The following is a 71,246-nucleotide window of genomic DNA, read 5'->3' on the forward strand; positions in this document are numbered from 1 at the left end:
GACCACATGTTTCCCTAATTTTCACCGCTGGAGAATCTTAGAAAATAATCGTGTTCACGACCTCGATCAGATCTGATGTTCGGTCCAGATTATCGCCTAATGTGAGGCATTCACAGATCAAATCTTACATCTCCTGATAGTTAAACAAATAAATGAATGCAAACAATAAACAGCCAAGCACATATAAAGGAGCACTAGCAGTTTCAGGGAACATATGGAGACAATATTAAAAACAACATATCAATTTTAAACCACTTATCAAAAACCAAGCATTTTTAAAACACTTCCAGTAAATCAACTCGCACAAGGTGGTTTGATAGGAATACGCTGAGAAACATCACTTCCGGTCAGTGGTTTGTATGCGGTGTAGCCGGACAAATGACATTTTTTAATGCTTAGATCATAATCTCTGGATATGGAATTTTAGTGTGTCCCCCCACAGAGCCCCAGCCTCTCCTATTGAACTGTCGTGTGCAGAGGAAGTGACGACATCAGAGAATAAAGCCACTAGAGGAAGGAAGAGCCACTTCGGGTTTAGATGAAAGATTACGAGGGCACAGAACTCGTTAAAAAGGCAGCAGCTATTTACACAACATAGCAGTACACGAAGAATATATTTCATATCATTGAAAATTGCATTTGATGCAAAATGCTGAGTGTCTACACTGGACGCGAACGGCATCAAGACAAGGCTCAACAAATGCAATAATTACAGAGCAACCAATTCAGACGCAATTATTCTTGTGCGACTGGTTTACTGGTGCGATCGACCCGATCTAAACTCATAACCCAAACCCTTAAAACCAATCCAATTAAAACTAGGACAGTTCGACAGCTGAGCCCAACATAGTTATATGATGTTGCTAATAAATAAAAGTTTGCTTGAGAATCGTCTGCGTCTGATCTCCCTCTTAGTTGCCGTTTGAGAGCTGGCATGACAAATCCCAAATCAAATGTTATAAACCGGGCGTATTTAGATTTCATATGCCATGAATCATTCAAATATGTTTGTGTATTCTGTGGTGGACAGTAGACTCCAGTAGAAACTTGGTTTCATATCACTGCACAAAGTTGTGTAACGTTGTGGCGCATTCAGGTTTAGCCAAGTAACGGAAACCCAAAACAACGTTTGTTTGTGTTGTTGTCGTCGTAAAACAGCGTATAGAAATGAGCTCTTCTCTGCCCATGTGGCCAGCTAAAACCTACATGTACTGTACATTTACCTGCATTTGGCACACGCTATTATCCAATGCGACTTACAATACATTTGTTTTGAAGTATGTGCAATCCCCTAGAATCAAACCCACAACTAATGGTGTATCTAGCGCCATGCGCCAACCACGTAGCTACAGGAAAACACAGCTTTTTGTTTCTATATAAAATGTTTATTAGACCCGTTAACCTTTACATATTTAAAGTGTTTCACAAGCATGACCTTACCTGCGCGTGAGCCTCCTGCTGGCTGATAAAACTATCAGCAGAAAGTCTCAGTTTGGCCATGCGCGTGTCCCAGATGTCTTTCACCAGCGTGCGGATATCATCAGCTTTGGGTATGTTATCTGCAGCGCTGATGACATCACAAAAACAGTATTTGAATGCTCAATATATTTCATGCACAATTCATAAAGTTTAAATGCTTTTCCACAATGAAAACACCATACTATTATCGTATATATGAGTGTCAACGTAAATATTCACAAAGACACCTCCAGATGCCATGATTCCACATTACACGTTCATTTCAAGAAATGATGTCATCTCAATTCAGCATTGGCGTATTAGATTGCTGTTCCTGTCAAATGTCGGCTAGTAAAACAGCTTGATATGCTTTGGGTGTCAAAGGACTGTTTGCTTTTCTAAATTCTTTAAACTATGTTCTTGTGTTCAACAGAAGCAAAAAGAAAGGTACAATAACTCGTTCTACTATGGAAGTCAATGGTGCCCCAGAAATCTCAGTTGCTTACATTCTTCCAAATATGTTTCTTTGCATTCAACCATACAAACAACTCGAGTCATTTCATGTTTGGGTGAACACTCACTTGAATGCACATTCAGATGAGCCGGTGTGTCATGATCGAGATGTGTACTCACTGGTTCAGTAATAGTTTGGTGAGCTCCATGTAATGTGGGTTTGGGATGGGAGTGAAGGTGTCCAGTTTCCGCTCCTGTTCACGGATCTCCTCCAGTTTGTCTAAAAACAGAAGAGCAGCGGCGTGTCAAGCGAGGACACGAGCCAGCAGAGACGGATGACGGAACTCACCGGTGTCCATCCATTCTGGAGGAATGATCCGGCATTTATGTCTCTGTTTGAGATTGAGGGCCAACCACACCGGAACTTCCACTGGTAGACCGGGATTAAACGGACCGAGATCCCCCTAAAACACACGGCACACAAGCGTCAGACTGAGGACATGTCGTGGTCGTTACGTAGCATTAGATAGAGTGACTTTGAAAGTAATAACCGGACGTTAAATAGCTGCAAACAACAAACCACACGTCAATAAATATAACAGATGAGATTGTGCGCGTGCACGTACCCCGATTAAATAAATCTTATCGAGACTGAAGTTGGGAATAATGTTCACGAGCTCTTTCTCTGCGAGAAACTCCACTTCCGCCGCGTCCATTTCCCGCGTCTGACTGACTCCGCCCTTCTTCTTCTTCTTCCTAGCGGCTCGCATTCTGATATGAATCATTACCGCCATCTAGTGGAGGTGCTCGAATCAAGTCATCTTTATTCACATAGCGCTTTGATCATTTTCACTGTTTCAAAGCAGCTGTACGTGAAACATAGTGACTATACAAAGCGTATAAGATTATACAAGTAATAACAATAAAAGCTGAAAAGACAGACACGCAGATTCAGACGCGCACATATCTTGATTGACAGGAGTTTCATCCAATCAGCAGTAGCTATCCCATTCCAACGAAGTACCTCCCTTATCCGGTTCGACTGATGTGTCAATCCGTCTTCAAGCTGTAAATAGATGTTGTCATGGCATGGATTTCATCCAGCCTGGTCAGGATGTCTTGGCTGTAAACGCTGAGGAGCCACTTCCAGCTTGGCACAACTGAAGGCTTTGGGGACTGCTGGAATTATATTGGCAACACTACAGGGCGGTTGACACACATTGGGTGGTGTCCCGGGACGCTGGAGCCACTCTTCGCTGTGGTTCTCAGCAGCTTATTGATGACTTGTGTGGGACTATTGCCAATATAGGTCACACTGACGCAGATCACAGGCATACCTTAGGGCAGTGGTTCCCAATTTCTTTTAAAGCAAGGCACCCCTTTGTAGGGGTTTTTCCCCACTGCACCCCAACCCTGATTTTACTACAAGTACATGCGTACATACATATATAAAATTAAATCCAGTTTGCCAAACTACTAATTAAGTATAAACAGCTGCACGGATTTATTAGAAATGCATTACAACATACATTATATGATACCTGTGTATATTCTTAATGTGCCTGCTTTTGGTGGCACAGCCTCTTGATACGGGCGTAGATTGAGGAGTTTTTTCAGGGATGAGAACACTAGCTCACACAAGTTGGAGGTTGAAAACGACTACAGCACACTGACGGCGACTTGGCGTTTTCAGTTCGCCCTTTTGGTGCGCACCCGGGTTCGATTAACGCCAGAGTTCGGTTTGTTTGGGTGATGTGTAAATGCTTTCTTCTCAACCTGGGTGCTCACCTGCAAACTGTACCCAAGTCCGCGTACAAAGGGAGGTCTGGGGTGTGTGGTTCATGTGAACTCCATTTTATAAAAAATGTGTGCTTGTGTGTGAGTTTATTTCACTTTTCTGATTGAGCGTGACTGGCGCGCTCCAAGCAGAGAGCTGTATATCTAATTTCTGTTCGCCTTCAGCATTATTCAGAGCATTTAAAGTATATTCATAGACAAAAGTGCCGATATGTACTGAAACAGAACTAGGGATCAAAAACATGAATGTTTCAAAATTGAAGCTTATTTCCAAACGCTGACTGTTGAAGAAAAGTGTCCTTACTTCTGCGTGAGGATGAGCGATGGCCCACATCTAGCTGTTGCAGGACAGTCTGACTTCAAGACACATGCAAGGCTTTGCACTATAGATATGAGTGTCCTATTAATGACAAGAACCTGCCGTGCCCTCTTGTGCTGACCGCCTCCTGCAAGGTGATAACGTCCACAGGCAGGGTTGGGGCAGAGCAACTTGACCCTCCACAGCTTAAATGGCATCCAAAGAAAAAGTTTTTTTCCAACATGAAAAATCGTTACTTAACAACTTTTCTTAGTCCCTTATTGGACAATTCTCCCAGAAAAGCATGCGGCACGCCCGCGCATCAACCATTGAACGCGGGAGAAGTAGTATGCGCACAAGTCACTTTCACTTGCGAGAGAGAGCACTACGTTCACAAAGTTCAGCTGTGTTGTTTGTTCGCTGCATTTGGGTGATGAATGCTTTATATAAATGGCGGATATAACGCTGGAGTTGGTTTGAAACTGATAGATTGAGGGGCGGTCTCAGCGCTAAATGATGTTGGACATGAACCGCATGTGGTAAGTGAAACTGAGGTCAGCTTTATATATATAGAGTTATATCCACAACTATGAGGACAAGTAGTTCAATCTAATGTGGTGTGCCGACAGCTAACGTTAGTGGCTAAGCTAGTAAGCGACGCATTTATGTTTCGTGTAACGTTAGTATAGAATTATCAATTGTAGGCCTATTACCTTTCTCCCCCTCTTAGTTTCTAATAAAGATCAGGGCTCAGGTGAAGTCATTGTGTTACAGATCCACGAGGAAAGAGTAGAAACCTCACAGTTTGAGTGTATGGTGAAGCTAGGTCTTATTAACTAACAATAACCCGATGTTTCCTATGTTCCTGGGGGTTTCATTTAACTCATAAAATGGGGGACCAGGCATCAATGATGCGGTGTACTTTGTTAATGCTTATTTTTGGGAGATCTTGAAGACATCTTGTAAACACTTGACATTTTGCGTGGTGCGAGAGAAAACTGGAAACTGAAATCCCGACCTCTGGCCACAGCAGAAGTTTGTACAAAGTCTATTGCGGTCAAGCCAGCCTCCACTTTGAAAACAACGGTCAAGTCAGTCCTCAGGCGATTTAGTTGTGCACGCATATACTAGGCATTACATTAAAGGTGTGAGATTGTGATTTCAAATGAACATAACATGACAAATAATAAATGAAGAAATGTTTAAATGCTATTCGCGAGTAGTTGGACGCTTGAACATTTTGTGTTTACTCGCTTCATTCGCGCTTGAAATTCGCTTCATTCGCGCGTGAAATTCGCATCATTCGCGCTATTCGCGAGTGAAATTCGCTTCACGAAAATGTTTTTACAATTTACCGGATTCTCAGACCTCCTCACTCACTTTCTTCCAAGCAAAATCCTTTTTATTCCATTTTTATGAACACATATCATATAGCTCCGGGTGTCCACACACTGAGATGAGCTTGTCCTCCATTTTTTATTTCTGCCTCTGCTAGCTACGTCGTCTACGTCACTACTAGAGCAGGCTCCTGATTGGTTAACGCGCTATTCGCGTCATCTCATTCGCTCTATTCGCGCCGCAAGCGCGTCTATCGCGTCTTTGCATTGACTTAACATGTAAATCACTCGCGCTTGACACCTCATTCGCGCTCTATGTGAACACACAGTAAGGATCACAGGCAAAAAAAAATCAACACTTCCATCATGCTTTAATATGTCCCGATTCATGCATATTGTTTTGCTGCGCACTAAATTATACCGTATATACTTTTCAAAACAAAACCAGTGTCAGGGATTTTTAGGGGAAGAACCCAAGCGCAGGCAGCAGTGCATAAATGGAATATTTAATAATAAAATAAAGCCCACGATGGGGTAAAGATGTAACAAAACTAAATATAAACAAGAACAAAAGACTTCCCACAATAGGGCAAAAACGAGAACACAGGATACACGATGGTGAGACCAAATAATAGTTCGTAAGGTATTACGGCAAGGCAAGGCAACAAGATCACACGACATGAAAGTAATACAAAACAATTCAGCACAGGACAGCAAACACAAAGGCAATATATAAGGAGACTAACAAGGATAATTAATACAAGGCAGGTGTGGGGACTGAAACACTAAAGTGAAGCTAATGAGAGAACGAGAGGGGCGGGGCCAAAGACGAGACGCACACAAAAGACATGGTACTGTCAAGATCCTGCCCGAAGACTAGAAAAACCTGACACTTCGTGGCAGAACCCTGACAACCAGTGCATACTTCAAGGGATAGAATAATGCAAAAATTGGGGCCCAGCTTTAGTGAGAGCCGGGGGTCCCCATGAGCAGACTTTATAAAAGACCTAAAAAAAACTTGAGTCACAGCAAATCGCTCAACTGTAGTGCATATTCATATTTTTGTGAATAAAGGCATAATAGTGTATATTATACTGAGATTTCATTGCATAATACTACATTGTAGTTAGCTTAGCCTATGTTTACAGTATTGATGTTTTGATTGTATATATTATCTGTTTGACTGTGCGCTGACATGTTGCACAAAAGAGCTGTGGCCGGCGTGAGTTTGAAGCTCATGGTCCTTTCCTGTACTCCTCTCTCTCATCCCATCGTTCTCTGTCTGTCTGCACTGTTCTGCCTGGCAAAAAAGGCCAAGATAAATGGTGGCGTCTTAATGTCTAATTATAAATACCAAAGACAATGATTAATTACAGCTAAACATGAAGCAGTGTGTTTTGAGAAGAGGCAAGAGGGTAAATTCATGTTTTTAATCAACACATTTGAAGATTACAAGTCTACAATTCATTTCTTAAAAATTTCTGCGCAAAAATATTTTTGATTTTAATTTGAGCCTTCATTCACCATTAACAATTTTTTTAACTTCTACAGACAGAAGAATCAAATGTTGCTGTCATGTCTGCATTTAAGTACTTAAGAAAACCAACAAACTGACCACTACCTTAAAATCAAACTAAACTCTTACAAAACACCATTCAGCTTTGAAATACTCAAATGTGTGTTAAATTCAGCATGTAATTAAATAAATAACTGGTAGCATTCAAAGTTGTACATGAATATTATACAAACTACTGCATGAAAACCTTTCTGACATTGGATCCCTATAGGCAGGGGTGGCCAATCCTGGTCATGGGGGGGTTTGGACTGTCCTGTAGAGTTTGGATCCAACCCAAATCAAACACACCTGAACCATCTAATCAAGGTCTTCAGGATTACTAGAAACTTCAAGCCAGGTGTGTTGGAAATAACCTCTACAGGTCAATGGCCCTCCAAGACCAAGATTCTTTACCCCTGGTACAGGGTGACGCCGGTGTTGTCAAACGTGAGGACACAGCGTCCTGTTAGGTTCAGTATATTATTCCCAAGTGAAAGAGAACATTGACAGTACTGTATCGAGTTCACACATGCATCCTCCTTAAATGTTGATGGGTTTGTTGGTTGAAGTGGACTTCTTTGCAGCTTCAGCATAGATGTAGCACAGATTTGTTGATTTCAGGGTTGGTCCAGTCATTTCTCAAGTCATCCAGGTGGTTGTCAAAGTCTACAAGATTTTCGTACGACCTGCTCTCTAAAAGAGCGGCGGTGATTTTCTGTGCCTCTAGCCAATCCTCAAAGCAGTCACTGCAACGCAAACAGGAAAAAAGATCATGAAAATGAGCACCGCCAAAAGGAGATAACAGCCTATCAAACAAAACCCAAGATAATGGCAGGATATAATCATAAATACTATGATAGCATAAATGTCAGTCTGGAGTTGGACTGATGATAACTCTCTTCTTTAAAGATGCACTCGGTCTTTTTTGTGCCTTACATTTTATGCAGCATCACACACACCTCTTCTGTCCTACTGTAACCATATCATAGACAAACACAATGAACCATCATTTTCTTTGTCATTCTATGAATGGAGCCCTGCACCGGTACATCGCACCGGTACATCGCCCAGCACTAATAATCAGTATAAAATATTGGCTTCCACAGTCTACAAATGTCCTGTTTGGTCAAGCTCTCTGGTGCCAGCATTTGTGCATACTCATAGCCTATTGCTGATTGGCTATGAGAACGTTATTATTTTAAGGCGGAGCCAAATATCCACTATACACTCCCCCATCACAGATAACTTCCTAAAACACTTAACAAGCTTTGTCGTACCATGGAAAAGCAAATTCCTGTTAAAGGGGAGGTCTGATGGAATTTCCCTTTTTAAAATGTAGCTAGTGAGTAGCATAGCTCTTTAAGCATAAACAAAATCTGCCAAGTCACAAAGATCAGAGAAAAGGAAGATATTTTCTTTAACAGAAATCACATTTTTTAAAGACTACAATGAACGGCTCGTTGGGACTACAAAGAGCTACTTCCTGCAGTAGTTACATCACGACGGCCAAATGTGACATAAATCCTGCCCCCAGGTACACGGATAGGATAATGGGTGGCACATCTCAACGGTAGACAATCCACAAAAGACTGGCTCAGCTTGATCAATCAGAGCGGTTCGGAAAGAGGGACTTCACAGAACCAGGAACTCAACAGCCTGTTGCCTTTGCGGATTAGACATTTTATGTCGTGGAAGGTTTTAGGATGGTCTTTATTTTAGTTTGTCCAAGGGGAAAGTTAGCTTCCAGCGGTTTACCTGCTATCACGTGCTGATGACGTATGGCGTATGCGTGAACAGGGTGTGCAAAATATGTTGAATGAAAATGAACACATGACCTATCATTGCCCTCGCACCGATCCAATGTTTTTCTAGAAATATATCAAATAACATGGATATGCTACATAATATCTACATAATGACACTAGTTAGGAATTCATTAAATGTGCTATAAAGTGAACTGAACTCACGTGCTCTGCTCTCTGCACTTCCACTTGTTGTCTTGATGATCATAGATGAGGAGGACAGGCACAAAGCAATCCATAGTAAACCTGCTGTTGTCCAGCTGAAGTGTGAGAAACAGATTTACTGTCGGCTGGTCTGACAGATTGTGATATTTGTACTTTAGTGACACATAATCAGACGATCAGAATTTACCATGATCATTGTGGCCTCACTGAAGTTTTCAGAGATTCTGGAGGCGACCCTCTCAGCTACCTGATTCGGTCTAAAAGAGTAGGAGACGTCACAACAAAACACATGCAGACATTAAACGATAACAGAAAGATGAGCATCAAAGACCTTACCTGGCTTCCTTAATACGTTCATTTGCTTGATAATAACCAGCAATGACATATTTGTTCTCTTTGCACCACGTGTCAATCTGAGGAAAGAGACATCAGACCCAGAGATGTGATGTGATGTACAAACTCAAAAGACTGTCTGTTTTGCTTTAATGACCTTCAGGTTTGATTTCATTAGCAAAATATAAAGGGTGTGTTTCAAAAACACTAAACTTATTTAAGGTCCCTAAAGTAATTGAATCATTTAATCTTTAATAGTATAAATCCCCCGAGTTGGGTCTTCCAAGACTAGAAGTATTTCCAAGACTACATTGCAGATCATGGTTGCTAGGCAGTCCATTTTGCGAACCTTTGCGTTGTTGATCATTTTATTATGAGGTTTGCTGCATTCAGAATCAGATGATGCCATTCTCACACTTCAGTTTTGCTGCATTTACAACCAGCCAGAGATGTTCTTCTGGAACAATGGTTGCGCGGATCATGCTGTGTGAATGTCTCATTTCTACACGTTGCAAAGACATCCTATTGGTCCATTGACTGGGAAAGCCACTAAAGTACAGTGCAGCCGTTGTCAAGTTCATTAAACCAGTTTGAGACTGTGGCATGTTGCATCATCACACATCTGTATGTAGCCGTGGGTTGTTTCTCAGAAAAGATCTAGAACCGTCACACCAGACCACGCTTTTCAAGATTCTGCCAACAACAGTTGCAGAAAGTCGTTCTCTAGATACCAAGTCCTTGAACCATCATTCAGGCGTTTCTTGCAGAGGCATGTCTGCAGAACAACATTGGATGTTTGTGTTGCTATTATGAGACGTACTCAACAGCTGTGTTTATCATCATTTCAGTGAACAATGTACTGTGTGCACATGACCGCAAAGACTTATGGACCCTGCTGAAGACGTGCTGCGCTCTCTGGACATCATCGAAGCCTCCAGATAGGAGGAGGCCCCACACCAACTACATATAAAGGGATTTCAGAGAGGTCTGACGCTAAATGCGAACGCGTGTTAGTTGCAGCGCAAATAAATGAAATCTCACCAGCGTGAGCGCCACCTCCAACATGGGCGCGAGCGCCAGAGGCCCGTGAAAGAGCGGCACGCAGTCGACGCACAGCGCCGGATCTCTCGCGTCGTCCTTCCGCTTGTGCTTCTCGGCCACCAGCAGCCCGTTAACGGCGCAGTGTGGATACTTCGCGGCATGCAGGAGCATCTTGCTGTACGCTTGCGTGGTCAACTTTAAAGGCATGTTTAAAGAGCTGCCCGTGGTCTAACGTCGCCGTGCTGAACGCGGCTGTTAACTACACGTCGGACTGATCCCGGACCGGCTGTCGTCTTTATCTGCCTGGGATGTTTTGTTGTGGGCGTCCGGAAACTGCTTCTGGATCAGAAATGACAACTTCCGGAAGCGGTAATCGGAACGGAGCTGAATGGTCGGAATCGAAGTGTTACATTTAAACAACAAACTAACGTAACCATCGTGTTTTATTGAATACCACGCGTGCGTGTGTCTTATAGGTGCGTTAAAACACGGTATACAATAGTTTGATTTCGTCATCCATGACGCTTTGCGCTTGTATTTCCGGTCGTGTGTCGCCTCACTTCCGGTAGCTTATCCTCCTCTGAGAGAGTGACGGTCGGCTGCGCGAGGTGTGTGAGGAGGTCTTTATATTTGAGAAGAAAGTGCAACTGTCTGCCATGATGTTTTAAACATGCTGTTCGTGTACTTTGTGTGTAGCGTTACTGTGCGGCGGCGTCTTAGATTTGAGAAGTATATGAATGACATTGAGGAATGTGTCGGGACTGTTGCTCTGTTTTAGCATTAGCATTAGCATTAGCTGTCGATCGGTACATGTGCTGTAGATCATCTCTTTAAAGGACAATGTCAGGTTGAACAGGACTACTTGTTTACATTTACTGCGCTTATGGGTGTATATTTGTGTGCTCTGGCATTAAATGTCACGGTTTGTTGTTTATCGTTGCTCTGTTATGTGTTGACCTTGTAATGTTAGCTATAGCTGCTGCCTCGGTCGGTGTTATTGACATTTACACGTTGAGAAGTGTCGTTCGATTAGTACTAAAGCTAATATCCAGCGTTGCCTTGCAATCATATGTAATGAAATAAGTGCTATAGTCTTATACTGTGCTATTGATCGGTTGTAGTCCTACAGAGCAAAGTTAAATAATAAAGAGAGAACGTGTACGCCTCTACAATGAAAAAGGTTTATACGCAAGTCTGACGTTAGTTGACAATTAATACATTTATGAACATCCAAATGTCACGTTACAACAAAAGCGAACACAGATTATTAAAGCAGCATTGTGATTGTTTAATTGTCTTATTATATGTATCATTTAGAAAAAGTAATACTAAATTGTTTGTCATGTTGTCGATGCATAGGATGTTGGCAACCAGAGCATTTCGTCTTGTCGGTAGCCGGGCCTTGTCAACTTCTATCTGCCTTCGTGGTGGACACGGTAAGTTGTGTGCCAACAGATGGCTGCCACCAAATAATGAAACAAATTCTAGATATTGATCAAAGACACAGTCAGTTGAATGGCCGGTGTCATCGTCGTTTTGTTGGTGCTTTCAGGAGTTGCCAAGGTGGAGGACTATGCACTCCCAGCATACTTTGACAGAAGAGAAAGCCCTCTTCCTGACATCAAGTATGTGCAACAGCTGAATCCAGACCAGAAGTCTCTGAAAGAAAAGGAGAAAGGCTCATGGGCGGCTCTGTCCAAAGATGAGAAGATTGCATGTGTGTGATATTGCCACCGTAAGATCAATGCATTTTTTAAACACATTTTGATTTGCAAATGATGATATTCATTTTTATTATTTTCAGTGTATCGCATCAGCTTCAAAGAGAGTTTTGCTGAAATGGAGAAGGGAACAGGCGAGTGGAAATCAGTTGTTGCTGGAGTTTTCTTTTTTATGGGTTTCACCGGCCTTGTTGTCTTGTGGCAGAGAAAGTATGGTAAGCTTTATGATCGAGAACCATTCAAAACATGGTTTTAATCCCACGTTTTTCTATGAATGTTCTTAATGGTAAAAATGTTTTTTTGTAGTTTATGGGGATGTTCCCCCTACCTTTGACCCTGAGTGGAAACAGAAAGAACTCCAGAGAACGCTTGACATGAGGATGAATCCTGTTGAGGGATTTTCATCCAAATGGGACTATGAGAACAATGCTTGGAAGAAATAAATTCATGTTCTGTAAATTAAAATCCGTTGGACCATCTTGCACAACTTCGAACAAATAAACAGACATGTCTTTATTTATTGTTTGCCCATGTTACTTCTGAATACATTTTGGAAGATTGCTTCCTCCTAAGGTTCTTGTAGATTCGAAAATAAAAATTCCAATGTGTATTGTACCTCTTGACTCAATTTGTTTGAACACATTTGATGATTCATAAAGAAACAGCTCGACTGTGTCACTGCCACAAGGTGGCTTTCAGAAAGCAATGCGTAGTTGGCACCAACATTTAAGTGGTCAAGTTTGATCAAAGTCACTTGACGTATACAGCGTCTCTTTTTTTGCCATAAACTTATTGCACTGCAATGGCAAAATCATTTGCGATTTATTAAATCCGGTTCCAATTTACCTTCCTTACACATCGACTTGTAATCTATTGCCCATGCCGAATGAGCTATAGTTTGTGCTAATTGATATTACATTTTAGGAATACTAATACTAACCTCAAAAAAAGAAATGTAGTATTAATTACTATTATTAAGACATTACAATGGAAACACTATTCACAATGGAAAAACTATTCACAATCTCAAGTTTTTGTGATCAGACTCCATCACAAAACGTAATGTATGCAGGGCTAGCAAAATGTAAAAAATCCTGAAAGAGATCCAAACAATAAAACTTTTCAATAGAATGCACTGGAAATCAAGCAGCTTAAAAATCGCTGGACTTTTTACCATCAAGAAAAAACGACAATTACAGATGAATTTGGAACAACGGCCAAAAAAATACTGAAAATGAGCAAAAAATGTATGTCGCTAGGGAAGTAACAATGTCATGGTATGACATTAGCAACAATTATCTCAATATTATTGTGGTCACGTTTATGAAATCATAGGTCTTCCGGATCTTTAACAGAGGTAATATTTATTATATTGTTCAACATTTTCTGTCAAGGTCCAAGCTGGTGAGTTTTTTATTTTATTTATTCATTTGACCTATCTCATTCTATAACTCAAAGTAACAGTTTTGATTTGGGGATAAAGGAAAGAGGACAGGATATGATTTGTAAATCATTGCAATGTTTGTTCTGTATGAATATATACAGCAATGACTGAAGCGTCCAGTTAAACGGCACTAACATTTGACGAGTTGGAAGTTTGAACATAGTTTTTAATAGAATATATAGATTTAATAATAGATTAAGCAGATTTAATGTATCTAAAGAGTGACAGGGGAAGAAAAGAACAAGGACATTTAATGCAAACTGGTAATTGACATGGAGAGAAAGAAAATATATTTTTATGAAGACCTTTTTTAGAGATGAAAGGTGAAAGGACAGAGGTGAAAGGTGAGAGGACAGAGGTGAAAGGTGAGAGGACAGAGGTGAGAGGACAGAGGTGAAAGGTGAGAGGACAGAGGTGAAAGGACAGAGGTGAAAGGTGAGAGGATAGAGGTGAAGGTAAGAGGACAGAGGTGAAAGGTGAGAGGACAGAGGTGAAAGGACAGAGATGAAAGGTGAGAGGACAGAGGTGAAAGGTGAGAGGACAGAGGGAAAGGTGAGAGGACAGAGGGAAAGGTGAGAGGACAGAGGTGAAAGGACAGAGGTGAAAGGTGAAAGGACAGAGGTGAAAGGTGAGAGGACAGAGGGAAAGGTGAGAGGACAGCGGTGAAGGTAAGAGGATAGAGGTGAAAGGCGAGAGGACAGAGGGAAAGGTGAGAGGACAGAGGTGAAAGGACAGAGATGAAAGGTGAGAGGACAGAGATGAAAGGTGAGAGGACAGAGGGAAAGGTGAGAGGACAGAGGTGAATGTGAGAGGACAGAGGTGAAAGGTGAGAGGATAGAGGTGAAGGTAAGAGGACAGAGGTGAAAGGTGAGAGGACAGAGGTGAAAGGTGAAAGGACAGAGATGAAAGGTGAGAGGACAGAGATGAAAGGTGAGAGGACAGAGGGAAAGGTGAGAGGACAGAGGTGAATGTGAGAGGACAGAGGTGAAAGGTGAGAGGACAGAGGGAAAGGTGAGAGGACAGAGGTGAAGGTAAGAGGACAGAGGTGAAAGGTGAGAGGACAGAGATGAAAGGTGAGAGGACAGAGGGAAAGGTGAGAGGACAGAGGTGAAAGGACAGAGATGAAAGGTGAGAGGACAGAGATGAAAGGTGAGAGGACAGAGGGAAAGGTGAGAGGACAGAGGTGAATGTGAGAGGACAGAGGTGAAAGGTGAGAGGATAGAGGTGAAGGTAAGAGGACAGAGGTGAAAGGTGAGAGGACAGAGGTGAAAGGACAGAGATGAAAGGTGAGAGGACAGAGATGAAAGGTGAGAGGACAGAGGGAAAGGTGAGAGGACAGAGGTGAATGTGAGAGGACAGAGGTGAAAGGTGAGAGGACAGAGGGAAAGGTGAGAGGACAGAGGTGAAGGTAAGAGGACAGAGGTGAAGGTAAGAGGACAGAGGTGAAAGGTGAGAGGACAGAGATGAAAGGTGAGAGGACAGAGGGAAAGGTGAGAGGACAGAGGTGAAAGGTGAGAGGACAGAGGGAAAGGTGAGAGGACAGAGGGAAAGGTGAGAGGACAGAGGTGAAAGGACAGAGGTGAAAGGTGAGAGGACAGAGGTGAAAGGTGAGAGGACAGAGATGAAAGGTGAGAGGACAGAGGTGAAAGGTGAGAGGACAGAGGTGAAAGGTGAGAGGACAGAGGTGAAAGGTGAGAGGACAGAGGTGAAAGGTGAGAGGACAGAGGGAAAGGTGAGAGGACAGAGGTGAAAGGTGAGAGGACAGAGGGAAAGGTGAGAGGACAGAGGTGAAAGGTGAGAGGACAGAGGTGAAAGGTGAGAGGACAGAGATGAAAGGTGAGAGGACAGAGGTGAAAGGTGAGAGGACAGAGATGAAAGGTGAGAGGACAGAGATGAAAGGTGAGAGGACAGAGGGAAAGGTGAGAGGACAGAGGTGAAAGGTGAGAGGACAGAGGTGAAAGGTGAGAGGACAGAGGTGAAAGGTGAGAGGACACAGGGAAAGGTGAGAGGACAGAGGGAAAGGTGAGAGGACAGAGGTGAAAGGTGAGAGGACAGAGGTGAAAGGTGAGAGGACAGAGATGAAAGGTGAGAGGACAGAGGTGAAAGGTGAGAGGACAGAGATGAAAGGTGAGAGGACAGAGGTGAAAGGTGAGAGGACAGAGGGAAAGGTGAGAGGACAGAGGTGAAGGTAAGAGGACAGAGGTGAAAGGTGAGAGGACAGAGGGAAAGGTGAGAGGACAGAGATGAAAGGTGAGAGGACAGAGGGAAAGGTGAGAGGACAGAGGTGAATGTGAGAGGACAGAGGTGAAAGGTGAGAGGACAGAGGGAAAGGTGAGAGGACAGAGATGAAAGGTGAGAGGACAGAGGTGAAAGGTGAGAGGACAGAGGTGAAAGGTGAGAGGACAGAGGTGAAAGGTGAGAGGACAGAGGTGAAAGGTGAGAGGACAGAGGTGAAAGGTGAGAGGACAGAGGTGAAAGGTGAGAGGACAGAGATGAAAGGTGAGAGGACAGAGGGAAAGGTGAGAGGACAGAGGTGAAGGTGAGAGGACAGAGGTGAAAGGTGAGAGGACAGAGGGAAAGGTGAGAGGACAGAGGTGAAGGTGAGAGGACAGAGGTGAAAGGTGAGAGGACAGAGGTGAAAGGTGAGAGGACAGAGGTGAAAGGTGAGAGGACAGAGGTGAAAGGTGAGAGGACAGAGGGAAAGGTGAGAGGACAGAGGGAAAGGTGAGAGGACAGAGGTGAAGGTGAGAGGACAGAGGTGAAAGGTGAGAGGACAGAGGTGAAAGGTGAGAGGACAGAGGTGAAAGGACAGAGGTGAAAGGTGAGAGGACAGAGATGAAAGGTGAGAGGACAGAGGGAAAGGTGAGAGGACAGAGGTGAAAGGTGAGAGGACAGAGGTGAAAGGTGAGAGGACAGAGATGAAAGGTGAGAGGACAGAGGGAAAGGTGAGAGGACAGAGATGAAAGGTGAGAGGACAGAGGTGAAGGTGAGAGGACAGAGGGAAAGGTGAGAGGACAGAGGTGAAAGGTGAGAGGACAGAGGGAAAGGTGAGAGGACAGAGGGAAAGGTGAGAGGACAGAGGTGAAGGTGAGAGGACAGAGGGAAAGGTGAGAGGACAGAGGTGAAAGGTGAGAGGACAGAGGGAAAGGTGAGAGGACAGAGGTGAAAGGTGAGAGGACAGAGGTGAAAGGTGAGAGGACAGAGATGAAAGGTGAGAGGACAGAGGGAAAGGTGAGAGGACAGAGGTGAAGGTGAGAGGACAGAGGGAAAGGTGAGAGGACAGAGGTGAAAGGTGAGAGGACAGAGGGAAAGGTGAGAGGACAGAGGTGAGAGGACAGAGGTGAAAGGTGAGAGGACAGAGGTGAAAGGTGAGAGGACAGAGATGAAAGGTGAGAGGACAGAGGGAAAGGTGAGAGGACAGAGGTGAAGGTGAGAGGACAGAGGTGAAAGGTGAGAGGACAGAGGTGAAAGGTGAGAGGACAGAGGTGAAAGGACAGAGGTGAAAGGTGAGAGGACAGAGATGAAAGGTGAGAGGACAGAGGGAAAGGTGAGAGGACAGAGGTGAAAGGTGAGAGGACAGAGGGAAAGGTGAGAGGACAGAGGTGAAAGGTGAGAGGACAGAGGGAAAGGTGAGAGGACAGAGGGAAAGGTGAGAGGACAGAGGTGAAAGGACAGAGGTGAAAGGTGAGAGGACAGAGGTGAAAGGTGAGAGGACAGAGATGAAAGGTGAGAGGACAGAGGTGAAAGGTGAGAGGACAGAGATGAAAGGTGAGAGGACAGAGGTGAAAGGTGAGAGGACAGAGGGAAAGGTGAGAGGACAGAGGTGAAGGTAAGAGGACAGAGGTGAAAGGTGAGAGGACAGAGGGAAAGGTGAGAGGACAGAGGTGAAAGGTGAGAGGACAGAGGGAAAGGTGAGAGGACAGAGGTGAAGGTGAGAGGACAGAGGGAAAGGTGAGAGGACAGAGGTGAAGGTGAGAGGACAGAGGTGAAAGTTGAGAGGACAGAGGGAAAGGTGAGAGGACAGAGGTGAGAGGACAGAGGTGAAACAGGCCCGAAATGATGATAACAAGGCAAAACCCCCAACAATGTAAATAGGGTATGAGTTTAATATACCGGAATAAATATATACTTTGTCAATAAAAAATGAAATAGTATATTGTCCGTGGATGTGTGTTTTCTTTCCTGGCGAAGTTCTTATTCTTGTTAACACTAAAGGGTTAACTGTGACGCTTCAGGTCACTGTGCTTACAGCTGATTGGTCCACTTTGCAAGTGAATAAACACGGCGCGGTGCTGCGCAGACCCATCAGATTATGACATCATCGTACTGCGAGATCGATTCGCGAGGCCTTCGGTTCTGAACACCATTTCATGTCCATAGTATTTTTCCATACCATGCAAGTCAAAGCTGTATTGTAGCAAACATTCTTCAGAATTTCTTCCCTTGTTTTAAGACCCTGACATGAATATGACAATAAATCTTTATGACAATGAAGAGAAAATGTATCAGTGACATTCTCAGCCAATGAGCATGAAGCTGTGTTGTCAGTCAGTCGTTTCCCATCATGCTTTTGAACAGCGCAGTCGGAGGAGAGCAACTGCGCTCGACTGCTCAAGCCGTCGCGAGAGATTTTTGGCACACGTCAGCATGACATCATAGCAAGGCGGACGTAACTCTATGGAAGGCCATTTAGGCAGAAATGTCTTTAGACGTATGGAAGGCCATTTAGGCAGAAATGTTTTTAGACGTAACGTGTACAGACGCTATAACGCGTGTACGCGTTATTGCGCCTAAAGACGTAATTTCGTGTACAGACGTTAGACGCGTCGATGCGTTATTGCGTGTAGACGCGTAAACCCACAACTTCCGCTGTCAAACTAAAAGTCACATCTGGAAATGTAGCCCTTACCATATTTCATTTTAGCTACACTTTCCCTTTGACTCTTTTTATTTTGCTTAAAAACATGGCGAAAATACAGTTTAATATTATTATATAAATAATTAAATTTATAATTACTAAACATAGTATTTTGTGGAAAAAACTCTGTTTTGTGTACTGGTTAACCAATATCATATGCTGCATTTAGTTTGCATTTCAAAACATATATTTTAACAAAACATATTATTCACACTGCAAAACTGCATACTGAGCCCCTTTCTCTACTCCCTTTTCACACTCGACTGCAGGCCTGTGAACGGATCTAACTCCTTCATCAAGTTTGCAGACGATACAACGGTGATTGGTCTCATCAGCAACAACGATGAGACTGCATACAGGGAGGAGGTCCGGCACCTGGCCACATGGTGCACTGACAACAACCTGCTCCTTAACACCTCCAAGACAAAGGAGAACATCGTGGACTTCAGGAAGGCGAAAGGAGGCACACACGGGTCCACATTAATGGGATGGCTGTTGAACGTGTTTCCAGTTTTAAGTTCCTGGGGACTCATATTTCGGAGGACCTGTCCTGGACCACCAACACCTCATGCCTGGTCAAGAAGGCTCACCAGCGTCTCTTCTTTCTGAGGACACTGAAGAAGAACCAACTGTCTTCAACTATCCTGGTGAACTTCTATCGCTGCACGATAGAGAGCATCCTGACCAACTGTGTCACAGTCTGGTACGGGATCTGTTCTGTTGCTGAGCGCAAGGCACTGCAGCGGGTGGTGAAAACAGCCCAGCGCATCACAGGGACTACACTTTCTGCCATTGAGGACATCCAGAAGAAACGCTGTTTGCGTCGAGCTCGCAGCATTCTCAAGGACTCCTCTCACCCCGCTCATAGACTGTTTACTCTCCTGCCTTCCGGTAGGCGCTTCCGGTGCCTCCGGACAAGAACCAGCAGACTAAGAAACAGCTTTTTTCCCCGAGCTGTTTCATTATTGAACTCTGCCCCCCACTGATTCCACTACCTCTCTTACCTTGAACTCCAAGCTGCTATAACATCGTTTACATTGCACTACAGGGCTGCATGCATGACTGAACTGTACACACCAGTACTTCATGTTATCTGCTCTACCGGACTGTTTACACACACACAGCATCATTTGCACTCTATACTGCTCACTTGCACTAATGGACCATTTTCATAACTGCACTAACTCATCTACTGCACTGTAACTCTATTAACTGCATCTACTCATCTACTGCACTGTAACCTCAACAACTGCATTAACTCTTATACTGCACCGTAACGTTAATAACCGCATTAACTCATCTATTGCACTGCAACTTTAACAGCTAATGTCAATAATGTATGCACACTTAAGTCACTTGCACTATTGTTTTGTCTAAATTATTATTTGCTCATATCCACCTGTACATTAATGTTCATAGTGTTAATGTTCATAGTATATAGTCATCTGTATATATTGTTCATAGTACAAACCTACTGTCATAAAAACATACCTACTTTAAAATATTTTCATAATCCATGCCCACTGTATAATATTTTCCTAATATTGTATTCTGTATTTATTCTAACTGTATATCCTGCACTTGCTAACTGCACTTCTGGTTAGACCTAAACTACATTTCGTTACACTGTACTTGTATATGTGTAATGACAATAAAGTTGAATCTAATCTAATCTAAGTGGGAACGCTGTGAGGAGTAGCAGATCAAAAAAACCTCCACATTATCTGACATGCAAAGATGTACACATTCTTGAATAACGCGTCTGCAATTGTTAAGAAAATTTCGCAAAGCCCATTGCTTTTCCTTGTCTACTTCTACCGCTTGTATTTTGAAATGCTCTCTTTTTCCTTGTCCTAAAATTACGTCTTGCTGACGCATCCGGAACGTATCCGCAAGTAGAACCATATGCAATGCCACGCACAAGGGCACGTCACGTTTAAATGCATTATTCATGAAGGAACGATGACGTCACGGCTATATGTTTAATCAATTTTATGCAAATCCTTCCGTTTTGGGGCTTACCATTGGCTAAACCAAAACGTCTGTACACGAAATGACGTCTTTAGGCTCAATAACGCGTACACGCGTTATAGCGTCTGTACACGTTACGTCTGAAGACATTTCTGCCTAAATGGCCTTCCATATACCTCGGACACTTTCCTAACCGTCATGCATTTCGCGGTGATCACCGGTGTTCGGTTCTGCGCAGATTGTGCTCATCTCAAACAAGCCTAATGTTTTGAATTTGGCAGAAGACAGGAAGTTGCGTCATGGCAGCTGTTTCTCTAGCTCGACGTTTGCGTTATGCTGTATTATTATGCGCTTTCATACACTGAGAGGACAGCACTGTGGTTTTAGTGACGCAAAGAGATGACACTACTGCGTGAATCTACATGAAACATTGAACTATGGGCAACGGAATGAATAAGGTAATGTGAACTCCAGAGAGAGTCCTGTTTCAGGAAGCGTGTGTAGTCGGGGGCTCTCTGGGTAAATGTGGTCTAGTTTGAGCAAACTCCGCTAGGTGTTATTCTGGCCAATCAAAACAGTCAATCTGACGCATCGTTACATTATTAGATGTTATATTTGATGACTGTATGCTCACTGTTACAGCAGTGGTGGGGTCACGAAGACGGTTTGGGGTTTGACCCGGTCTCGTTTAGTTTGAGCAGATTGGTTTCGTCGCTACACGGCTAACCTGCTCTGGAAGCTTTTAGGGGTTAGAGGTCGGAATCCAGAACTGGACCAATCAGCTGTGATATCGTGACGTGTATATGACGCAGTGAAGCCGTGCCCCTCGCATCTCTCGCTCCAAATGAAAAAGTTTCAAATGGTACACGTTTGCTGCGAAGTGTTTATTTGTATTGTATACATTTATTATTACATATTGATTACAATTCAGGTGCACACGCCTCACATACTCTGGATCAAACCGGATTTGACAGACAACCTTTATACCAAGCGTTGCGCTACAGCTAAACCTGATCTAAACCAGATCGGTCTGGTTTTGTCAACTCAAAACTTACTCTGCAACTCTGTGTTTGTTGACCTCGCTTGGTGATACAGGCCATTGCTGACCACTTTCTCACCAGTCTCTTGCACGGTGACCCAGTTTGGGAGATCCAGGCAGATTAAGGCATCCGTCCATTGTTTAATGGGCACTTCAATGGTTTGCCAAATTAACTTCACTTTGCTCACAGCAAATTGGTTCAGTTTGGGTTTGCCTGTACCCTCTACCACACACAGCGACACAGGCTACTTATTTGTTTAAAGTCCCCCCGTGGTGAAATACAAGTTGTTTATACTGTGTTGTTTTTAATATGCTTTAAGACATGTCAAAATTCAGCATTCAAAACAAGTATTTTCTCTGCAAAACTGCAGTTTTCCAAGGACGGTCTCAAAGGTTTTGAAAGCTTTTGACACAGGCACAGCGCTGTCGGATAAAATGTTAATGTTATTCGTTTTTATGTAAGCAAATGCCTTTATAAAACAGTTGCGATACATATACATACATCACCAAAAACTACTGATGTCAAGTTTATATTGCTGGATTACACATGAATTCATTTGATGTCCGAGATGTTGACAGGCGATGTTGTGGTTGGTGTTCGTCCATCCTTTCCAATCCCTGGAGTAACTTTCATATTTGGCATCGATGTGGCTGGTGGTAGTGTGTGGTGTGGCCGAAGCGTTTTGCCTGAAGTCGTCCCTGTTTCTCTTGTCTCCATCACTGACGACTGTGAACATCCTGATGATTTCTCTGCCTGTGTAGTTACACATCTCAGACTACCTGGAATCAGCTGATAGCGTCCTGGCTGATTTAGTCGAAAGTGAAATGTCTTCTGTTCCATCCGAGGAAACAATCTTCTTTGTCTCATAAACAATATTATTTGACTTATGTTGACATGATTGATTACAGGTTCGTGAACTAAAAAAGCCAGCATTCAATAGTTTTGAATGATACATGTGCACATGGTTTGTCTTAAAGCATTCTAAGAACAACACATAGACATAAACAACATTAACATTTATTTTCACTGCTTAAGTCTGAGTCTGGGACATGCATAAAATCTGTGCATAGAAGAGTCCCAATAATAAAAAGGCACGATAAAACATTTAAGTGAAACAAAATGAATTAAGCGCTTTATTATGTAAATGTTACTGTATATTTGATGTGAATCTAAAACGTTGTTATTTGTTTACTTTGTGGATATAGGTTGTTGATGGTCTCTATCTTGGAAATATAAAAGGTAAGCAATGTATTTTATTTAGCAAATCTGCTATATTTGTATGTTTTCCTGATATTTAGTTTGTATATTTTGTCAGCCTTAAATCGAATGACAAAGTCTGTAAATTGGAGCAAAATCACAGTCTTCGCTCATCCCGTGCGAATGCGCCAAATGAAATGCAGATGTGGGGAGGTTATTTCTAAATGACACGAGGTCCCCAGAAAACACAAATAGGGTCTTTTGTGGATGAACACAGATTTGGAACGACTTGAGGTTGAGTCATTAATAACAGAATTTATAGTTTGGGGTTAACTATCCTCAAGGAAGAGTTTACAGGAAAATGAAATGTATCCCATAATTTCATTACCCTCATGTAAATGTGTGCCTTTTAACCGCATACTCTATATATTGTTTCCTGCCTTAGTGATGTTTGTAGAACATAATTTTTTATTATTGCTTAAACATTGTGTGGTCAGCATTGTGAACAAGCCAAAGTGTGAAACCTTGGCATGTGACTTCTCCCTCAATGTTTTTGCTTCCTTTTTATATCCATATCCACAAGGCTCTATGTAGAAATGTCACAGTCTTAAAGTCTGACCATGGCATCGAGCTCAGCTTTTAAGTGACAGTTTTCCTAAGACTTTGCACATATATACATCTTTATTCTGACAGCTTTGTGGGTAAATGCTTATAACACTGTTGTTGTTAAATGTTTCCATACACAGACTCCGAGAACAGAGAAAATCTGTCTCGCCACGGCATCACCCACATCCTCTCTGTGTGCAACAATGCCAAGCCTGTGTTAAAGGTACGGATGATATGCTCTGACAGAGACCGTAGTGTACGAGGCTGCTCCATACTACACAGAGTAAAGCTCACACAGTATTAACACAGGCATCGCATGCGAGTGTCAAATAAATGTTCATACATAAAGCACACGTCAGACATGTCCTTTCACACTGCAGTCTTTTGTCAGCCTTAATCTGAGGGTTTGAAATGGTTTATTTATAGCTGTGGTGAGAGTTTAGCTTCAACCCTGATCAAACCCACCCACCTGTCACATTGTAGTAAACCGGAAGATCTCGATTGACTTGTTGAGATGTGTTGGATGTCAAGGGTCACAAGTGAGAACTTGTAGGACTGTTGAATAGAAGTTGCTGATCTACAACATTCATGAGCAGCAGGGGGCAGCAGAGATATACTGTAACGGTCGAGAGCGATGGGCTTGCGTGAGGGGACACGACCTCCTAATCTCATGAACAAGATTTCAATCTTAATATTATAGTTCTGCCATGAGAAAGATTACCTGCCTACAATACAATGACCTTTCACATGTTAAGATTATGTGAGATTCTACAATACTAAGATTCAGTTCAAATAAAGAGTTGAACTGAGACGGCCGTTAAGGTCAACAGACTAACAACCTCCTAAATATAACCAGGAACTAGTCAAGACGGAAGTGAAGTACGTCACAAAGGAAAAGTGCAAGTAGTCCATACACTTTCTTTAAGAGTAACTGTGTCATACACAGAACATGTGATTTTGAACTACAGTGTTTCCCATTCATTCATTAGATTATGGTGGTCCGCCATTGGGATTTTATCAGACGATGTCGCGTTTACAAATCTGGATTTTTAAGTAACAGCTGGCTGGGTTGTCCTGTGGGAAACACTGAACTATTGAAATGTATTTTATTGATGTGTTACATTATGAAACAAATGTTTGTGGATTACGCCTTGTTGACATAAAAACGTGGAACAAAAGAGAAGTGTGATACCGGATAACAGTCTCCTGTACAAACAGTGCAGACACATGTAACGATTCATTCAAGGGTCGAAGTGTATTTCATGGGAATGTTGAACAGAATTGTTTCAGCTGTTTTGCAGGTATTTATAATGTCTTATTGTGTTTGTCTCATCACCAGGACATGACCTATCTGTGCATTAATGCTGCTGATGCTTCCAGCCAAAATCTGTGAGTCCCAAATATATTGAACAACACACAAACCTTTTTTGAGAGACACTCAAGCAATGTGTGTAGAGCTCACACGACACTTAAAATAACAAAATTCTTCTGATTGTAGAAATTGTCCGAGTAATTTGAAAACTACTGCTGTTCCTCACAGTCACATGACTTTCTAATAGTCAGAATTGATGCTTATGGACAGACACTTTCACAACATTCTTTTCCTCATTCAACGATCAACGAGTGGGCATGTTTCACGCAGGTACTGGCCAATTGTGTGTGTACATCTAAAACAGTTCTTATGTACCGACGTTCACATTATAATGATAACTATAGAAATAATTGGCCTTCATTTAGGAGAGGGCAGGGTTCACATCGCAGCTACTGTATAACGATAAAGTCTAGCTGACGAATGTTAAAACGCTGTCAATACTGTCGCGATCTCAAATGTTTTGGCTATTGATGAATGTGACGTGTTTATGTCTGAATTCAAGACTGTAGTGGTTTGTGGTACGGCAGGATATTATATACGGATGTAACACGGATAAGTCTCGGTAAGCTGGCAAAAGATATACATCCATGAGAACACATTCAGTTTTCAGAAAGAGCATCCAGCCTTTGCGGTCCGATTTTGGAGAAAAAACGTTCGGGAATGAAACGAAAACCATTAGCAGCATGCACAATACATTCATTTGAGTGAGCGGGAACAATGCAGCGCGCGACCTTAAAGGATGCAAATGTAGTTACATATATTTACAGTACAATGTGAACGCCCTTTAATGCTGTTTACCGTGTATTATTTCACATACTCAACAGCAATCCAGAAATGTCCAAAAACCAAACGAAGGAAGAAATACTCTTAGGAGTCACCTTATAGGAGTCCGTTTTAGACCAGATTAAAAGCACCTTTTGGCCATGAGGTATTGTGAACCATCCAAAAAGCAGCACATTTGTATTGCACGACATTTACATACACTCGAAATCAAATGATGTTTTTAAATCATTAAGAAATGTATTGCATATGAGCAACCACTGTAAAAATGACTTTTTCTAGATCAAATAGCTGTTTGGGTGATGCATGCGTGCTATCAGTGTGAGACACTGTCCCCTGATGCAATCCAGAGGAAAGGAAACTGTGCACTGGCCACCAGACCTATTAAAACCCATCTGTCACAATCTCACAGTTTTAAAATAAGGATTAACGGTCCGGATGTTTCATCACATCTACTGTAGTCTTCTCTCCTTAATGGGAGGCACACACAGATTTTTATGGAAATAAAGTTCTTTTTTTTTTGCCTTAAACATTTATTTTCAAGATGTAAATATGCTAAACAGTTTCTATTGACGTAATGTCTATATTATTACAATCTTCATTAGCATCTTTTTTGTACTATTTACAACAATAACTGTGTAGTGTTACAATCCCGAACCCACCCCTAAATCTAATCTCATGTAACTGTAGGGTAAGTACATTGTAAGTGCGCATACTGTTAAATAAAAGAAGGATTTGCCTTCCATGGTGAATGAATAGAGTTTAGGGTTGTGATAAGTGCTCTGGTAGCTGGATTGGGAAATCAGCACATTGAAGGTTTTTGCAATCATATGTTTCTCAATCATACCTGAATCTAGAGCAGCTTTCAAATGATACTCTGGTTTTTACAGTTTTGTTTAATAATATTATTATTTCCTCGCTTGGAACATGAGAACTATTTTAAAACTCACTACTCGTATCAAGACGTTTCTTTGCTATATCCGCTGAGCTTCGGCTGAAACGTGTCATGTCCCTCTGGAATAATAATGTGTAGTGATTTGATATTTTCAACACATAATAAAATCAGAATGTTACTTGTGAAGTTAAAGCCTAATAAAGAGCTGTCATTGTTTTTCATTGATCAAATGATAATATTTGTTTATGTAATTCTTAAAAATACCTTGTCTGGTCATTTTGAATTGAATTGAAAGTATAGCATTAGGTACTTTTTGTCCAAGTTGTTTTTCTTATTAAAATAATAAAGGTTGTCATTATACAAAGACATCACCAAAGAGTCTACTATATGAATTGTATAATTACCAAACAAAATCTTTATTTCTGGAATTTCCAAAACTCTGATGATGAATATTAAAACCTTTTTCGTATCCTTAGGAAGTATGTTACTTTCAGTAGTTTGTTGGGGTCTGTAATCCTTTCTTAGCTGCTTTTTGAGTCACTTTGGCATGAAGGCTCAGTATTCACTTAGATACAGTCGCCTTTCATTTCATACCATTGCAAAGACCATTTTCAGTTTTTCTGAATTTACTATTCATACGTATGTATGTGTTTAGGTAAAATTATATATATTTTGTTCATTCCGTTAACTACCAAATTTCAAATTTGCAGAAAATGAAAATTGGAGGAACAGGTCAAAATAATAGAGATGATGCTTTTGTATTTTTCAGACCTCAAATACGGCAAAGAAAACAAGTTCAGATTCACTTTTAACAACGGTATTATGTGTACATGTATTTAGGGAAAGTTAACATATATGTGTATATAAAATACATATGTGATATCCAGATTTTGATCACGTGTCTTGTCATGCTGTCAGTTTTCCCACATTGCCGTTGGGTGACTTTGTTGGTTTTATTCTGTCTTTCTCACATTACATTTTGCAGGTCTCAACATTTTAAAGAGTGCATATGCTTTATCCACGAGTGTCGACTCAATGGAGGGGCGTGTCTAGTTCACTGGTAGGTGTTTTATCCGTTTTCTGTTTTTGTGTTATCGAGGGTTCAGTACAGTATGTGAGCTATTCAATATTGGAGGCACTTTACAGGAACAGTGGTTTAACAGGAACACCTTGCTTGTCTTGTTGCAACATCATGCTTTTTCACCGTTTCCAGTATTACAGTCTAGACCAAATAAATTGCAGGCTCACATTCACACTGACTTTGCCTGTATTCTGTATAAATGAACAAACACTTTATGCTATTAACATTCAATCTCTCACTTCAGTCTTGCAGGAGTGTCTCGCAGTACAACCATGGTGGTGGCTTACCTCATGACCGTCACCAGTTACAGCTGGGAGGAGTGTCTGTGCGCCATAAAGGCTGTCAGATCCTTTGTGGGCCCAAATTACGGCTTTCAACAACAGCTGAAGGAGTTTCAGATGAAACAGGTTTCAGAGGTACAGATCTTCCTCTCTCAGGTGCCAAACAAAATATGAGATTTAAAAATGTAAATACCAGTCTTCAAAAGAGAGACGGTTAACTTGTAAGACTAGTTAGGCAGATTCAAGTCCTCATCCAAAAGCAAACTCTCAAAGGTCATTAAAGTGTCACTGAAGTACAACATGGTGGCGTGATGTGTGGGATGCTATCCTACTAACAATGACCATTTCTAGACATTGCAAAACGTATTTGTGAGAGTTTGCAGGTTAGCTCAGACGCACCTTTGGCTAAATGTTGATGCATAAGGCACTTCAGCACGTTCAAAGTCGTCGCCTGATTGGTTGAATATCACAGGATTTCCGGGAGACGTTCGTGTGATTGGTTGCTATACCTGTCAGTCATTTGGCCTCTTGGGTGGGCCTTGGCCAAAGAAAGCGGCGAAAGTCGTGAGACCCCTGTAAGTGGACCAAATGAAAAAGGTCCGAGTTCTTTTTGTGTTCACACTGTTTCTGTCCCTGAAGGAGGGCTCTGGTCCTTTTTGGTCCACTTTAGCAGTAATGGGGACCTCTTGTTTTCATCCTGTTTTTGGGGACTAATATGTGCAACCAATAAACATAGAGCCCTGCATTCCAGCTTGAGCCCGACAAAAAGGGCCAAGCTTCGGGACAGTTTGTTGAAACGCGAGCCGAGCATTGGGCCTTTTTTCACAGTGCCATGCTCAATATCACTTTACTTTTATGATGCGAGTGTTTTGAGTTAAACAGTAGGTAAAGCACACAATCGACAGAGTAATGTTAAGTTTATGATTTATAACGTTTTCAACTTTATGCGTGTTGCGCAGACCCAGCAGCTTAAGAACATTTAAAGGCAAAAATAAAGAGAGGAAGAAATAATTATTATGTACGATTTCTAAGCAATAGGTTGCAGTGGCGAACACATTTTCTAATTCTGCATGTCCTTGTCTGTGAGCTTCAATCATTCTAAAACATCTTTTAATATGCAATTTATGACAAATTGTAAGAGTAAGCTGGAGTGGTACAAAAGTGCAGTTTAGCAGAAGTAAAAAGCAGAAAAGCTGTTTTTTAAAGATTGTGATGGTCTCAGCAGGAGTGGGGATTGACAGGTCATTGGAACACAGAGGAAGAGAGACGTAATCATTGTTGTAATGTCACCACTACCTGCACTACATGGTCAGACAGAAAGGATCTCGCTTTCCCGATGCGTAAAGTGATGGGCAGTTGTTGATATGTGGTCACTGTATGGTCATTAAATCTTACCCTCAGGTTTCTGGCCATCAGACTATGGGTTGGCAGAGATTAGAGAGTTCTGTGTTGCCCGGTTGAGGGTTTCTTCATCCAGGTGTGTAGAAGGCATTACAGAATAGAAGCACATTTAGTCCTGTCCAAACATCACGAAGTTACTTCCTCTTGTTCTCAGTAAATTGAATATAGCACATTTGTGTCATCTGTAAATGGAAAGCTATTTCAATATGCATTAAAGCTTCTATGAGGTAACCTCGTACCAACATAAACACTTACTTGGCTCTGCACAAAAATGCTAAAATACATTTTGATGAATAATTATTTATCATGATTTTTCCACAAGCAATGGCAAACTGTATTATTTGTCTTGTGCGCCCACACACACAAAGCATTGTCTGGTTTGGAGATAGATCCGTGCTGCACTGCAGTCCCTCTACCAGACAGTGACGCAGCTGGTCGGCACACTCTCGACGGTGCCCCTGTGGTGAGGATTGGTGGAGGGAGACTTTTCAGCCGGCGCAGGAAGCTGAAGCGTTGGTGCCCATTCTTGGAGAGTGATGTGGTGTTGGTGGTCCTCTGTGATGTGCACACCCACAAATTAAGGGCTTTTGACTCTCTCCACAGTCGAGCTGCCGATGGTCTGTGGGGTGTGGTTAAAGGCACGGTTTACCCAAAATTGGTTCCCGTAAAAATGACCAGGGTCAAGTCAACGGAAACCATTTTTGGATGAACTATTTCTTTTAGTCCATCACAATCTCCTTTGTCTTCTCCACATTGAGGGAAAGGTTGTTTTCTATAACTTCCTCTATGTAGGATGGGCTTAATCGTGGCTGATGAGGCCTACTGCTGTTGTGTCATCAGCAAACTTGATGTCTTGCATCTGTTCTCACATTTGTTGTGTGAAGGTGTGAAGTTGGGTTTCCCGTTAGAGCTTGAGTTGCTGCCTCATGTAAGATGCAAAGACTTTAGCGACAAAAATGTACTCAAAGTGCTTCTGACCATAAGTTGGACTTTTCAGGGATAAAGGGGTACGAAGAGTGAATAAGGGGAACCTGTTAATATTGCAACATGAGCTTCTCTTCTCAACACGATATTGTTTGCTGTTAAAGTGGTTTTAAATGTGTCAGGCTGAGATTTTTGAGAACAACATAAAGAGGAATTACGTTCTTACCATGCGTTTTTTTTCTCATGGGTTAACTTCTGGTTCATTTGATTACGTTTTACAAATACTTAGAGAGCCTCATCTGTATAAACCTAGTTCTGTATTGACCGAACTGCAGACAGAAATATCTTTCCTAAAGTGGCTATTGGCGGATACGACTGTGGGTGGGTTGACTTCTGTGCCGCTCTCAGGAAACAGCACAGTTCTGAAGAAAGACAGCCCTTTGAGAAGAAATGAAAGAACCCTTCTAGATGAAGAGACGGATTGTTGTGATAAATGTCGGTCCTTATATTCAGCGAGACGGTTTTGGACAGGTAACCATGATGAGAAGTGAAACGCAGTGTCTCTCTGCCCTTGCACTGATGCACAACTAAACTGAGTTGTATGGTTTTCACTATATATGCCGATGTGCTTATATAGGCACATACATACATACATACATACATACATGCATACATGCATGCAATCATGTTTTAAATGAGTTGACCGGTTTCACAAACAAGGCTTAAAGATAGTCCCAGAAGCAAATGAATGTTTGAGCTTCAATATGTCGGTGCCATTTGTTCGTTAAAAGTAACTTGAATATCCTAATGTATCTAAGAGTTAGTCCTGACTTAAGTTAAGGCCTGTCTGTGAAACCGGGCCTAAATTGTGTTTGTAAAAACAAAGCTTTCTAAATGGGAGAACCACTTTTTGGGGATGTGATCAAATGGAGAAGTGGTTTGTGAACTGGATAATGCTTTTTAATACAAAAAAGTTCAATTTGTTTTTAAAGTAAACTTAGTCTGCTGTAGCCTAATTCGGATAAGTTTATGATATGTGACTAGATCGAAGCGAGTGGGTGTTTCTTGTTCTACAGCTGTGTGAAGAGGTGGTGCATATTCTGTAGATTATTTACGTTACAGTGTGTGAAAAAATGATTCCAGGTTTGTAATTCTGCTTACTCTGTTAAGGAAAGTCTGCCTGGAAAATTACCGGAAATCTGCCCTCCCACTCAATCCCAGCATTGAGCCCGAGCAAGGGCTGTGTGCCAGGGAATTCCCATTCCCCATTTAAGACATGACATATCCAGACTAGACTGTTACAGTCATCTGCTCCCACTAGGAAGGTGTGTTTGTAGGCAGTGATATAACATTCTGTGGAAATCTATCACTTGCTTCGGTCAGAATTACTTAAGAGTCCTGTATGATGCCCATTTGGGCCCTGTACCATTTGGTCAGCATTCGCTGCTTTAAAAAGGGTTCAGGTTGCTGTGATCGAAAGTAAGACTCATACAATTCCAGGACTTTCCAGAAAAGCCTGTAATGGAGTGGTCAGGTTGTCATAGAAAGCCAGAGGCCATCACTCAACAGCTGTTTTTTACAGTGGGCTTATTCAGTCAAATATACACTGCAATTTTTCTGCCCCAAACCATACATAGCAAGTATGTCATCTGTAAGGGCTCTCGTGTCCAGTTTCTCTCTAGCTTTGATGGTTATATTAAAGCACTTACATTCCTGTGATGTCCTCCTTTCTCTCTCAGTACCAGGCGTGGCTGCGGGTCAGCTACAGACCCAGTCCCTTTAAAGACCAGGAGCAGGTTCAAGCCTTGCTGAGTTTATTCACAGAGCAACAGCAACAGGCCCAGACGCATGAAGAAGAATGGCTGAATCAGTCCTCTCGTACCTGCACTCTACCCAACAACAAATACAGCAGACCAGGCAGCGACAGTTGAAAGAGGTGCTCGCGCCCGTCCTCCAGAGCTCAACTGCTTTAACCTCTGCTGGACAGTAACGCCACATCGGACGAGTCAAATTAAAGACCACTACTAGACAAATGGAATGTCAAAACACATTACTTTGGCGTAATTGAAGTCCTATTTGTTTTTCTTTGTTTTGGCAATAGCGCTAATAAATGTATTTCCTTAACTGTGCTTCCCAGTTTCTTGAGTGAGCTATCCTGAGTTTTTTACCCTTTTATCCCAGAACAGGATAAGACATTTTATTATAAATTGGTTTCCTTTATCAGTGATCGAATGGAGAGATAGAAAATGTTCAATGTCCAAACATATTATATGCGAGGGGTCCATGGTTTGCTATATTATAAATTAAGCTTGTCATTTACAAGTTATGGACTGTTGGTCTTTATGAATATGAAAATAAACAACAATACACGATCTGTGTGTATTTAATATTTTTACATACAGTCACATACATTTTTCGATCTGATTTATTTCCATTTTTAAATGTTGGATTAAACGGATATTAAATATATTGAATATTCATGCTATATTTGCGTATCGCATTATTTCAGATTTTGCAGGTGGTTTAAAATAAACCCTGTGAATACTTCAGCTATACTAATACTACTTTGTTTTCTTTTTGATTTCTTGTTACACTTTTCAATATGAAGTAATTACAGTTCACACTTGCATTAGAATCGAGTGAGAGATGCATTAGAATTAGATGAGAGCACTTGTTTTCTGGCACTGATTGGTAACAGGTTAGCTTGCACATGTGAGCAGCGTGTGCTTGTGTTGTAGAAGCAGAAGTGCAGAAGGAATGGTTTATTCAAGTGTACTCATACTTTACTGCTGTTACATTTAAAGCCTGCTTATTTCAGCCATCTTGTTATATCTTGACAGGTCACAATGTGCGACATGGATCTGATAAACTTGGGAACGTTAGCATGTACACTTTTACGACGATGACACCTCCTGAATCTTAGGCTATGGCGCAAGTCAGAAAACTGAATCAGTGCGCAAATCGTAAACAAACACAGCAACACGATTCACACTTTGGCAGTATGAATAAATATTAATATTTCATTTTTCACCTCCATGTCATTTAACTTTTATTGCCGTGTAGTGTTGATCAATACATCATTTCATGTTGCATTTTTCATTGGCTACTCAGTAGACGTAGGACACTGCCAGAAAGTTACCGCGGGCTGTTAAGGGAGGTTTCCTGCAAAGGATTGAATTAAGACAGAACTAGGCCTAGTTAAGTTAGAACATATAGATCGTATTTTCACACATCACAAGGAAATATTACAATGGCACTGATGTATTTTAAGATGTAAAGTAGACAGCTATAACATAGATTTTAGTCTTGAACCCTGTTTGGGGAACAAGAGCAAAAGTGGGTGCAAGTATACACTAGTACATACCGTACAAGATGTGCTTGAGCTGTAATTAAAACCTTAAGCTAAACCTCGTCTGTGAAATCAGGCCTTAAGTCGGAACTGTGCCTTACGCCTTACATCAATTCGAAAATGTATGTTGTTTTTATAAAAATGCCTTGGAAAAACACATTACTGGTGTACATCTTGAGACAAAACAATGGCACTCACATATTTCATGATGTCATGCCGTGTCATTTTTTTTCGGTAAGACAGCTCAAACATTCATTTTAGTCCTGGACTAGCATTAAGCCTTGTCTGTGAAACTGGGCATATGTATACTTGATTCAAACGTCAGTTGACTTTATCATTTCCTGATTTAACTGAGAAAAGTAAAACTGAGCAAACACATATTCCTAATGGAAAAACAATACAAATTCTCATTGTTTCTATTACAAAATACCATCATTTGTGTGTTGGGTCTAATTCCAGTAGGATTTAATGGTGTTCTATCCGTTACCATCCACCAAGACCATACCAGACCAACAGGGACTATTATTTCTTATCCACCTCCCTTTTGAAGCACTACAGAGGCTGACAGAACACAGGAATGACATTCAAGGGACCCGCGGAGTATTTAGATCGAAGTAGCTCATTCTGAGCTAATAAAAACATAACACTTCATTATACACATTTGAAGACATAGTCATGTATATTGTATTGCATTTCTGACATAAGACCCTCTGACACACCGATCCTTTAATATTATCGAAAGGCCGAAGATCAAGACGTTACCAGAAATGTTGATGCCTGGTAAATATGCATTGCCCTACAGCCAGTTCAGTTCTTTTTATGTGTGTAATGCTCAACTTTCGCTTACATACCACCTTCACCACGACCACTACCTGTGCTCACATCCTCCAACACACCACGAGAATGTAACCTCGCCTTTCCAAGATCCGCTTTTTCTGGTTTCCAGATGATCTTTAAACTTCCTGACAACAGGTTAGACGTAGCTTTAACATGAGACACTAACCATTGCATAACCAGACCTTGGGTAATTCTGAGACAAATAAATGTATCCGAGAATGATCCGATGACGAACCACAATTTTTGGAGTTAGCACAATGCATGATAGCATTTCATTTACGTTACTTTAACATTTCATTTGGCAGACGCTTTTATCCAAAGCAACTTACAGTGATCTACATGTTTAATAATATATGGGACGAACGCCATGGCCTTTGCGTTGCTATAATGCAATGCTCTACCAACTGAGGTAACTTTCCCTGAAAAGAATGCCGATGAGAATGTATCAATATGTTTACAACCCTGTTGTAGTAAGTATCATATAGATAGCAACTTTTTTTAATGGAATAAAAAAGTCACTTGTTAACCCACAAAATCTGAACACTTTAAAAAGTGTAATGAGGCTAAAATGATCATTTTCAATGAGGAATACACATAAGCTATTGTGCCTGAATTGCCTTGTGTTTGGTCAAATAATAAGAACTGATTTAATTGTGTAATGTTTATAAACGCTCATAGAGGCTTTAAATTATTTCACTATTATTAATGTTGTATTCGCCATTTAATGATTTAAACACATTTCTTTCCACAATCTGTCAAAAATGGATTTCCTTGTTTTTCATGGGGAGAATCAGGTTAGTTCAATGGTTGACATAGAGTTGGTCAAAAATGCCTTTAATACTTAAAGGGTAAGTTCACCCAAAAATCTACTTTGTGTGTTTTTACATTATCACATTATGAAGATTTTAAATATATTAAAAGTACTTTATATCGATTCAAGTCAGAATTTTGCTTCGTTTTGCACATAAAGCATTATCGTCGCTTCCAAGAAATCTAACTGAGCCACTATGAGCGAATGGACCGATGTAACCATGTCTTCAGTTCTTTTCAGGACCTTGACAAAAACTGACACCATGATGTCTATGAGGAGATTTTGTGCTCCGAAGACGCTGGCGGTTCTCTTTAATCATGTGGGGGCGAAAAAATCTGATTTTTAATAGATTCCCTTTTAAAATCTTCATAATGTTATGTAAGGCTTAATGTGCAGGCAGCCTGTTGTTATGGTAGAAATAAGGCCAGACGGTGTGATCAGGACTCGGCGGTCTCGTATCGCACTGAAGGGGCTTATTTCACCGTAACTGCGTGTACTTTATCCCTCGTATCACACAGCTACTTGAGAAAAATGATTTTTTTTTTATATTTTATTAGCTCATTTTAACCGGATGTTGACCTTTTTTTAAGGAAAAGCAGTTCACTTTAGTCTTTAAGGCAATTTGGTTGATTCGTAATGTCACATGTGTTATTGAAAGACATATTTATATTGCATTTGATCAAAAATGGGGTTACCGTGCGATATTAGTTTCGAGAGGTTGTTATGTGGGAATAACGCGCGTAACCGGCCAATCAGAATCAAGCATTCCAGCGAGCCGTGAAATCAGTATATGAAATAAGATTCAGTCTGCGCGAGCGCGTTCTGGAAGCCCCCAAAGTGAAATCAATGTAATGACGCGTTTTATGTATATTTCATGTAAAAGAGCATCAATGCGACAGTCGTGTTCTGGCTGATGATCCGGTTTAAGTTCAGCAGGACTCGTGTAAAGTCCCTTTCCTCACCAGTCACACTTCAAACATCCAGAGCCGACGGAAGGTTTCTCGGAAACGACTCCGCTTCAAAGAACCTCATTAACATATCCACGCGGCTCCGGCCAATGAGCGCAGAGAGTCGACGCGTGGGCGTTCCCACGCGCGTGTTTTATAAATGAGGCGCATGTTTGTGAGAGCGGTGTTGTAGTCCTCTCGAGTCACGTGTGAACATGAATCCCGGCGGGCGCAGACTGAAGCAGTGGCTTATAGAACAGATCAATAGTAATATATATAATGGATTATTGTGGGAAGATGAGAACCGAACAATGTTCCGAATCCCCTGGAAACATGCAGGGAAACAGGATTACAACCAAGAGGTGGATGCGTCCATCTTCAAAGTAAGCCTATGTTTTTGATTGTTGTTGTTTTATTATCAAGAATAAACACGAAGTGCATAATAATGCACATCATTGTCTATTTGGCCTATTTTATTTCCAACAACATGTTGACATAATAATAATAATAATAATAATAATAATAATAATAATGATTTGATCTAAACTTTAAACAGTTACGATTTGAACATCGGTGCTTTTCGCAAAAAACACAGAAAGTATTAATAATAGTTCCCTGCAGACCTATTGAGATGCATTGCATGCACTGGCTTTTCTGAAACGTTTAAATGACATTATGGAGATCGTTTGCTTTATGAAATGTAATAAAGTTTGCTCTTCATTCAGTCAGCCGAATGAATTTAGAGGAATTCAGATTGTGGTGATGTCTGACTAAGCATGTGTTTTCACAGGCGTGGGCAATATTTAAAGGGAAGTTTAAGGAGGGGGATAAAGCTGAACCAGCGACATGGAAGACCAGACTCCGTTGTGCACTAAACAAGAGCCCAGACTTTGAGGAAGTTACTGAGCGATCCCAGCTTGACATCTCTGAACCTTATAAAGTGTACCGGATAGTGCCAGATGAGGAACAGAAATGTGTGTGTGTGTGTTTTCACCAAATCTCCAAGATACATTAGAAGTACACAAATGCCTAACCAGTTCTTTATTTACAACATTTCTTCTTACACAAGGACATTAAAATGACTTCATGAATAATAAATAATAAGACGGACTCATTTAGGACGTTTTACAAGTTTCACCGAATGATGCTTTTTTCCTTTAGTGGGTAAAAACTTGATCCCTGCCATGTCTTGCTGCAGCACGGACATCACGGCCATGGAGGGCTCACCGGAACTGGATGAACTAATTCAAGAGGTCCATGGTTTTCCATTCCTTTATCTGTTCATTCTCCATAACATTGATAGCATGTATTGATTCTCATGACTGGAAATTGTGTTTTTGTGCACAGTCTTCAAATGAGCCAAGTCATTCTGCTCTGGATGATGCCAGCGCCGTCCCGTCGGTGCAGGAATGGTGGCTGGAGGGCTGTCACAATGGTGCGACATACTGGTCTCCCTCTCTTTTATTTTATACAATTACTCATTTCAAATTACTTGAAAGAATACAATCTTTAACAAGATTTACAATGTAAAAAGCCTGCAAGGAAAAAAGGGAAAGTGTGCTGCCAGTACCTTATCCAATATTTCAGAACACAACTCAATGCAGTGCAACGTTTGAATACAGATGAAACAAGTGTATCCAAATGAAAAGTTCCGTAAAACTAATACAGTACATTGTGACCTTTTTTACAATGTGGTTGTGATAAACATGGCTGCGTATTTACATGCTGAAAAGGGCAATTGTGTTCAGTGTTACTGAGAGAAATAATGACTAATTTCCGCCAAAGGTTTGCTGACTTAGCATATCAGTCTCTCTCTCTCTCTCTCTCTCTCTCTCTCTCTCTCTCTCTCTCTCTCTCTCTCTCTCTCTCTCTCTCTCTCTCTCTCTCGCATGTTTGTGTAGTTATTGAAGAAAAGTTAGATTTGACATGTTTTCTTCCTCTGCCCTCATGCCATCCTTTGTTGCAATGTTAAAGGGTTACGCCCGACTCATGTTATGTTGTTTGTATTCTCTCTTAGCTGTGGTTGTCCATCCGGATCTGTCACCCGTGAGCACATTCAATGCAGGTATGTCATTTACAATTTTTACCCAAGTGTGGACTTGCACATATACAGTATATGAACTTTTCCCAAACCGTGTTTTTATTCTCTCTTCAAAGTCTCCAAAGACTTCCACTGCTGTGCGAGGAAGACTGTTAACCGTGCTGTCCTGTTCTTTCAGCCTTTTCTCAGATTATGATCTGCTTCTATTATGGAGGACGGCTGGTGGGCAGCACTCTCACAACTCATCCGGAGGGCTGCCGTATCTCCCCCGGACAGCCCCCTGTGTCTAATGCCCCTTTATATGGTCCAGATAGTCTCCAGAGCATCCGCTTCCCATCAGTGGACCTCATCGAGCATGATCGCCAGCGTCACATCACTCGGAAGCTTTTTAGTCACCTTGAGCGTGGCGTGCTGCTCCGTGCCAACAGAGAGGGCATCTTCATTAAGCGTCTGTGCCAAAGTAGAGTGTTCTGGAGCAGCCCGAACTCCCAGTACAATCTCAACCCCTGCAAACTCGAAAGAGATGCTGTGGTGAAAATCTTTGACACTGCCAGGTTTCTACAAGGTAACCAGAGACCACAGGCATAATATATCTTAACATCTCATTACAGTTGCAATTTACTGGTAAGTAACGGAAGGATTTAATTTCATTTGTTTTTCTCAAAGCACTGCAGATATATCAGGAGGGTCACTATCAGGTTCCAGATCCGACCGTGACACTCTGCTTTGGAGAAGAATTTAATGATTTCAGCACCTTGAAGAACAAATTAATCATTGTGCAGGTGATTAATGTAACATTTTTAAATATCTGACATTTTATGTGTTCTCAAGGCATTAAATGTTCATAGAACTTCATAGACATATCCCTTAAAGGCCCACTGCATCGGCTTGGAACGCACAGCATTATTTGATATGTTGACATCATTTTAACTGGACCCTGCCCCCTTTTTAAATAACCAATAGCGTTTCGTTCACGGCACACAGTCAGACAACCTGGCAAAGCTACATTTAACGGCGTTGCAGCCACATTGGTGTAAAAGTCAATCGAAAAGATAGGACATAATAAATGTGCAAACTAGTGGCTTATATGAGGCGCCACTTCCGCAGCTCTGATAGTGAAAGGGGCGGGACGTCACGCCCCCAGATGTCACGCCCACGGACCGGCGGCTAAACGTCTGACGCAAAACCACACGTTCCTGGAAACACTTCAGTACGTTTCAAGTCGTCATCTGGTTGGTTGGATTTTCGGTAGACGTGCGTGTCACGTTCTTTAACGTCCCGTCTGGAAACAAAACAAAGCCGTCTGATCTGAGAAGTAAGCTGTCATGTTTACAATGGTTGATCACGATCGACTAAACACTTTATTCTTAAAATGCGGCACAAAATGAAAAATGAACGGGCCTTGGCCAAAGGAAGTTGCAATAAGTTCTGCGAGACTAGAGCGTCCACGCCAGGCTGTCAGTTTTGAACAGTAATATCTCCTAACTCCGAATTTTACAATCAGTTTATTGACGTCCTTAAGGTTCACTCATTTTTAATAAAAGGAAAAAAACGTTCGTTTTGGTTTCACTGGATCTTTAATAGTATTTACAAATATAAAAGAGTTAAAACTCAACGTAGTGAAATAAGCTTGTTTACTGCAGCTTCATTTCTGGTAATATTCATTCTAATACAAAACGTGTAACATTGAGTAATGCTTCATTCAATCAGATCACAGCGTTACACTGTCAGCAGCTGGTGGAGGCGGTGACTGCCCGCAGATCCCAGTACAGCAGTGGGAATCTGGAGATCTCGGATGAGTTGGCCAGTGATCAGGTGGCTCGTATATACCAGGATCTATGCAGCTATCCCGTTCCCCAGCGATCTTCATGTTTTAGAGACAACCTGTCCATTGCAGTCTGAGGCAGAATCTGATCCAACTTTACATTCTTAGCAAGCCAATGTACATAAAACACAACATCGTATATTTTCTTTCAATGTCATTACATGATGTAAAGTGTTTCACGTTTAATTATGACACCAGCACATGTGTGTATCATCCTGTTCTCTCAGGGTTAGTAATCAGTTGTAATGAAATTGAAATGTTCTCAGGAAAGATATATTTTTCTACTAGATGAAAAGTGAATTCACAATATTCAATATTTTGTTGTGTTCAGAAGTTTTTTGTGTAAAATATTTTTCTAATATTTGCCTCAATCAGTTTTATTTTGAGTGTTTTTATTATGCATTTTAAAAGTGGATAGGTTTTACTATCCGTTATCTTTTAAATGTATATTTTTTAATGGCTGTTTTGTTATGCTTATCATTAAAATTGCTTTTCTAAAAAAAACAGATGTGCAAAATATTAATAATAAATAAAAAGAATCATTGCAAAATGGCAAGTTGATAAACATTCTTTTGGATCATGTCTTTGCGATTTGCTTTGCTATTTGATTTTTCGTAATAGAAGGTGTATTTGTTTTTACAAATTGCAATTAAATAAAAGGTAAATGGTTGTTACCAGGCTGGGCAGACAGATATCAACTCCTTGTTGCTTGAAAGGTGCTGTTTTGCTCCGTTTTCCACTTTGCCAAAAGAATAAACTGGGTGACTGTGGCATTTGTCATACCACAGAGTTGTTAAGGTTATCTTTTAAACGATAAAACCTTTTTTATCAATTACAGTCCCTACAGTATAATGAACATATGAACACGCAAATGAATCTACACAACATTCTTGTATATTAAAATGTCTTTCATTTGTAAACTACACAATCTGAATGACTTCAAATGTACCCACAGGGAGTAAGAGATTGCTGAGTGTTAAGTGAGTAAGATGGCTGAGGGTGAAAGCAAAGGAAGCGTCTGGATAGAAGTCTAATCCTTGAGATCCATTTTCTGTTGTAAAAAGCTCTGGAATAAATAATGCTGTTCACTGCTTACATTCGTATGTTTCTCATGATTCTACTTCAATGATTATTATTACATCCTAATGTTAACTGTATAAAAGACATTTAAATAAAAAAGTGTTTGTTTTCAACAATTAATCAATGATTGCAAGCAACTGGACAACAAAGAATATTGAAAAATGAACAATGCAACCAACTACATTTTATTTGATCATTTATCCACGGAGAGAGTAGATCACATTTTGGTTAAATGGACGGTCTTCATGGAAACTCATTAAACACATTTAAAAAAAAAGAGAAACTGGTGTCACATGAGCCATAAACACAAGAAGTTGCATTGGACAGGTTGTATTAATAACTGTATTACCCCCTAACAGTGTTGACAGGTTACGCAACTGCATGAAGGTGAATTCTGATGTTGCATGAAAAATGTCGCGTATATACTATCATGTACATGTTTCAGCCTTCATGCAAAAGCAATGCCAAACAAACACACTGTCTTTCATTTAGTATTCCTGCTTGTTCTGGGCAATAGCTGATTTATAGAAGTTATTTTGTGATCAAAACAGATTCACTAGAACACAGCATGGGATGTTCAGAGGGGATTTTCCTCATTCACTCTCACAAGACATCCACCCCCAGTCTCTTACAAAAGAAACATCTGTTAAAGATTCTGTTCTGTTTTAGTTCCCCAGAATATTTTAACAAAAAGCACCATATGACAAAACATTTTGATACAGTATGAAAGTTTAATAGTTTGATAGGTGATGTAAATAATTGAGTAGGTCCACATGTTATAAATCAATGAATGCTAAAGGGCTCTATACAATTACACGTTGTCGCAAGATAGCCGAACACACTTGGAACAAATAGTAGAGAAGAAAAAGCGTATAGAAAGACAAACTCCAGTATTAAGCATTTGTTCACAGCTAGATGAAACTACAATACATTTTTGTTTATGTCATTTAGTTATTAATTCATTAAGACACACACATGCACGCACGCACACGCAATTTTGAAAACAGGGCCCGGCTTGTCAAAACACTACACACAATTAATACAACACTACACCAAAGTAGCACAACACTTCAGATCATTTGCTAAATGAAACGCATTTTTCAAAACTATTCACAACTTTTTAAAAACAATATTTTGTTACCATACGAAACACACACATTTCATATGACTGTAATATTTTTTAACCATTTACACACTGCTGTTGCCAACCTAAAACGCTTTTAGCAAGTCTAATTCTCAGCGATTAGAGTACTGTAAATGAAGTACACAAAAGTGCAACTATACAATAATTCACCAAAGACTACACAAGACCAATGCTACAGACTGAGGAAAATATCATTTATTTCCCTCCATATACCCAAATCAGTCAACACGGAGAATCACAAGAAAACATGTCCCAGTTGTCATGTTACTACAGTAGTGTGCATAACACTGTTAGCTCAGCAAACATAAAATACTGTATCCAGTACAGGTAACAATTACAGTAAATAACAACAAACAAATAATAATCTGAAAAACTGACAATATTGTACAGAAAATACTACAGTAAACATACTATACATTATCTCTTCGCCTAGCTGGATCTGGCCAGAGAATTTCATCAACATCACAAGCAATATCCTCATAAGCAAGACAACGTGGGGAGAACCGTCTTGAATGTCGAATCCATCCTTGCACCGCTGCAGCGTCGACTTGGTCACATGCGTCCTCCATGGCCTGAATGAGGGGTACCTGAGCCTGGGGCTGAAGATCGTAAACCTTCCACCGCCATGCAGAGAAAAACCCTTCGATAGAGTTTTGGAAACGGAGAGTATGGTGGAAGGTATAATACTGTCAACTGTGGATGGTGTTGAAACCAGTTCTGGACCAAAGCAACGCGGTGGAATGACACATTGTCCCAGATGACAGTGTATTGTATCTGGCGCATTTCATTACCTGCTGTGACGATGTGGTGCAATTGGTCTAAAAATGCGAGAATGTGAGGTGTGTTGTAAGGGCCCATTTTGGCATGGCGGTGGAGGACCCCATGCTGTGAAATGGCAGCGCAAAGGGTGATGTTACCCCCACGTTGCCCTGGGACATTGATTATAGCCCTGTGGCCAATTATATTTCTGCCTCTCCTTCTTCCTTTTGTGAGGTTGAACCCTGCCTCATCAATATATATGAATTCATGGAGGATTTCCTCGGCATCCATCTGCAAAACTCTCTGAAATACAGTGAAAGACAACATTGTGTTGTTCAGGATAGGTCTAGTATATTACAGTCAATGTACAAAGGTAATGTGTGGAGTACTCAACATCACAGTGCTAAAGTGAACAATACAAACCTCCACATATTCATGCCGCAGCCTCTCTGAATTCCGCTCAAAAGGCACTCGATAAAGTTGTTTCATTTGAACCTGATGTCTTTTCAGGATGCGTGCCAGTGTTGACAAAGAGACCTGATGGACATTATGGAAAATGGCATGGTCACCGATAATGTTTGCTTGTAGTTCTCTGAGCCTGATAGCATTATTGGCCAAAACCATGTTTATTATCTCTCTCTCTTGTTCTTGCGTGAATATGGGCCCTCTTCCTCCTTGTCGTTCCCGACCCTCAGTCCTATGTAGAGAATAATACATGTAACTTACTGTACAATATCACAGGAAGGGGTATCACAAGTGCTAATATGGAGCATACAATAATAACTGTAGTTAGATCTTATTTTACCTGTTTTCACGTCGAAAAGTCCTTATGACAGATGCCACTGTATATCTGCTAAGATTTGGCTGAACTCTCAGTCCAGCCTCCCTCAGCGTCAATCCGTGGTTCTCAACATGGTCCACTAGTGTTGCACGAATGTCATTTGATAAGTTTGGTCCTCTTCTTCTTTGTGCACGTTCTCCTCCTGCTTCAGGTCTTCCTCTACCTCTGCCTCTTCTTCTTCTTCCTCCTCCTTCTACTCCTCTGCCTCTGCCTCTGCCTCTGCCTCTGCCTCTGCCTCTGCCTCTGCCTCTGCCTCTGCCTCTGCCTCTGCCTCTGCCTCTGCCTCTGCCTCTGCCTCCTCCTCCTCCTCCTCTGTGTACTCCTCCTCTCACCCTCACTCTTCTTCTGACTCCTTCCATTTTGGTTGAAGGCAGGTGAACCTACCAGCTGCATTTTTATAGTGCTTAAACCTGATTGGTGTGTCTACAATTTAGCAATCATGTGTTTGTTCACCTGATGGCTGTGTTTAACAGATTGGCTCATCGGTGTGCTCATTTGACAGTCAGTGCTTAGGAATTGCAAGGAAGTGACATCATGATATACTTCTGTGTCTGATGTATACAAGTGTGTTTAGTGTTTTGCAAATCACTGTGTGTAATGCTTTGCAAATAGTGTGAAGCTGACAATGTGCTTACAGTTGTGCAAATCTAGCCTTGTGTTTTGCTCCTTGAGTGTACGGTTTTGCGAATTGTGGGAAAAGTAAAATTTTAGTGTGTAAGCAATCGTAAAAAACTGTAACCCCCCAACGAGGACGTATGACTGAACACCCTACCTTTGGGTACACCCCTTTCAGAAGGGTCTAGAGACAAAAGAAAGATATGACTACACTACTGGTGAAGCCCTCAGTACAAACATCACTTGATATTTAGGATTAAAGGCTTTTTTACAGACCTGACATTTTGCCTTCACTTTGGGGACAGTATTTTTTATATCCAATTTGGGGACAAACACAAACTCGGATCAAGTGAAACTTTGAGGACTATGGTGATAGACAAACTCTGGTTATGTTATACTGTAAGGACTTTGAGATGATACACACGATTCAACCCAATAAGAAACAGAAATACAATAACTTTTGTGAATTGGTTAGTGTTTTATTAGTTTACCTGGAACGGAAATGTTATAGATTAAGATTATAGGACTGAACTTGATTTCTATATTCAAAATCAAGCCTCTCTATACCAGATGATCATGCCATAACCATTACCTGCATCTCTTTAGTTCATTTAGTATTTAAATGTAATTCTAAAGCTTTAACACCATCCCTGAAACATATTACCTGTTTTTTCCTCACTAAATTGCATTTGCCTGCTCACTGGAGTCCTAAAACACGAAGACATTATTATCTGTAATGTGATGAATGGATAAAGCTGTACACAAATACAAATCTAAAACTTCTAGTCTCATGTTTGGATTTCTAAGATACTGGCTATATACACAATCTCCTATGAAATGATACTTTGGGGACTCTGGCTATACACAATCTCCAATGAAATGACACTTTGGGGACTATGGCTATACACAATCTCCAATGAATTGATAATTTGGGGACTCTGGCTATACACAATCTCCAATGAAATGATACTTTGGGGACTCTGGCTTTACACAATCTCCAATGAAATGATACTTTGGGGACTATGGCTATACACAATCTCCAATGAATTGATACTTTGGGGACTCTGGCTATACACAATCTCCAATGAAATGACACTTTGGGGACTATGGCTATACACAATCTCCAATGAATTGATACTTTGGGGACTCTGGCTATACACAATCTCCAATGAATTGATACTTTGGGGACTCTGGCTATACACAATCTCCAATGAAATGACACTTTGGGGACTCTGGCTTTACACAATCTCCAATGAATTGATACTTTGGGGACTCTGGCTATACAAAATCTCCAATGAAATGACACTTTGGGGACTCTGGCTTTACACAATCTCCAATGAATTGATACTTTGGGGACTCTGGCTATACAAAATCTCCAATGAAATGACACTTTGGGGACTCTGGCTTTACACAATCTCCAATGAATTGATACTTTGGGGACTCTGGCTATACAAAATCTCCAATGAAATGACACTTTGGGGACTCTGGCTTTACACAATCTCCAATGAAATGACACTTTGGGGACTCTGGCTATACACAATCTCCAATGAAATGACACTTTGGGGACTCTGGCTTTACACAATCTCCAATGAATTGACACTTTGGGGACTATGGCTATACACAATCTCCAATGAAATGACACTTTGGGGACTCTGGCTTTACACAATCTCCAATGAATTGATACTTTGGGGACTCTGGCTATACACAATCTCCAATGAAATGATACTTTGGGGACTCTGGCTTTACACAATCTCCAATGAAATGATACTTTGGGGACTATGGCTATACACAATCTCCAATGAATTGATACTTTGGGGACTCTGGCTATACACAATCTCCAATGAATTGATACTTTGGGGACTCTGGCTATACACAATCTCCAATGAATTGATACTTTGGGGACTCTGCCTATACACAATCTCCAATGAAATGACACTTTGGGGACTTTGGCTATACACAATCTCCAATGAATTGATACTTTGGGGACTCTGGCTATACACAATCTCCAATGAAATGACACTTTGGGGACTCTGGCTTTACACAATCTCCAATGAATTGATACTTTGGGGACTCTGGCTATACAAAATCTCCAATGAAATGACACTTTGGGGACTCTGGCTTTACACAATCTCCAATGAATTGATACTTTGGGGACTCTGGCTATACAAAATCTCCAATGAAATGACACTTTGGGGACTATGGCTTTACACAATCTCCAATGAAATGACACTTTGGGGACTCTGGCTATACACAATCTCCAATGAAATGACACTTTGGGGACTCTGGCTTTACACAATCTCCAATGAATTGACACTTTGGGGACTATGGCTATACACAATCTCCAATGAAATGACACTTTGGGGACTCTGGCTTTACACAATCTCCAATGAATTGATACTTTGGGGACTCTGGCTATACACAATCTCCAATGAATTGATACTTTGGGGACTCTGGCTATACACAATCTCCAATGAATTGATACTTTGGGGACTCTGGCTATACACAATCTCCAATGAAATGATACTTTGGGGACTTTGGCTATACACAATCTCCTATGAAATGACACTTTGGGGACTCTGGGGACACTTGGGGAAAAGCACCAACTCATCAATATTGTTTATACATTTTAAAAAAAGTATAAGCTGTTATGACATCCAGGCCATTTCTTGAACATTTCTTTAACACATGCTTTATATATCCTGTTGCTTGAACACAACAACCTTGTAGAAATAACACTTGCAGATGTATTAAGCAGCGCTCATTATTAAGACAGTAGAACAGAGAAATATAAAATAATAAGATGACTAGAGTAATTTAAATAATCTAGACATTGAAAATCTTAATTTGGCAGCACTTCTCTTTTTAGTTTCACAACTCTTAACTATCGTTCCTCCCTTTTCCTTCCTTTATAATTTTGCTCATCACTCACTCCATCTTTCTTCCTCTACTTTCGCTCTTCTATATTTCTTCCCCTTCTTTCGCTCCTCCATCTTTCTTCCCCTTCTTTCACTCCTCCATCTTTCTTCCTCTACTTTCGCTCTTCTATATTTCTTCCCCTTCTTTCGCTCCTCCATCTTTCTTCCCCTTCTTTCGCTCCTCCATCTTTCTTCCTCTACTTTCGCTCTTCTATCTTTCTTCCCCTACTTTCGCTCTTGCATCTTTCTTCCACTACTTTCGCTCTTCCATCTTTCTTCCTCTACTTTCGCTCTTCTATATTTCTTCCCCTTCTTTCGCTCCTCCATCTTTCTTCCTCTACTTTCGCTCTTCCATCTTTCTTCCTCTACTTTCGCTCTTGCATCTTTCTTCCACTACTTTCACTCTTCCATCTTTCTTCCTCTACTTTCGTTCCTCCATCTTTCTTCCTTAACTATCATTCCTTCATCTTTCTTCCCCTACTTTCGCTCTTCCATCTTTCTTCCCCCTACTTTCGCTCCTGCATCTTTCTTCCTCTACTTTCGCTCCTACATCTTTTTTCCTTTACTATCGTTCCTCCATCTCTCTTCCTCTGCATTTTGGCTCCTACATCTTTCTTCCTTTACTATCGTTCCTCCATCTCACTTCCTCTACTTTCGGTCTACCATCTTTCTTCCCATACTTTCGCTCCTCCATCTTTCTTCCCCTACTTTCGCTCCTCCATCTTTCTTCCCCTACTTTCGCTCCTCCATCTTTCTTCCTCTACTTTCAATCCTCCATCTTTCTTCCTCTACTTCAATTCTCTTTAAGATATTCTTGTCTACTTAAAGAACTACAATTAATAAAGAAATTAACTATATTGCACAAAAGTGCACATTAGGGTTACTCTAAAAGAAAACATGTAAACAGGAACACTATAATGAAAATCAAAACCATGAAAAGATTATCAGTGCTTTTCTTCGATGCACTATATTCTCATAATTGACTATAATAATATTACCTTCACAGGCATTGTGCTTTTAACTTTACCTCAACATTTTCTATTTTCTCTACAGTAAAACCAATCAAGTATTCTACATTCCACCCTTTCTTTTCAAAGTCGTGATCCTGTTTCGCACATAATTCTTCACTCCAGTCCATGTGTGTTCCTTTAAGGCTTCTGGCTCTGCCTGAATGCATCTCTCACAGTCTTGCTTACCAGGAACTCTGCATGTCTGTATGAAGTTCATCATGTGTTTTTCAACTGCTTTTACCTCAGCGTTCTCCCATTTTCTTTTTGGAAGGATTGATGATCCTAAAAATATGAAAATCCTCATCACAACTAAAGTCAATGATTAATGAGTAATACCCAACACTTTCTTGTGTAGATATTGTTTATTCTGAAAGCTGGACCTAATGCATTCAGTAATTCATATTAACTTGGTTAATGCTTTGCTGTGGTTAGCAGAATTTTGTACCTTCATCCTTTTGTGAGACACATGCTTGGTCAGTGTCTGCTGGTGCTGTTGTCTCAGGAATGTCACTGCATCTTGCTGCATCCACTTCCTCCTCATCACTTGATATGGAATCATCTGGTTCCTCAACTCGCTCTACAACAATAGGAAATGTATTAAGTGTATTTAATTTGTGAAATATGATGACAAAAACTGTAAATATGGACTGACAGCTTAGCCTTATTCCAATTATAACCATACCATTTGGGTCGATTTCAATATCATCAAGCCTCTTTCCTTTGAAGTTGGACAGTGTTCCTTTCTCCATTGCCATCAAGACTTTACTCATTTTTGCCAGCTGCAATGTCCCCTCCGGTAACCGGTAATACTGTCTGTGGACTCTGATATCGTGACCGAGGAAATCAGCCAGCTGGTCAGCTTCATTCTCATCAAGGTTAAGAAACTTTGACATGGTTGCTATATGCTTCCTGAGCTTGGTTGATGAGAGAGCTTCGGGATTCTTAATGCCACATTCATGAGCAGCTCTACGTATGCTGCTCATGGACTAGTTTGATGCACTTATGTATTTTGTTGCTTATGTTGTTATAATTGCTTCCAATGTTTCCTCATCTGTAAGTCGCTTTGGATAAAAGCGTCTGCTAAATGACTAAATCTAAATGTATGCACTCTCCTCCTCGGTAAGCAGACATTGCTCCAGATCTAGCAAACATAAAGGGATTCTGAGCTGGAACACCACAAACCTCATGTGTTTCAACAAGTAGCTCCATGGCAGAAACCAATGAAGGCTTGAGGAGCACAGGAACCTTTCTCCCCCGTTTACCACGGATTTCTGCTCTGGTGAAGTGGTTACTTGTCGATATAAAAAAGTGGATGAGTAGCAATTTTTTATTACTGAACTCGGACAAAACTGAAGTGTTACTTATCGGACCGAAAACCGCCCTACGTAACAACCAAGAATACTGCTTAACTATTGATGGATGTTCCATAAAACCCTCATCTTCAGCTAAGAATCTTGGCTTTATATTCGATAGTACTCTGTCATTTGAGAACCAGGTCGCCAACACCTGTAAGATTGCGTTTTTCCATCTTAAAAATATATCTAAATTACGTCATATGCTGTCATCATCAGATGCAGAGAAGCTTATACATGCCTTTATGACATCAAGACTAGATTACTGTAATGCACTATTAGGTGGTTGCCCTGCAGGCCTATTACAAAAACTCCAACTGGTCCAAAATGCGGCAGCTCGAGTTCTTACACATACAAAAAAGTATGAGCATATTAGCCCGGTTCTGTCAACCTTGCACTGGTTACCTATAAAGCATCGCATAAACTTTAAAATCTTGCTTATTACCTATAAAGCCTTGCATGGTTTAGCTCCTCACTACTTGAGAGAACTTCTTACGTATTATAGTCCATCACGTGCACTACGCTCTCAGGCGTCAGGTCAGTTGGTAAAACCTAGAATTTCAAAATCAAGTGCAGGCGGCAGATCCTTTTCTTATCTAGCGCCAAACTTTGGAACAGTCTTCCCTGCAATGTCCGGGAGGCGGACACACTCTGTCAGTTTAAATCTAGACTAAAGACGCATCTTTTTTATCTTGCATACACTACACTATCATAATATATATATTTCAAAGATCTAGGCTGCACTAGTTAGATCAACCGGAACCAGGGACACTTCCAATAACAACTGATGCATTTGTTGCATCAAAGAGTGCAGAACAGTACTCTACTCTCAGCCAGTCTTGTCTCATTGTTCCAAGGTTACAAGAGCGGAGCGGGCAGGGCGCAATCCATTCCTAGACCTGACAAATGCTGGACGAAGGAAGTGACGTCCCTACAAAACTTCAGCCACTATTAGATTATTAATGATAATTTTAAATCTAATTTTTTTATTTTCGCCTTGTTGTGCAAGCACTGTTGAGCTTGTGCAGAGGCTGCAGTTTTTGCCAGAGGGGAACTGGAATCCCCTGGTTAGGCCTGGTTTCCCTCCGAGGTTTTTTTTCTCCTCCAATGGAGTTTTGGGTTCCTCGCCACCGTTTGCATACTGTTTTGCACTGTTTTGCCTGGCCGGGGGGGCTGCTAGAATTTGTTAGTCTTATTTAATTAACACTGCATATAGGAATTTATTGTGTGTCTGATATTTGACCTGTGTTTTGAATTCCATAACCTTTTATGTTTTACTTATAGTCATTTTTTCTTGTACAGCTGCTTTGTAACAATGAAAATTGTAAAAAGCGCTATATAAATAAAGCTGACTTGACCTGACTTACACAGCTTCCTCTCAAACTCAGAAAGACAGATGGCTATGTCTTCATGTAACTCAGAAGAATCTTTGAAAAGCGGACAAAAGCATCCGTGACACCTCACCTTCTCTTCGTCTGTTGAAAAGGATGACTTGGGACAGTGTGACTTTGGCAAGAGCAGCATAGTTTTCTGCAGACTTACTGTTTCTGAGTTTATTAAGGAACTCATCATGTTTTTTCTCTAGATGTGCATGCAGAACTTTGACATCCTGAGTGAAAGGAATGATCTGTGGTGCATTCCACTTTGCTTCTTTCAATGTAGTTATATCACCAGCAGAAATGTATTCATTCCACCTTGCTTGGTGTACTTTTCTGAAGTCTCGAGCACACTCTGCACGCTCATGGTCTCCATTGCTCTCAATAATGCTACAGATTTTGTTTAAGGAATGTCCAAGTTTGAGAGCTAAAGAGGGAATGCGGTAGGAGTTTGTCTCTTCGTCAAAGCCAGACACAACTTTCACAGCTAATATGACATGTTTGAAGTTTGCTGGTATGATAAAGTCCGCCATTGTTCGCAGTGGAGTAATCTTTCTTGCTTCAAGAAGAAGTCTGCCAACTTCTCTCATCTTTTGTCTGATGTAGTCATGTTTGGTCACATCAGATCCCATCCTGTTGAACATATACTCTCCCAGTTGCAAGATGCACGTGTCGCTGTGAATTGTGCGTGAAACATCATCATAGTTCATGAAGGAAAGTATTTTCTTGAAGACTTTGCTAACCTCTAAGCCTACTCGTGTTTTTAGAGCACAGAGAGATCGAACTCTTTTTCTGCCTTCATCATTTTTAGGTTTGAGTGGACAGTTTTTGATATGTTTCCAAAGGCTATGCTTGTTGTAAAGCCCTTGGCAATAAACACAGTGAATAAAATCTTTGGTGTTTTTGCTCTCTTTGGGGCGGTAACAAGCAATCATCTCACCATGTCCTTTTCTCACCACATCTGTGTTGTGGGCAAAGTTTCCCTTTTTTCTAAGAAGGTTTAACGTCAGGTGATGAGGGCTGAACAGGAGAGGAAGATGCTGTGGCCATTTTAAGGTCAGGTGATGAGGGCTGAACAGGAGAGGAAGATGCTGTGGCCATTTTAAGGTCAGGTGATGAGGGCTGAACAGGAGAGGAAGATGCTGTGGCCATTTTAAGGTCAGGTGATGAGGGCTGAACAGGAGAGGAAGATGCTGTGGCCATTTTAAGGTCAGATGATGAGGGCTGAACAGGAGAGGAAGATGCTGTGGCCATTTTAAGGTCAGGTGATGAGGGCTGAACAGGAGAGGAAGATGCTGTGGCCATTTTAAGGTCAGGTGATGAGGGCTGAACAGGAGAGGAAGATGCTGTGGCCATTTTAAGGTCAGGTGATGAGGGCTGAACAGGAGAGGAAGATGCTGTGGCCATTTTAAGGTCAGGTGATGAGGGCCGAACAGGAGAGGAAGATGCTGTGGCCATTTTAAGGTCAGGTGATGAGGGTTGAACAGGAGAGGAAGATGCTGTGGCCATTTTAAGGTCAGGTGATGAGGGCTGAACAGGAGAGGAAGATGCTGTGGCCATTTTAAGGTCAGGTGAGGGTAATGATGGCAGCAATAGGCCTGAGGGTGATATCTCCTTTACAGAGGTCACCGGACCACAGGATCCTAAAGAGGATCCAGGTGTGCATGCTACAGAGAATGCCTACAAATAAAATTTGAATAAAATTATAATCACAAAAGGATGAAGAAACATAAATAATCAATTCTGTATTAAGTAACATGATGATCATGTTCACATAATACCCACCATGCAATCTTCACGTATGGCAGTCTTTTTGTGTTTCTTTTCTAATTCTGCTCTACCAAAGCGCTTCAAGCTATTGTTGTGGTGTTCTCGTAGTTTGGCTAGTCTTGACTGAAACCGCTCCTGCGTATATATATATATATATATATATATATTAATTGAAACAAGTAAAATGTACATGAACAATAATGAAAGCTGTGACACCCAAACACATTAGACAAAACACCACAGAAGTAAACAAAAAGTAAATGTAATGGTTTGTTCACTTGGATATACAGTTGTGCTCAAAAGTTTACATACCCCTTTGCAGAATCTGGAAAAAGCTGAAGCTTTTGGAAAAATATGAGGATTTTTTAAAATGAAGGTTTATTTTTAAGTTTATTTTAGGTCAGGTGATGAGGGCTGAACAGGAGAGGAAGATGCTGTGGCCATTTTAAGGTCAGGTGATGAGGGCTGAACAGGAGAGGAAGATGTGTTTAACAGCCAATCTGTTAAACACAGCCATCAGGTGAACAAACACATGATTGCTAAATTGTAGACACACCAATCAGGTTTAAGCACTATAAAAATGCAGCTGGTAGGTTCACCTGCCTTCAACCAAAATGGAAGGAGTCAGAAGAAGAGTGAGGGTGAGAGGAGGAGTACACAGAGGAGGAGGAGGCAGAGGTAGAGGTAGAGGCAGAGGAGTAGAAGGAGGAGGAAGAAGAGGTAGAGGTAGAGGCAGAGGAGTAGAAGGAGGAGGAGGCAGAGGAAGAGGCAGAGGTAGAGGAAGACCTGAAGCAGGAGGAGAACGTGCACAAAGAAGAAGAGGACCAAACTTATCAAATGACATTCGTGCAACACTAGTGGACCATGTTGAGAACCACGGATTGACGCTGAGGGAGGCTGGACTGAGAGTTCAGCCAAATCTTAGCAGATATACAGTGGCATCTGTCATAAGGACTTTTCGACGTGAAAACAGGTAAAATAAGATCTAACTACAGTTATTATTGTATGCTCCATATTAGCACTTGTGATACCCCTTCCTGTGATATTGTACAGTAAGTTACATGTATTATTCTCTACATAGGACTGAGGGTCGGGAACGACAAGGAGGAAGAGGGCCCATATTCACGCAAGAACAAGAGAGAGAGATAATAAACATGGTTTTGGCCAATAATGCTATCAGGCTCAGAGAACTACAAGCAAACATTATCGGTGACCATGCCATTTTCCATTATGTCCATCAGGTCTCTCTGTCAACACTGGGTTTGTTCACTTGGATATACAGTTGTGCTCAAAAGTTTACATACCCCTTTGCAGAATCTGGAAAAAGCTGAAGCTTTTGGAAAAATATGAGGATTTTTTAAAATGAAGGTTTATTTTTAAGTTTATTTTTGTGATGAGTCCTGCCCTGAGCAAGTTATTTCACTAAAGAAATATTAACATTAAGTTCACAGTAAAGAATAATAACAGATTTTCTTTACCCTAGGGCAAAAGTTTACACGCCCCTGATTCTTAATACTGTATGATGTTACCTAAACAATCAATGAGAGTTTTGATGTTTAGTCATAGTTGTTTAAGGGTTTCTTGTTTGTCATGAGTCATTAGACTGTCCACTGATCTTCAAAACAATCACCCAGGTCCTCCACAATCTTTACTTTTTCAGCATTTCTGGATATTTGACACATGTCCAGCGGTAACTACTGTATGATGTTGAGATAACTCTTTCTACAATTTTTCCAAAAGTTTCAGCTTTTTCCAGATTCTGCAAAAGGGGTATGTAAACTTTTGAGCACAACATAACATCACGATATGGAAATAAAGACAATCGCTGCTTTTGTTTCATGTGTGCAAGTCTATGGGACATTTGAACACCTACTTTGGACATGTTATAGATACAGACACAGGAATCTTAGTCTTTTAGCTCATTTCCACTGAGCGGTAACGTACAGAATGGTGCAGAATCATTTCCGTTGCTACTGTCAGAATTTGTGAATCGTACCAAAAAAGCGAACCATACCGTACCACTTTTTGGGACCCTTTCGTAAGGTCACCTAGCACAGTAGTACGGTACCTAATGAGTGGAGCTAGACTCACTGCAGAATGCTGATTGGTTTACAGAGAACCGTCACTTGCACATGCTACAAGGGGAACGAGAACACAGGAAGCGCCATTTTCTTTCTGGCATACACCATGCCTACCAAGTAAGGGTACTGTTGGCAGTGAAAATGCAAGCCTAATTACCCGTGCTGAATTGTACTGAACTGTATCGAACCGTACCGCTCAGTGGAACCAGCCAGTTTGAACCCAAACCACTGAGACTGGATTCTGTGGCCTGATCAAAGAAATATAAGAACACAATATAAATATATGATAAGAGAATAGCAAGGGATGAAAATGTTTTTGAAAAAAATCAACATTTAATTTAACCTTCTCTCGCCAAGGCCAATCTGAGTCTCCATAGCTGTAAGTAATTTCTTCTCCTGGTTTAATGTCTCGGACAGCAAAAAGACACAGATGAGGTTGCTGGTTCACTTCAACTATTTTTATTTTACAGGTAGGATTTTTGTGCTCGTCATTGACCAGTCTTCCCAAAGATCCATCTTCCTCAGATGCATCCATGCTATAAATAAATCAAATCCCATTAAGAATAAGTGACTGACAACACTTTTTCAATACTTGTTTTTCTTTTCACATTTACACCTAAAGAGCGAGTAGCTAGTACAAGTCTATATAAACACAAATGGGTCTGGTGAAAAACAAACCAATACCGAATGCACGGTTGCCCTTAACCCTGTGCTCGAGCACAAATGTCTCCACTTGTCTTGTGGCTTGCATTCTCACTGTACTTTACAATCTTAACCCGAGACCCTTTTCAGATTATGATGCAACTATTTTGTAGTAAACAGAGAAAGCACTCTCGTTCACCACAATAGAGTTCATCATAATGCTAAGTTTGTAAGTTTGATAAGATCAGCATTTCATATTACAGTTTTTCTCAATTGTTTACACACAAATATTGGTACTTGAGACACAATGACCACAACATGTAACTCATTCACCAACCCCCTGAACCAATTCTGCTAAACTACAAGCACAATTCCTGCTTTACACTCACATTGTAGATCTAAAACACACTTTTTTCAAAACACTACACGTAATTCTCTGCATTTGGCACAATTTTCAGGCATAAAAATCTCTTGTTTTCACCAGGAACACACTGCCATTTAAATATGAACACTGACTCATCACATGTGTAAACACCTGTCACAAACGCATATACCCTTCTCCAAGCTATAGAAGACGCATGTGGAGATATAGCAGCTGATGCTTTTCATGACTGGACTGAGAAACATTGCTTGTGATGTGGATGAGGTGCTGTGGTCAGACCCAAACCCAAGAGAAGATGCATCATAGTTTTTTACTGTAACTGTATACAGTCAATTCTTCTGTTGTTTTGTATGTAGACCACTGTATGTGCAACTTTGCGTTGGTTGGGATGTACACTGTACATTGTTTTTGTTGGAAAAATAAAATATATTTGTTATCGTGTATTTGTGTGTTCTGACTATAAAATCTATTTTAAATATATATATATGTAGTAAGTCTCTAGTAAGTGTAACACTGAACAAAATACAGTTTTTTACGATTGCTTACACACTAAAATTTTACTTTTCCCACAATTCGCAAAACCGTACACTCAAGGAGCAAAACACAAGGCTAGATTTGCACAACTGTAAGCACATTGTCAGCTTCACACTATTTGCAAAGCATTACACACAGTGATTTGCAAAACACTAAACACACTTGTATACATCAGACACAGAAGTATATCATGATGTCACTTCCTTGCAATTCCTAAGCACTGACTGTCAAATGAGCACACCGATTAGCCAATCTGTTAAACACAGCCATCAGGTGAACAAACACATGATTGCTAAATTGTAGACACACCAATCAGGTTTAAGCACTATAAAAATGCAGCTGGTAGGTTCACCTGCCTTCAACCAAAATGGGAGGAGTCAGAAGAAGAGTGAGGGTGAGAGGAGGAGTACACAGAGGAGGAGGAGGCAGAGGCAGAGGTAGAGGTAGAGGCAGAGGAGTAGAAGGAGGAGGAAGAAGAGGTAGAGGTAGAGGCAGAGGAGTAGAAGGAGGAGGAGGCAGAGGAAGAGGCAGAGGTAGAGGAAGACCTGAAGCAGGAGGAGAACGTGCACAAAGAAGAAGAGGACCAAACTTATCAAATGACATTCGTGCAACACTAGTGGACCATGTTGAGAACCACGGATTGACGCTGAGGGAGGCTGGACTGAGAGTTCAGCCAAATCTTAGCAGATATACAGTGGCATCTGTCATAAGGACTTTTCGACGTGAAAACAGGTAAAATAAGATCTAACTACAGTTATTATTGTATGCTCCATATTAGCACTTGTGATACCCCTTCCTGTGATATTGTACAGTAAGTTACATGTATTATTCTCTACATAGGACTGAGGGTCGGGAACGACAAGGAGGAAGAGGGCCCATATTCACGCAAGAACAAGAGAGAGAGATAATAAACATGGTTTTGGCCAATAATGCTATCAGGCTCAGAGAACTACAAGCAAACATTATCGGTGACCATGCCATTTTCCATAATGTCCATCAGGTCTCTCTGTCAACACTGGCACGCATCCTGAAAAGACATCAGGTTCAAATGAAACAACTTTATCGAGTGCCTTTTGAGCGGAATTCAGAGAGGCTGCGGCATGAATATGTGGAGGTTTGTATTGTTCACTTTAGCACTGTGATGTTGAGTACTCCACACATTACCTTTGTACATTGACTGTAATATACTAGACCTATCCTGAACAACACAATGTTGTCTTTCACTGTATTTCAGAGAGTTTTGCAGATGGATGCCGAGGAAATCCTCCATGAATTCATATATATTGATGAGGCAGGGTTCAACCTCACAAAAGGAAGAAGGAGAGGCAGAAATATAATTGGCCACAGGGCTATAATCAATGTCCCAGGTCAACGTGGGGGTAACATCACCCTTTGCGCTGCCATTTCACAGCATGGGGTCCTCCACCGCCATGCCAAAATGGGCCCTTACAACACACCTCACATTCTCGCATTTTTAGACCAATTGCACCACATCGTCACAGCAGGCAATGAAATGCACCAGATACAATACACTGTCATCTGGGACAATGTGTCATTCCACCGCGTTGCTTTGGTCCAGAACTGGTTTCAACACCATCCACAGTTGACAGTATTATACCTTCCACCATACTCTCCGTTTCCAAAACTCTATCGAAGAGTTTTTCTCTGCATGGCGGTGGAAGGTTTACGATCTTCAGCCCCAGGCTCAGGTACCCCTCATTCAGGCCATGGAGGACGCATGTGACCAAGTCGACGCTGCAGCGGTGCAAGGATGGATTCGACATTCAAGACGGTTCTTCCCACGTTGTCTTGCTTATGAGGATATTGCTTGTGATGTTGATGAAATTCTCTGGCCAGATCCAGCTAGGCGAAGAGATAATGTATAGTATGTTTACTGTAGTATTTTCTGTACAATATTGTCAGTTTTTTCAGATTATTATTTGTTTGTTGTTATTTACTGTAATTGTTACCTGTACTGGATACAGTATTTTATGTTTGTCTGTTGTTTGCTGAGCTAACAGTGTTATGCACACTACTGTACATGACAACTGGGACATGTTTTCTTGTGATTCTCCGTGTTGACTGATTTGGGTATATGGAGGGAAATAAATGATATTTTCCTCAGTCTGTAGCATTGGTCTTGTGTAGTCTTTGGTGAATTATTGTATAGTTGCACTTTTGTGTACTTCATTTACAGTACTCTAATCGCTGAGAATTAGACTTGCTAAAAGTGTTTTAGGTTGGCAACAGCAGTGTGTAAATGGTTAAAAAAGATTACAGTCATATGAAATGTGTGTGTTTCGTATGGTAACAAAATATTGTTTTTAAAAAGTTGTGGATAGTTTTGAAAAATGCGTTCCATTTTGCAAATGATCTGAAGTGTTGTGCTACTTTGGTGTAGTGTTGTATTAATTGTGTGTAGTGTTTTGACAAGCCGGGCCCTGTTTTCAAAATTGTGCTTAAGCAATTGTAAAAAACTGTAAAACATTACAATTGTTACTGTAAATGGGTTGAAATGTACCTTTAAGAAAAAGTACGTTTTTTATTATGAACTCTCCTGAGCTAACCAAAGTTGGATCTGTCTCGTAATCAGTATATACTTAAACATTGTGTCTTATCCTTTTTAATACTTTCTACGTGTCAGTTCTTAAGATGAATTGTATAATCCATAGTTGAGTTATTTTACACAAGTTTAGCCTGTCAAGATGCTGCAGTGTTGCGTTAACAAGCCAGTGGAGAATACGTGTTTGTGTGTAACTTTGAAGGCTTTTTTACTTGGCAACACAAAACTCACACATGACCTATCCCCAGATGTTCAGTCGATGGCACATGGACGTCCTGAGTTCAAATCAATAATACATTTTTGAAAGAACCTTTCCACAGGGTCCAGTGTTTATGACACTCTTGTCACCGTGGGTTCTAGAAGTCGAAATAATCTAAACTTGACAGTCTCATGCCTTAAAAAGCAGATGGGAAGTTCTTTAATACTGTTTGAAAAGCATCTCATAACGCTGGATGATTCAACAAACTCAATTCCCCAAATTACATTTGTGTTATTCCATAGTTTTGGTGGGTTTACTATAATACTAAATTGTGAATTTCTTTAATAATAGACGGTGTACGTATATACAGTATATGTATACATAACTGTGAATTGTTTATAAAACAACATTTAAACACAACATGTATGTGTTCATAATGCATCATAAACATGTTTTTGTTTATATGGATCTTATGATTTGAATCATAATTTGATTCGTTACATGTTTAATGTCATGTTTATTATAGAAGCTATTGGCATTTAAAAATTAATCTGATAGGAGATCAAATTACGTGAAAAGATGATCTGCGTATTATGTTTTTCTTAAATGGATAGTTATCATTCATTACTCAACTAGTCTTGAATGCAGCAAGAGCTGAGAACTGTGGTTTTGAAATCACGTCCATGTGAGTTTTCAGCAAATAGTTGCAGTGTCTTTTGTCTGCTCAGACCACGGCAACACAGCTCTGTGGTCACAACGATCAGAAGGTTTGAAAAGACAGAAGACTTTTATCAAGAGTTGTGTGTGCTCTTCAACGTTCAGCACAAAAAGCCTATGCAGTCTAATAACACAAACCAAGGAAAGAATCACTTTGTTCATCTTGAAGAGATTTGGCTCTGGTATTCGATCACTTGGTTGTGCTGATGTGTGTGTTTTAAAGTGTAAGCGGTTGTGAGTGTGGCTGCTGTGTCAGCTTTTATTTGGCCCTGTTCAGCTGAAGAATGTGAAGCCCCACTGAAAGTTGCGTCAGATCTGCCGCAGAAGTCTGGAAGTGTCTTGTCTGTCTGTCAGCTATTTATTAATTTCTTTGAAATGAAAGAACGTCCAGGAAAAGAGGACGGATCTCCAGCAGGGTAGCACTGCCCAATCTTTGTATCATTGTACGTAGAAAATGTCTAACTTCTCTTCATTTTCTCCTTCAGTCAACCAGAGTGTAAATGCAAATTATTTGAGCGCAACATTGGGTAGTACTGTCGCCTCACAGATAAAAGTTCATGCACCAGTTTTCATGTTTCTTGCTGTGGGTTTCTTGCAACAGCGTTCTTCTACTAATGGCTTTTACCTCTGTTAGCTTGATCCCGGGGATGGAAGGGTCATATTTTCAGTAGGTATGGCCTGAGATGCAGGAAAGGTCCAAATGCGTCACAGTAAAAGACATGTAGGCTTAGAGAACAGATGGATCTTTTCAATTAGATAGATTAGAAACAGAAGTCATCACATTGTATCCAAAGCAACCAAACAAGCCTCAGAGTTCTGGTGAAAAACAATGAAATGAAATTATATTCTCTCAGTAACCAGTCTAGCACCACTTTACTATTAAAGAATTCTTCAGGGACATTCATTGGGTGTAACATCATGCAATATCAAGATTGTGCTGTCTGTCTCTGGGGAGAGGAGAGTGTGTGTGAGAGAGATGAAACAGTGTGAAGGGAACTGGAAGCATGGTGTAGAGTAATTATAGTGTGTGAGGGTGTGTAGAAGCTCTTTATGGGAGTGCTGCAGGTGGGCCAGTGGGGGGCTGCCCACAATCACCTGACCACAGATGCTCTCACTGACAAACAGCCATTCACGTTTCCTCAAATCAGTATCTGTTTATTTAAAACAACTCCAATCCCTCAACCCACCATCATAATTGATTCCAACAACCTCTTTACCTCAATAGCCTAAATCTAAATTATTCATATAGTACATTTAAAAACAACTAGGTTGTCTACCAAAGTGATGTACACATATGATTGAGGGAGATGATAGAGGAGGAACAAATACATATTATACAAATATATCTTCAGACATGATTTAGAAACAGCAAAGAAATGACCTAATGTCTGAAAGACTAGGGTTTCTTAATCCGGGATCAGCAACAGAGAAAACATGTTAACCTTTAAGTTTAAATCGAGAATGGGCTATGTACAGAGGTAGCTTAGCTTCCACATAATTAACTAATTATTATTAATACATTAGTCACGTTTAAATGTCATGTCATGCGTTTGTTACAGCCAGCTGTCAAAATGCAACAAAAGAGGGACTTTTGTAGCACGGGGACCAAACCTTTACTTATTAGCATCAATAGTAACATTATATAACTAAATATATAAGACAGTGTGTTGGGGATCGCTCAAAGCAACGCCACAGAGTAACATTCATCCTGCGTTCAACAAGGGTCAGTTACGTCGGACACACACCCCTACAAACGACACCTGATGAAACACGCAGTCACACAGGCTAAAAAGCAAAGCACTCAATGGCACGTTAAGTAAATTCTCCTTTATCATAATGGTAAATGCTACTCGCATAAAAAAGCAGCCGATCGCAGTACATAATGTCACGTACTGTTGTTGTTTTTTCATTTGATTGTACTTGAATGGGTTTCGAGTTTAGGTCAGTCGCATGAGTGAATCCAAGATATTTTCTCAACGGTCGCACAGACTCATTTCCAGTCACAAATGAGACTGAAATGGTCGCACTCCATCTGAGTATCCTAAAAGGTTGCTGGTAACTCATAAGATCCGGACCATTTAAAGCTTTACAAACAAATAAACAAGAACTCAAAGGTAGGTCAACAAGCTATTTCATGCATTCTGACTTCTTTACACTGTTAAACATGCTGGCTTCTCATGCTCAACATTATCAACTTGTCAAAAATGAGTTGGACGTATAACTTAGTATTCCTGTGTTCGATACACTCCGCCAAGGTTCGTACAGAACATTAGTCCCTTATTGGGCAATTCTCCCAGAAAAGCTCAACCAGAGAGAGAGAGAGAGAGAGAAAGAGCACGCCCATGAATGTGCTTCATTCAGCTGTGTTTGTTTTATTAACGCATTTGGATATAACGCTGGATTTGGAGATGGTTTGAAACTGATCAATTGAGCGGTCCCAGCGCTAAAAGATGGCGGAAATGAACCTGAATAAGTGAAACTGAGTCATATGTTTGTTTGGTGGAAATCAGCACGTATGTGCATAATGCAAACAACACAAACTTACAGTGAATCAACACTTATGCAGGGATAATGCGATGATGCTATAGGTTCGCTCACTGCACGTCTCCAGAAGGGTCGATTGTTTTCTGTAATAATCGTACTGCTGTATCTGTCTTTAACTCTTTCCCTGACATTGACAAGTTATCTCGTCATTTAAACATCAACCGTTCCCTGCCAAAGATGATTTTTACGGCAATCAGTGTTTGTACTGTTAAAAGTACAGAATCTCTGAACCTAGAGCGTATATATTTAATCAGGTTTTAATCATTGTTCTGAGGGCGGAGTCTTTGACCAAAACAATTACTTTTTTTTAATCAAAGTGATGCATTTTTTTAAGAAACCTACCCCATCTTAGGGGTGATAGAAAAGAACAAATGATAATAGAAGAATCCGTTTGTTTAAAAGCAGGGACTCTGTTCTTTCATTTGATATATTGTTCGTCCATTCATTCATTACAGAAAATGTACTGTGAAAATGTTTAAAAAACGCTGGCACTGGCTGGCAACTTTTGAAAGAGTTAATAATGGGATCGAAAGGAAACACTCTTCGAAGACATTAAGTATGCCATACTACTCTATAGGTACTCAAGAATGATATGAGATTGGCAGAAACTGCGTGTGTTACCTCCTCTTTAAACTGGAAGTGTACTGCACTAGTAACCAATGAAGAGATGTCAGGACTGGAGAAATGCTGTCCCTCTACTGTACCTCGTGCCAGTCAGTAGTCAAGCTGCCGCATTTTGAACCAACTGCTAGTGATGCAGGGATGTACAATGCATTGCTTTAGTCGAGTATAATAGACCGTGTATGATAAACCAATAGACACTGCCATCTGTTCCCCTGCCTGCATGCACTCTCTGGACTCCTTCGGTCTCTCGCACCAGTCACCTGCACCCCATCAGCCAATCTCTTCACTCACGCATGTTACAGGATCTGGTTCCGTTACAATGAAGGACAAAAACTCTACTGTCGATCGACCGGTGAAACCCTGTGGCTGCCGGTGCGGGCTGCACCTCCCTGGTTCCCCAGTTTCCATTATTGTCCTGGAGTTTCCTAGTCACCTTTACTACCTGTCACCTGCCTGGACTCTTTCCATTCCATTGCCTGCATTGCAAGAAACCTGCCTGTTTGGGTATACCGCATTAAATCTCTGTCTCCGTGTCTGAAATCCTGTTACAAGACCTTTATCACAGTGGAATGAATATCACTAAGTGTAAGTGTAAGCAACCAGTGTTTCGATTCTTCCAAGAATCAACTTGTAAAATGCTTTGCCGCTTCCAGGCAAGATTCTGAGGGGTTTACGGCAAACATAAATGACATGACAAAAGTATAATTACATAGGTTTCACAACTTAAAATGTACTTTCCCACAAAAGATGATGTAAGCATGTTTTACTAATTCATTCCCTTGTTTTAAGTAAATTGTGCCAGACGGAAACTAACATATTAAATTCAGACATGGCCAAGAATAACCACAAATAATTCACATCTGTTTCTGGCAAGGCCAGTTGGCAGTTTGTTTTTGATAATTATTAAAAAGTCAACTATAGTCAACATTTTTACCCACAATAAATGAAAACAATTATGAATTTCTATGTCAATTTATATTGCGCTTGTCTATGGGCCAATGTCTATGTAAAAAATAGTCAGTCGATGCTCAAAATCTTTCCAATGGGTGACCGTCTGTTTTCACACACCCAAAGAAACACAACAGACACGTTTATTCGTGGCCAAAGCATGAATGTGTGTGTATTGTGGATTTAATTGGAGTGGAATAATTCATATTTTTACTAAACACAAGCAAAGAAACACGCAGGTCAGGTCTGGCCTGTTCAATTTTAAATGAAAGTAAGAAAATAAAAACCTTACATCAACAGTATTCAGTGTTGCTGAACATAAAGGAAAACTATAGTTTGTCATAAGAAAATGCTTTCTCTTTTGATCCTTGGCTGCGCAATCTACAGTAGCACCCAACAGGAAAAACCTGTGAGGGTGGGGGGGAGGACTTCTCTAAAATTGAGAATAAATCAGGGAAGAACCACCAATGTGACTTGGATGATAACCACAGAGAACACAAAATAAGATATGTGGAGAAGAAATTGCTCAATAGCTTCATAACATGATAAACATTCTGCTACGGTGGAATGTCACTGTTTAAACATTCGAAATAAAAAAGGAAGATAAATACTTATATATGCTTGAAAAGATGATAAACAAATGCACAGAAGAACGATTTTTCTAATGTTTGAACTGAATTCTGTGAGATACAAATCAAACTGTTTTGCCTGAGAAAAGGTGAAGAATTTGTTGAAGTCTTACTTTGTTATTAGCAACACAATTAGAAATCAAATAAAAAGAATATATTTCCTCACAGTGTAATGAACACCCTGATACTGATATACACGGCAGGTATCACTTCAGAAACCCATTTAAAATAGATTTTTATATAATTTCCTTACAAACAGTATTTTCTAAAAATACACTGAGTTGTACTGATTCTGAAGAAGTACAGGGTTTAGTATTGTTTGAGATTACACAACAAGAGAAACTGCGGTTATCACAGGTGTTCAGGGTGGGATATTAAAATAGTGTCTGCAGCTGAGAGGAGCCCGTGGTCAGACCTCAGACAAACTGTTCCAGCAGAGAGACGTGACCCCCATGACCACATGCTCCTGCTTCTCTCTTACATCAAATCACACAAAGTGACATGCATGATCATTTTTATTATTGGGAGATCTGAGGTTAGTTATAGAAGGTGGGAAGTTGTTGCAGATCTATTTGGATTTTAGATTTAGCCTATATTCTGACTTCATTGTATATTATGTTTAAACACATTTTTACTTTGTACTTTGCCTTTTTCAAGATCTGCAAACATTGCAGTTTTTCCCCAATTCATTTTTCTGAAAATAAATGCAAAACATAAGATTTCATTTGGAATTTGGGGGAAATGTTGTCACTAGTTTACAAAAGGAAACAACAGCATAAAAAAAGATTATTTTATTTCAACACATACCTAAAAATAGAAAAATCAAAAAACAAATATTTATTCCATGGCTATATATACTGTCTTAAACTGAGAAAACATGCCAAATCGCTCCGTACACTTGATCAGCAGAGCCTGACAACAGCATGACAGCATTTGCATGTCTAAAGATGGCAACAAGGTGAACCCATCTTACATTTGTATGTGCTCTTGTTAGGTCTCAATTGATTTGCTGGACTTTTTTAAAGATAAAAATAGGCATGCAAGAGAACATATGTGTTGCTTACAGCTCTTTAATGTAGTTCTACATTTACATTTCTTCATTTAGCAGACGCTTTTATCCAAAGCGACTTACAAAGAGTTCGGGGAGCAATAAGCGATATATCATAAAAGAACAATAGTACAATAGGTGCTAATACAAAGATACTAGTTTCAACAAAAGCCAGAACAATACCTGTTGAGAGAAGAGGGTTAAGCGTAGGATTTTAGTTTTTTTATAAACCAAAATAGAGATCCAATGGAAAGTATACTTAACCAGTTGGACATCAAAAGATTGTGTTTTGTTGCTTTTTTTTCTGTTACTGATGTTATTTATAATCCACAAAGATATCGTCTGTGTTTTGTTATTGGAGGAGAGGAAATGCTCTTTGAATACCTAGTAGGGATTGTACTACCACAGTGCCCCCCTCTTGTAGTACGAGGGATTACTCACATAGTTTTATTCTTTATAAGGGAGGGCAGAATGAGATTCATCCCATTGTTTTCATGATAGTTACATTGATTACATTGGTTATCAGTATTTTTCACCATGGACCACAAAACCAGTAATAAGGCTCCAGGTTACACATCTGAATAAATAAGCTTTTCATAATTTAATTTAATTTAATTTAATTTAATTTAATTTAATTTAATTTAATTTAATTTAATTTAATTTAATTTAATTTAATTTAATTTAATTTAATTTAATTTAATTTAATTTAATTTAATTTAATTTAATTTAATTTAATTTAATTTAATCACTCCCGCCACACTTGCGTTAGATTTGATGATTCCCCATTGAAATGCACAAATTGATGTCTGTCTGATATGTAAGATCTGAACCATTGTAGTGCCTGTACCTCAATACCGGTATACTGGTAAAGATTGCACCACCACCTCGACCAACCAGACGTGGCTCATGAATATAACAGTAACTTGGTGGGGTACACTCATTTAGACCGAAATAATCATTTGGTTTAAGCCAGGTCTCGGTAAGACAAAGTATATCAATGCTGTAATCCGTGATCATTTCATTTACAATTACTGCCTTTGAATTGAGTGATCTAATATTAAGTAGGCCGGACTTTATGAATTGGTTTTGGTTGTTTATTACATTGTCTTCAGGTTTAATCACGATCAGATCTTTCCTGTGACTTTTGCCAAAATTAATTTTTTTGTAGTATTATTCGGGGGACACGTACAGTCTCTATATATTTGGAAGCATAAACATTAATTACAGTTGAGTGGGAGGAACATAGACTATGTGTGGCACAATGTTGAGGCGGAGAGCAAGATAATAACTCAAATAAGCCAAAATAAAACTCACATTAAGATACTGAAAGTCTTAACTGTAGCCAACTACGCCACCTAGGGACTTTCACCCCAGGATATTCTAGTACTCAGAGAAAATCTAAACCCCAGGTTCGTTCTTTCCAGAGAGAGCTAAGTTTATAACTAACTTAACTAATCATGAATTACAGCTGGAATGTGTGTTAATAAACCATTTATTAACACATTGAGTAACTGTTACTATATGTCTGAATAATAAGATATATCAATGTGCATTCAAAGAGTTTATTCATCATTTACTAACACTTTCTAAATGATCTCATGAACCACTGACAACTCCCAACTAACTGGTTTGTAAGTAATGTAATCCTTAATTTAGAAATTATGAACTTATCCTTGATAAAGTATGAAAATATGATTATTAAGCATATTATATACATGCTTATAAATCAGTAATAATGCCTTTATAGCTGTATTTATAATCTTCTTACTAATGTCTTTTAATATGGGGCAAATGCTTCATAAATGATCAATTAACTATTTACTGATGCTTAACTAATGATTCAGAGCGTGCAGTTATTATAAAGTGTTACCGAACAAATTTATATTTTATTAAAATAATTCGTATGACAGTCACTATTAAGTACCTTCAATACATTTACCTTTTACATTACCAACACAGACAACAAAAAAGGTACTTAAAAGAAAGAAAAGAAAGATGTAAACACTACAGGCAGCACTTGGGTCATCAAAAGACACCAACAAGAAAAAAGAATACTGCCTTTACCTCAAACAGTAATCACTCACTACAACCAACCACACACACTGGTGTTGCACACTAGAAAGGGAATGAGAAACTCACACTCAAGTATTAAACACTACACCCCAAAAAGAGAGGTGGGCAAAGTACCCTTTGTACCATTGGCCACAGGAGACCTGAGCGCTTAAAAAAAACTTTTGAAATCAACAGTTACTTGTTCTTCAGTAAACTTCCTCAATGGGAAGCACTACCAAATACAAATTATGTAAGCAAAGAACGAAAATCAAAGCACACAGATTATAACAATTACTAAAAGAAAATACCACAAAACGAGAACATTAATAAAAATAAAACAACATTCAAAATAGAAACAAAACAGCAGCGTAATCCGGGGCTGTGCATCCTGTTTTACACCGCTCAGAGCTGGACACAAGCCTGTTATGCACGTCCCTCCGACTGCATTCACAATAAGTCTAACATGACTGTCCAGGTTCTAGCTGCACTCGAATCGTGTAATGACAATTCTTTAAACACAAGGACACAAACTTAAAATTATACACAAATATTATAAAATCACATTCCACTCAATCACATTCCTGATCAAACAATGAACAGAATAAATGCCCCGAACCACACGACTCCGCTAGGAATGGACAGGATGCAAAGAGTAACACATACCCAGCCATTTGAATACTGCATTTTTATTTAGTGCGCAATCATGGTATATAGTCACCAGCCGGTTACCAGACACCGCTAAATCTACAGGGCAGTTCTCCACCAGGGGGAGTTATAGGGGGATTTCCATTCCACTAAGTGCCGTCCGTTTTTGTCACAGTGTTCCCTGACGTTCTCCTTGTAGCCTTCTTGTTTCTCTACCGAGCAGTCGAAGGTAGCGTTCGTTATTATGTACCTGACGGGCGCTGCCAGGGAGTGGGGAACAACCGCGTGGGACAATCAGCATGAGTGTTGTGTTACGTTCGAGGATTTTTCCAAGGAGCTGCGGAAGGTGTTTGATCGGTCTGCACTGGACAACGAGGCAGCCAGGTCCTTGTCACTTTTGCAGCAGGGTAGCGGGTCGGTGTCGACATACTCCATCAGGTTTCGCACCTTGGCCTCGTCGTGTGGTTGGAACGACAAAGCCCTGTGGGACCGGTTCCTCCATGGGTTGGCGGATCGTGTTCTGGACGAGATCTACTCTCTAGAACTTCCACCAACGCTGGATGGTCTTTTGGACCTCGCTCTGCGGGTAGAGTTCCGCCTGAGTCTTCGCTCTCGACAGCGCTGGGGATATAAGCAGGTGGAGGAGTCTAAGGGTTTCCCCATTGATGGACACCTCTCACCCATTCGACCGTCGCTTCCTGCGGAGGAGTCCATGCAGGTCAGCCGGGCCAAGCTCTCCAGGCAGGAACGCGGCCGTCGTATCACCAACGGGTTGTGCCTGTACTGTGGCAAGCCCGGACATGCAGCGGCCTCCTGCCCGCTCAGCAGGATGTCTCCCGGGGGCACGACTTCACGGATTACCTCTACTTGTCTGTCCACTCGCACCTGGACTGTGGCAAGCCCGGACATGCAGCGGCCTCCTGCCCGCTCAGCAGGATGTCTCCCGGGGGCACGACTTCACGGATTACCTCTACTTGTCTGTCCACTCGCACCTGGACTGTTCTCCCGGCTGTAATTCAGTGGAGGGGAGACAGCCATTCTGTACGGGCTCTCATCGACTCTGGAGCGGAGGGTGACTTCATGGACATTGAGTTGGCCAGGAGGTGGAGACTCCCTTTCACCCCATTCCGGCACTCGATCTCAGCCCAAACGCTTTGTGGTACGCCACTCACCAACATTCGATTTGTCACTGTTCATATGACTCTCACCATATCTGGCAACCACACGGAGATGATTCAGTTTTTCCTGATCCCGTCACCTTCCGCTCCGGTTGTTCTGGGGCACACTTGGCTTGCCAGACACAACCCGCACATTGACTGGAAGAGAAATTTGGTTTCAGAGTGGAGTGAATATTGTGTCTCAAATTGCTTGTCCTCTGCTTTGTCCCCTTTAATTTTTGCTCCCCTATTACAGGATGAATCGGTGGTACTAACTGGGGTGCCCCCGGTTTATCATGATCTGAGAGCGGTTTTCAGCAGATCCCGTGTGGCTTCCCTGCCCCCAAACCGCCCGTACGACTGTGCAATCGACCTGTTACCTGGCACCTCTCCACCTAAGGTCCGCCTGTATTCTCTTTCTGGAGAAGGGAGGCGATGGAGAAGTATGTATCAGGTTCCTTGTTGTCTGGCATTATTCGTCCTTCTTCCTCTCCGGCTGGGGCGAAGTTTTTCTTCGTAAAGAAAAAGGTAGATTCTCTCTGTCCCTGCATTGATTATCGGGGGCTGAACGACATCACCATCAAGGATAGCCATCCCTTGCCCTTGATGTCGTCTGCCTTCGAACTCTTGCAGGGCGCGACTATCTTTACGAAGTTAGACCTACGCAATGCTTATCATTTAGTTAGGATCAGAGAGGGGACGAATGGAAGACCGCCTTTAACACACCCACGGGTCACTTCGAGTACCGGTTGATGTCTTTTGGCCTGTCTAACGCCCCGGCGGTTTTTCAAAGACTTGTCAACGACATGTTGCGACACATGGTGGACCGATTCGTCTTCGTTTATCTTGACGACATTCAGTTTTTTTCTCGGAATGAACGGGACCATGTCCAGCACGTTCGACGGGTCTTATGCCGACTACTCGAGAACCGCCTGTTCGGCAAGGTTGAGGGGTGCGAGTTTCTCGCACAGTCGGTTCCGTTCCTGGGATTTATCTTGTCACCCGAGGGTATTCGCATGGATCCCGCCAAGGTAGAGGCAGTTGCGGATTGGCCAACCCCCGAGAGTCGCAAGGACGTCCAGCGATTTCTGGGGTTTGCCAATTTCTACCGGCGGTTCATCCGGGGTTTCAGTCAGATCGCCCCTTCCCCGATCCGAGCTCACCTCCACTCTAAGACGGTTCAAATGGTCCGAACAGGCTCAGAGTGTGTTTTCCAAGCTCAAATCACTCTTTTCTTCTGTCCCTATTTTGGTCAGCCCTGATCCGTCTCGCCAGTTCATAGTGGAGGTTGATGCTTCGGAGGCAGGAGTAGGGGCCATACTTTCCCAACGCGCCTCCTCGGACGACAAGGTACATCCTTGCGCGTTCTTCTCCCGCCGACTTACACCTTCGGAGCGGAATTACAACATCGGTAATCGGGAGTTATTGGCCGTTAAGCTCACGTTCGAGGAGTGGCGCCATTGGTTGGAGGGCGCCAAGATTCCATTTTTGGTTTGGACCGACCATAAGAATCTAGAATACATACGCTCAGTTAAGTGGTTGAACTCTCGTCAAGCCCGCTGGGCTCTTTTCTTTGGCCGTTTTGACTTTGCTATCGTCTATCGTCCCGGGAGTAAGAACGGGAAGCCAGATGCGCTCTCACGACAGTTCGAGGCCCAAGCGGCTTCCGCCAACCCCGTGCCCGTCATTTCTCCGGGCCGAGTGGTCGTGGCGGTCACTTGGGGGGTGAAATCCAAAGTTCGTGAGGTGCTTGAGGGCGTTACTTCTCCCACCGGGTGCCCAGAGGGTCTGTTGTTTGTTCCCCAGTAGGTCCGAACCGGGGTCCTTCAATGGGCTCATTCCTCCAACCTGGCATGTCACCCGGGAGTTGCTCGTACCCTTGCGCTAGTTAAGAAACGGTTTTGGTGGCCGTCGGTAGTTCAGGACTCTCGCGACTTCG

General features: G+C 41.0%; 5 protein-coding genes and 1 long non-coding RNA gene across 15 annotated transcripts in view; 3 read left to right on the forward strand and 3 right to left on the reverse strand.

The window, feature by feature from the left end:
* The window catches only part of gins2 (GINS complex subunit 2), a 4,087-nt gene extending 903 nt beyond the window's left edge, over window positions 1–3,184 (reverse strand). Inside the window, exons 1-4 of the mRNA XM_079466609.1 lie at window positions 2,538–3,184; window positions 2,261–2,375; window positions 2,092–2,191; window positions 1,441–1,567 (exon numbers count right to left, since the gene is read on the reverse strand). Of these exons, the coding sequence (XP_079322735.1) occupies window positions 1,441–1,567; window positions 2,092–2,191; window positions 2,261–2,375; window positions 2,538–2,705 (510 nt within the window). The 5' untranslated portion in view covers window positions 2,706–3,184. The remainder of the gene's footprint in view (window positions 1–1,440; window positions 1,568–2,091; window positions 2,192–2,260; window positions 2,376–2,537) is intronic.
* A 2,650-nt stretch (window positions 3,185–5,834) lies between these two features.
* On the reverse strand, window positions 5,835–10,551 carry emc8 (ER membrane protein complex subunit 8). Its single transcript, XM_079466172.1, has 5 exons — window positions 10,240–10,551; window positions 9,202–9,278; window positions 9,053–9,122; window positions 8,866–8,960; window positions 5,835–7,644 (listed from the first exon to the last, which is right to left on the reverse strand). Exons 1-5 carry the CDS (start codon window positions 10,444–10,446, stop codon window positions 7,485–7,487), a joined length of 609 nt encoding a protein of 202 aa, XP_079322298.1. The 5' UTR covers window positions 10,447–10,551; the 3' UTR covers window positions 5,835–7,484.
* On the forward strand, window positions 10,060–12,575 carry cox4i1 (cytochrome c oxidase subunit 4I1). Of its 9 annotated transcripts, none has more exons than XM_079466181.1 (5): window positions 10,060–10,183; window positions 11,599–11,675; window positions 11,792–11,956; window positions 12,044–12,175; window positions 12,267–12,575. In XM_079466181.1, exons 2-5 carry the CDS (start codon window positions 11,600–11,602, stop codon window positions 12,401–12,403), a joined length of 510 nt encoding a protein of 169 aa, XP_079322307.1. In that variant the 5' UTR covers window positions 10,060–10,183; window position 11,599; the 3' UTR covers window positions 12,404–12,575. The 9 variants fall into 9 exon arrangements, with proteins under 9 accessions (XP_079322307.1, XP_079322306.1, XP_079322305.1 ...); XM_079466180.1 differs by having other exon boundaries at window positions 10,093–10,608; XM_079466179.1 differs by lacking the exon at window positions 10,060–10,183 and adding an exon at window positions 10,253–10,715.
* A 7,773-nt stretch (window positions 12,576–20,348) lies between these two features.
* dusp22a (dual specificity phosphatase 22a) lies at window positions 20,349–32,433 on the forward strand. The gene is made up of 7 exons (XM_079466546.1): window positions 20,349–20,751; window positions 22,539–22,572; window positions 23,277–23,359; window positions 24,476–24,525; window positions 27,169–27,243; window positions 27,509–27,680; window positions 31,610–32,433. Exons 1-7 carry the CDS (start codon window positions 20,731–20,733, stop codon window positions 31,799–31,801), a joined length of 627 nt encoding a protein of 208 aa, XP_079322672.1. The 5' UTR covers window positions 20,349–20,730; the 3' UTR covers window positions 31,802–32,433.
* A 3,570-nt stretch (window positions 32,434–36,003) lies between these two features.
* irf8 (interferon regulatory factor 8) lies at window positions 36,004–40,873 on the forward strand. Of its 2 annotated transcripts, none has more exons than XM_079466435.1 (8): window positions 36,004–36,197; window positions 36,605–36,794; window positions 36,976–37,067; window positions 37,162–37,249; window positions 37,832–37,879; window positions 38,034–38,420; window positions 38,522–38,637; window positions 39,566–40,873. In XM_079466435.1, exons 1-8 carry the CDS (start codon window positions 36,030–36,032, stop codon window positions 39,755–39,757), a joined length of 1,281 nt encoding a protein of 426 aa, XP_079322561.1. In that variant the 5' UTR covers window positions 36,004–36,029; the 3' UTR covers window positions 39,758–40,873. The 2 variants fall into 2 exon arrangements, with proteins under 2 accessions (XP_079322561.1, XP_079322562.1); XM_079466436.1 differs by having other exon boundaries at window positions 36,605–36,788.
* Window positions 40,874–48,194: 7,321 nt separating this feature from the next.
* Window positions 48,195–48,856, reverse strand: LOC306899740. The gene is made up of 3 exons (XR_013787221.1): window positions 48,727–48,856; window positions 48,490–48,621; window positions 48,195–48,326 (listed from the first exon to the last, which is right to left on the reverse strand). It is a non-coding gene; the product is annotated as an uncharacterized lncRNA (long non-coding RNA).
* Between the last annotated feature and the right edge of the window lie 22,390 nt (window positions 48,857–71,246).

This window comes from Barbatula barbatula, assembly GCF_947034865.1.
Source record: "Barbatula barbatula genome assembly, chromosome: 10".
Lineage (NCBI taxonomy): Eukaryota > Metazoa > Chordata > Actinopteri > Cypriniformes > Nemacheilidae > Barbatula > Barbatula barbatula.

Excerpts from the sequence above, each read along its gene's own strand:
- cox4i1 (XM_079466173.1), top strand. The coding sequence starts at position 10,910 with ATGCTGTTCGTGTACTTTGTGTGTAGCGTTACTGTGCGGCGGCGTCTT. Across the intron at positions 11,676-11,791 it reads CTGCCTTCGTGGTGGACACG|GAGTTGCCAAGGTGGAGGAC; the intron begins GTAAGTTGTGTG and ends TGGTGCTTTCAG. Across the intron at positions 11,957-12,043 it reads CAAAGATGAGAAGATTGCAT|TGTATCGCATCAGCTTCAAA; the intron begins GTGTGTGATATT and ends TATTATTTTCAG.
- dusp22a (XM_079466546.1), top strand. The coding sequence starts at position 20,731 with ATGGGCAACGGAATGAATAAG. Across the intron at positions 24,526-27,168 it reads GATGCTTCCAGCCAAAATCT|GTCTCAACATTTTAAAGAGT; the intron begins GTGAGTCCCAAA and ends TACATTTTGCAG. Across the intron at positions 27,244-27,508 it reads GGGGCGTGTCTAGTTCACTG|TCTTGCAGGAGTGTCTCGCA; the intron begins GTAGGTGTTTTA and ends CTCTCACTTCAG.
- irf8 (XM_079466435.1), top strand. The coding sequence starts at position 36,030 with ATGAATCCCGGCGGGCGCAGACTGAAGCAGTGGCTTATAGAACAGATC. Across the intron at positions 37,250-37,831 it reads GCTGGAGGGCTGTCACAATG|CTGTGGTTGTCCATCCGGAT; the intron begins GTGCGACATACT and ends ATTCTCTCTTAG. Across the intron at positions 37,880-38,033 it reads CGTGAGCACATTCAATGCAG|CCTTTTCTCAGATTATGATC; the intron begins GTATGTCATTTA and ends CTGTTCTTTCAG.
- emc8 (XM_079466172.1), bottom strand. The coding sequence starts at position 10,446 with ATGCCTTTAAAGTTGACCACGCAAGCGTACAGCAAGATGCTCCTGCAT. Across the intron at positions 9,279-10,239 it reads TGGAGGTGGCGCTCACGCTG|ATTGACACGTGGTGCAAAGA; the intron begins GTGAGATTTCAT and ends CTCTTTCCTCAG. Across the intron at positions 8,961-9,052 it reads GTGAGGCCACAATGATCATG|CTGGACAACAGCAGGTTTAC; the intron begins GTAAATTCTGAT and ends CTCACACTTCAG.